The 60948-nt window shown below is 32.3% G+C and overlaps 3 protein-coding genes across 5 annotated transcripts; 2 read left to right on the top strand and 1 right to left on the bottom strand.

The window, feature by feature from the left end:
• The first annotated feature begins 16077 nt into the window (after positions 1–16077).
• LOC129615640 (pyruvate dehydrogenase [acetyl-transferring]-phosphatase 1, mitochondrial) lies at positions 16078–18379 on the top strand. Its single transcript, XM_055530954.1, has 3 exons — positions 16078–16362; positions 16411–16722; positions 16772–18379. The coding sequence occupies exons 1-3, from the start codon at positions 16270–16272 to the stop codon at positions 17732–17734; spliced, it is 1368 nt and encodes a 455-aa protein (XP_055386929.1). The 5' UTR covers positions 16078–16269; the 3' UTR covers positions 17735–18379.
• A 25134-nt stretch (positions 18380–43513) lies between these two features.
• Positions 43514–53700, top strand: LOC129615641 (mRNA-capping enzyme). 3 transcript variants are annotated; one of them, XM_055530955.1, is made up of 9 exons: positions 43517–43902; positions 43964–44189; positions 44241–44743; positions 44807–44961; positions 45016–45151; positions 45218–45356; positions 45416–45689; positions 53055–53251; positions 53309–53700. In XM_055530955.1, exons 1-9 carry the CDS (start codon positions 43708–43710, stop codon positions 53422–53424), a joined length of 1941 nt encoding a protein of 646 aa, XP_055386930.1. In that variant the 5' UTR covers positions 43517–43707; the 3' UTR covers positions 53425–53700. The 3 variants fall into 3 exon arrangements, with proteins under 3 accessions (XP_055386932.1, XP_055386931.1, XP_055386930.1); XM_055530957.1 differs by lacking the exons at positions 53055–53251; positions 53309–53700 and adding an exon at positions 46165–46576 and having other exon boundaries at positions 43514–43902; XM_055530956.1 differs by lacking the exons at positions 53055–53251; positions 53309–53700 and adding an exon at positions 45752–45928 and having other exon boundaries at positions 43514–43902.
• A 2371-nt stretch (positions 53701–56071) lies between these two features.
• Positions 56072–60449, bottom strand: LOC129615648 (protein Son-like). Its single transcript, XM_055530965.1, has 3 exons — positions 60227–60449; positions 59953–60067; positions 56072–56369 (listed from the first exon to the last, which is right to left on the bottom strand). The coding sequence occupies exons 1-3, from the start codon at positions 60447–60449 to the stop codon at positions 56072–56074; spliced, it is 636 nt and encodes a 211-aa protein (XP_055386940.1).
• Positions 60450–60948: the final 499 nt, after the last annotated feature.

Consider the following 60948-nt stretch of genomic DNA (forward strand, 5'->3'; position numbering starts at 1 on the left):
TGAGGCTATTCCTGGTTTCTAAGGGATAAGCGGCTGCAAACTTCGAAAATTTGTCGATTAAAGTTAGGTTGGATTTATTGTTTATTGTATATACGTCCGTGTGTATTATATCTAAAGGTTTAGAAGGGATTTCAGGTTTTTCAAACTTTAATTTCAAGGGTTGCCTATCGTATTTTAACATTTTACGTATGTAATAACAATTATTGATAGTTTGAGTGATTTTGGTTTTCATGAATGGGAAGAAACATGTTCGTTTCAGATGATTAAAGGTTTCGTTTATACCACGGTGGTTATTATTTGTATGGTATTCCGTAATTAATTTGTCCTGTTCGTCATTTACTTTATGTCAGTTAGAATTTCTGTACATCTAATTAATTTAAAACTATTACTGTAAGAAAAGTATTGGCTGTATACTGCCTGAATCAATTTGAAAGTTTCGTCATCGGTATAGATTGCAGACAATTTGTTGGGAGGTATAGATTGCAGGCAATTTGTTGGGCTTTCTGAAAATGTTGGTAGGCGGAAGGTTCTTCTATGTTTGTTTCTAAATATAACATCAACTCATGAGAAAGGTTTTTTGTCTGACTTTTCTAGAATGACTTGTAAGTTAAATTCATTGAGTGGACTTTCCGATATTTGTATGCCATCATTAAGATTTTCGATTTCAGAGTGTATTGTAGAGGACGTGTCGGAATTTGAAGAACAAGCCACAATTGCGTTTGTTGTTTCAGTTGCAAAGTGTTCCACCTTAGAAGGTTCTTGGTTTTCAATTTTTGTTCGACTTAAAGCGCCAGCGTTTGAATTCTGAGTACCCTTTTTGTAAATTATTTGGTAGTCAAATTCTTCAAGCTTGAGTCTAAAACGGACAAGATTTGAGTCTTTCAAGCTCATCAACCAAGTTAAGGATTTATGATCTGTGACGAACTTGAATTTTCGTCCGAAAAGATATGGCCTGAAATATTTTGTTACCCAGACTATGGCTAACAATTCCTTTTCAATTGTGGAATAATTTATTTCTGAGTCTGTTAGGGTTCTGCTGGCGTAACAGATTGGTAAATCACTTCCAATCTGTCCTTGGGACAAAACAGCGCCGATAGCGAAATTGCTAGCGTCTGTCGTTAAGACAAAAGGTTTTAAAAAATCAGGGTATTGGAGTATGGGGTCGTTCATAAGAAGGTTTTTGCAATTTTCGAAAGCTTTGACATAGTCCTTGTTAAAATCAATTTTCTTTCCTTTTTTTGAACATTCTGATAATGGTTTTGTTAGTTTCGCAAAATCTTTTATAAATTTCCGATAATATCCTAGTAAGCCTAGGAAAGCTTTTATTTCCTTTTGAGTTTTTGGTATCGGAAAATTTTTTATGGCCTTTACTTTCTCTGGGTTAGGTTTTACTCCATTGGTTGAGACGATATGTCCCAGAAAAGCTACTTCTTTATGAAGGAACTCGGACTTGTCGAGTTGAACCTTTAAGTTATATTTTTGGAGTTTTTCAAACACTTTTTTTTAATTTTCTCCGTGTTCTTGTAAGGATGTTGAGTAGACGATAATGTCGTCTAAATATACTAGGCATATTTTGCCTTGAAGGTCTTGAAACACGTTGTCCATAACACGTTGAAAAGTAGAATGGCATTCTGACATATTCATAGTGATCGCCCTCAAAGGTGAATGCTGTCTTTTGTACATCCCTTGGGTCCATTTCTATTTGATGAAACCCGCTTGCGAGATCAAGCGTAGTGAAATACATGCTTTTACCTAGTTTGTCAAGAATTTCAGAAATTTTTGGAAGGGGATAACGATCACTAATAGTTTTCTCATTCAATTTACGGTAGTCAATTACTAGACGCCATTTTTGTTTCCTCACCTCTTCCTTATGAATGTATGGGTATCTGTATGATTTTGTATAAATCGGAATCTCATCTGTTGTTTGGATTCAATGCTTGACTTGGTTTGTAAAAGTGAGGTGATCATTTTCTTTATAAAATATGTCTTCGTACTGTTTACAGATATTGGTCAAGAGATTTTTCTCTTCTTTGTTAAGATGAGAAGTTCTCAGGGAATTGATTATGTTAATATGAGAAGAATTATTATAAGGACATTTGATATTTAAATTGTTGACTTCAATAAATCTGCGTAAGGAGAATTGGGTAACTTTGAGTGGTTGTTCAAGGAAAAGAGCTTGATCCCTATTCGAGCAGTTAATAACTTCGACATGGCTATACCAATCCTTAGAGTTGTATATACCTTCTGGGATATATAGTCCTGGTTTGAATTCAGTTCTATTTATAAGGATTTCACCGTTTTCACCGTTTCACTATTAATTTGGAGTTAGCTTCTACAGAAAACCTTTCTGACATGTAGTTAGGTTTAAAATGTAATTTTAAGGAAGAATGTTTGGTGTTTAAAGTTTTGGTTGAAAGATCTACTGTTGCTCCTAAAGATGTTAGAGCATCTAAGCCAAGTAGACCATCGAAGTATCCGTGAAATTTGAAAATAAGGAAAGTAGTAATCCTGGTTGATTAAATTCTAAAAAATTAGGTAAGGTGATTTGTTGATTAATTTCATGTGAGTTTAGAGTCGTATTTATAGTAACTGGTTCTATTTTCTCAAGGTCTTCAGGGTAGATAAATTCGGGGTTGATAAAGGAAGATGATGATCCAGTGTCAATCAAAAATTTAAGTGGACGACCGAAAAGAGAGTTTATATTAACATAAGGAAGAACAGATCCGTGTTTGTTTAAATCTAAGTATCCAATGGGTTCATCGAGGCTTTCATAGGAAAATTCGAATCGTCAATTTCTGGTTCGGTTTCATCTGAGTTGATTCCTTGGTACTGATCCTCTGTTCAATACATTTGGTAGTTTTGATGATCATAGTATCGATCTAAGTTCTGGTATCCATCTTGTGTAGGTCTCGATGTGGATGAGATATTAAATAGTTCTCTGCTTGTAAATTTTGGTGGTCCTAAGGGTCGAAAGAAATTATTTTGAGGTTGTCCATTTAGTTGATTTTGCCGTAGGTGTGTATACCCGGAGCTAGTATCCATTGGTTCTTTTTTACTAAAACTTTGGTTGTTTTGCCTTACTGGTTGATTGTGCGCTATGTTATTAAAATGTGGTCGGAAATTTTGAAAATTTCCGCCGAATGTATTAGGGGATCTGTTAAAATTTTTATTAAATTATGGAGGACGTGGCAAATTACTTGAAGTTGTTTGAGTTTGCGGATTATGCCTATTGGATATGGAAGGTTTGGGATTTATTCTTGAATTATTAGGGTAGTTATTGTACCTGGGAACAGAATGGTCATATCTGGAATATGATATATTTTGTTCCTTTATGCAATAGGAGAATGCTATTGCCAGTGTTTCAGGCTTCATAGCTCTTATAGTAGAGCCCAGTAGTTCTCTTAGACCAGAGAGGAACACATTTAAGCACATTTCGGTGTGGAGATCTTTCTTCGCCTTGATAACGTTTATATCTTGTTCATGAATTTGAACGTGAGTCGTAATGGTAGCTAGGATTTCAATAATTTCGCTATAAAAACTTTCTACGCTTTTATTTCCCTGCTTTAAATTATGTAAATCACGTATTGTCGACATTTCATTTCTTTTGTCTGAATAATGAAGTCAAGATTATTTTTTATATCATTCCATTTTAATGGAGTACCGTACATATTCAGTACCTCGTTTGCTGGTCCTACAATTTTGTTTCTTATAGCCCTCAGCAGTATTTGATAGTATGGAGTGTTTTGGGTGCATACTATAAGGGCAATAATTTCTTCTACGTTGTTTATAAATTCAAATAAAAGTTTGGGATTTCCTTCAAATTTAGGGAGGTCTTTAATGACATCAAGTACACGTAATGAATTAAATATGTCGGTGGTTGAAATTGTTTGGCCTGAGTTCGTTGCCATATCTAATTCTTTATTGTTTATGTTTAATTCGGGTATTAGTTTACTATCAAATAGACTATCCAAACTCCAATCTTCTAAATTTACAAAATATTCACTTTTGTTATTAGAAATTTTACTTTTGGAACTTCTGCTTTTACAATTTAGAGGGTAGGGTGTTGGGAATTTTCTTGTCTTACTTGGCATAGATTTTTTTTTTTTTATGCAATATAGTTGGAGTTTTACTAAATATAGTTGTAATTTTAATTAATTTTCTTGTAATGTTATATTCAATAATATTTTAATATTAATAAAAATTTATATATTTGGTTTTAAAACTTTAGTGTAATTTGTAATTGTAAGGGTAATTTGTAAACGTTTGTTTTAAAGTTTTAAGTGTTTTTATAACTATTTAATGATAATAACTTAATAGCTTACATGCATACCCACGTTAAATACGTCAGGTTGACTTGATCGGTTCTTACAGATTGAAATCCAAAGCCTTGTTCACTAGTCCACAGGGATGTTGTATGACTTAACAACCAATTTCCTCTTGACGCTAAGTTTCTACCAATGATCCGTTTGCAACACACAATCACTAATTTTTTCTTGAAATTATCATTAAAATCTGACTTTCACAAGCAATTTTTAATATCACTTATAGTTAATTATGATTTTAGTTTTTAATTAAAGTTTGTTTAATGTTTTAAGTTAAAAATTTTTTTGATTAGATTTTGATTAGTATAATTTTTCAAAAAAATATTCGTATTGTAACTGCGAACCGTTAACTTTATTTTACGATAACCCGTCGTAAATTTTACTTAAGTGAACTACCGACTTAAACCGACTGGCCAAATACGTACCGACCTACCGACTGTGCCAAATACGTAACGTACTAACGCAGGTAGGAAAAAAAACTAATTTTATATTTACAAATAAAATTTTATTGTATCGTTATGATTACAATTATAATCTATAATATAATAATTCTACATAATAATTTCCAGAGTATTTAAAAATCTTTTATGCTGATTTTTACATTTTGTTTAAAAACAATTTTAACAAACATTTATTTTAATGAAATTTGATATTAATAAAAATTACTTAAATCTGTGGGAAAGTTTAAAGCATGTCGCTAATAATATGTGGTTAGAACATGTGCGTTTTACATTTATTTCCTTAGTAATGAAAATGTATGTGAATTATTTGTACAATTGAAAGTTTTAAGGTAATTAAGTATTTTATATATTCTATATTCTATATGGTGTGGTGTAATGTAACTCGGGCGGTAAAGCGAATGACCTAGAATAGGCGGCTCCCTGGCGTTCACCACCTACACTAGATGTACGGATTTTAGAAAATAATTAAGCCATGGAAACTGGGCTACCAAGCACTCAAGTTCCACAAACCAAGCCGGAAATAAACATGAGCTCAATTCAAAAAGAGTGATGATCAGAATGTTGACGCACATAAAAGAATTAGCCAACTAAAACAGCTCTCTGTGTCTTTAAAAAACGAGGTTCTTCAACTTTAAGGAGCTAAAGAAAGAAAAACATGCGCAAATTACAAACAATAAGTCTAATGATAATACGCATAAAGACAAAGACGTTACACCACAAACAAAGCAGGTGATCAACGCTGAGAAGGCGGATGTTCCTGATTCTAAAAATCGAAACAATGTCACGAAAGCTCTAGGCCGCCTCTAACCAATAAAATTAAAAAAATAAAACAAAATGGCAAAAACATTATGGTGCGTCTACCGCTGTTTTTGTTAATGGTCTCAAATGACGAGGAGATGAAAAAAATTTATGAAATCGATCACACAAACAGGATGAAAGTTAGGATAGAGGCACTTCGAAAGGATAGAACCATTCCGAAGTGTAAAAGGTGTCAAAGGTTTGGGAACACACAAAAATTTTTCCAGATAGCCAAATTGTGTTAAATGTGCAGGCAGGCACTTAACCGCAGATTATAGTAAGCCAAGAACTACTGCAGCTAAGTGCTCGAATTGTTTGGAGGCCCGCCAAGCAAAATATAGGGGATGCATTGTAGATGGGGAATGACTTGAATGTTTTGTATAAAATGCGTTTGCGGATCATTTGACTGATATATTCTGTCCGCATGAAAGTCAGGGCGTGCGTGAAATTGAGGAATCTGCTTTTGTTGAGGATAGCGAGACTATTCCAACTGTCAAAGAAAGAGATATTTAGTTTTAGGTATAGTTATAAGTTCGAATTCAAACAAAGTTTTTCCCATTTTACCTTGAAATTGTAAATGCGTGTTTAAGGTTTAATTATGTTTCTGATGTTTGCATAAATATGCTGCATAAAACTGCAAACCTATAGACGAGTCGACTTCTTATAGACCAATCTCATTGTTGCCGATTTCAGAACTGCTAGAGAAACTTTTATTGAAAAGACTTCAGCCAATAATTGAGATTAAAAGGTTAATCCCGAATCATCAACACGGCTTTCGCCGAAACCCCTCAGCCATAAATCGGATTCATAGAATGACTGACCTAATAGAAAATTCACTGGGAGAAAAATCAATATGTTTTATCATATTTTTGGACGTAGCAAAGGCCTTAGATAAGCTATATGGATTGATAAAAAACAGGCAATTACTACAAAGGCAATATGTTGACCTGCTCGAATCTTACTTGACTAATAGGGTATTTCGACTTAAACAGGAAGAGGAGTACTCTTCGCTTAGGGATACCAGGTCGAGGGTACCACAAGGGAGTATGTTGGGCCCCATATTATACTTATTATACACGTGTGATATACCTGATCAGAAGGAGTGAGGACAGCTACATTTGCTGATGATACAGCAGTTATAGAAATAGGATGAAATACAAAAGGCCAGTGATGAGATCTCAAAATGAACTAGAAAGGGGAATATAAAACTCAACGGGTACACGTGAATTTCACTAATAGGAAAATTGACAATTTATTTTCAGTTCGGATAAATGGGTCTAAATTCTGTTCGTAAACACGGCGAAGTATTTGGTAATGATATTAGACGCAAAGCCCGGATAATAAAGAAAAGTAGATCTCAACTCAAGGAGAAATACAGGAAGTTTAAATGGCTTTTGCGAAGGTGTTCTTCGTTGCCAATATACAACAAAGTTTTGATATATAATCAAATGTTTAAGCCTGTCTGAGCTTACGGTATTCAATTTGGGGCTGCGTTGCGCAAACTCATATTCAATCTACTCAAAGATTTCAAAATAAGATATTACGGGATATTGTAAATGCCGATATACACAGGGATCTCACGATTCTTAGTACTAATATGGAACAATGAGTACTTAGTACGCTATTGTGTCAGATCAAAAACTGGTAAATAATCAAAAAAGTTGGACCAAAATTAATCGTTAGTCGTTTCCGACTTATTTTATAATATATTTTGAGGAGGGTGTTTTTTAGTGAATTGAAGTTCCACAGTACTGCTTTTTTTCTGGCAGTGTCTTTCGAGATTTTTGACCCTTCCTCCTGTTAAATCTGATGTGGTCAGCATATAACCGACCGCATTGTGTATTGTCTAGTTAAATGAAAAGTGTTACAGAATATTATAAAAATGTCTGTTAAATACTTCTTTCCAATTTTTAGGACATTGGTAAGCTTATAGTTAACATACCTAGAAAACTGTAAATGTGGCTCTTAGTAGAGTTTCGCTGTGCTACCCGAATTATCTGAAATGCCCGCCAGTTAGTTTCGGTAACAACCAGAACTCAAATATCAAATTTCAAGAAATTCTATCAATTCTTTCTGTAAATATGGTGAAAAATGTGAATTATGTATTCATTGTTTTAATACGAGAAATTCATATATTAAATTTCAATGAAATCGGTTGATTATTTCTCTTTATATACACAAAAAAGTATATCTGGCCCGTAGTAAACGTCTAGTTGCCGATGCCTGCCCCGTAGTAAACGTCTAGTTGCCAAAAGTTGATCAATCCGTGCCATGGTGGAAATAAACTTACATATAAAATTTCATCAAAATCGGTTCAGCCGAACTTGAGATACACGCGTGCACACACAGACCGACAAACCGACAAGTTGCTAAAAATAGTTTATTTACACTTCCCTACTATGGAGAAGTACGTTCCCACCGAAAACTCGATATGCAAAATTTGTTGCCATCACATAACCTACCTATTGTTTACACAATACGGTCGGTAAAAATTTTTGAGTATTTGAATTTAACGGAAAAAACCTAATGTCCATACAAGAAGTAGCACATGTTAGATTTGACTAAATTTGATTCGTAGATTGGCAGAGATCAACATCAGATCAGGCCACTGCAGCCCTACCAACTCATTCCACCATTTTTAAAGTGCCAGCTAGAACTATAATCCTTACATCCAATTCTTACAGATCCGTCCGAGTGCCATTTTCCACAAGTCAGTGAGTGCCACCACGTATTCCTCCAAGTGAACTACTCACCTACTGGCCAATGCAACATCTATACAAACGGCTCCAAGGGTATCCCAATTTTTGCCTGAATTTTGCCGATTCTAACATTCCTGTTGCAAGAATATTAGAATCCAGACATGCCTGTTGCGTCCCATAAGCCACCATCACTACCGACCTTGCAAGAACATCCACCCTCTCCTTGCCATAAGTACACACATGCGCCGGGATCAACGATAGAATAACCCAATTCTAAGTTCAACTAGCGCCTGTAGACATTCCCACCACAAATTCCGTTTGCCTTGGTAAAAGTTAAGTACCTCAATCTCCCCCTACAATGTTTTCCTCTATAAATGTTTTCAGATATACAAAGGTCTAAAGTCAGAACCTCCACCTGGAAAACCGTTAGAAACGTACCGAAGTTCCTTAATAGCCTAAGGCAACATCCCAACACAAAGACGTCTACCCAACTCCTTCTCGACCTCGCCCATCCCGGTCTTTCCTTCTCAGCCTTCCCTGCTAGCAAACGTTTCGATTGCACCAGTGATATCCAGGTCATTTTTTGAGACGTTTTCCTCTTCCAGACCACAGAAACATATGTAACAAACGGACGAATAATCGACAGATATATCCAGCGTCTGATTTTAGAATACCAGACCCCAAATTTTTCCACAGAAACATCCGCAAGTCCAAACGGAAAACCGGCGCCTTCCAATTTGAGTGTCAAGATATGAGATATACGTAAGGGCTTTATCCAACGAGACTCCCAACAAACTGAATTGTTGAAGAAGCCGACTGAAAAAGCGAAACCGACAACAGCTCTTCCATATTCCTTCGTCTAGTTAAGTGAATAATTCTAGTTTCGCAAGGGATGACCGCCAACTCCACCTTCTCACGCCATCGTTGAACAAACAGAAGCAAGCACCCATACTCACTTTGACCAAAATCAATAGGCATGGTAGGCGCACTGATATGTAAGCAATGGGTTGCAATTTGCGAATTGGTCTAATCGACTTTGGATCACGAATTGGTCTAATCGATTTTGGATCACTAGTCATCCCTCTAGCAGCCTTGGGAATGAAAGTCACCAGCGGACTAACCATGTACGGAGGACATAACCAAACAGATGGCTGAGTTTTGTGAGGATACGGAAAACATTATCCTCCTCTTGCTGTAACAAGACAGGTGAGATCTCGTCCCCATCAGGCTTAATAAAGGCTTAATAAAGATCCCAACACCATGGCTAAATTCCTTCAACAGAACCCAATGAATGCTTCCAATCATGAGCAATTCTTCAATGCCCTCGCAGAAGGCCCTATAGGAGGCCCTCTTGGAGCATCCCATCTCCTGACGCCTTCGTATAACGCTTCCACTTTTCAGGCGACCCGTTCGTCACCCCATTAAGTAGTTGTCTAACTCTCCTCCTTAAGCCAGACAGATACCACAATGGAACACTCCTGTTGGTGCGCGTGATCCGTAGAGGAAAACTACAATCACAGGATCCCATCACCGCCCCACACAACTGCTGTCTGCTCGACGCCTTCCAGATTACCAGCGGTCTCATCGTCTGCCACCATCAAGCTCAGGAGTTCTTTCAGGTCTTATACGCAGACCAGTCCGTACATTTCTTGACTCGATAGCATGTCGTTGTCTGTACCCAACGAGCACCTGAAGCCCAATATATCTTTAATCCGATAAGGGTGGAGAACTTAGGTTTAAAAATTTTATAAAGCTTAAGTGAAAAAAATGAGAGGAAATTAAGATTTCATCATCGTTTTCTCAATGTTTAAAGTTTTTTCAAGTTTTGTAAAGTAAAATTTATAATTAAAATTACAAAAAAAAACTTTTAACTGTCAAAACACATGCTCTTGTTTGTGTACATGTACCCTTTGTGTTTCATAAATATTTTGAAATTTGACGTTTATTACTTTGTTTATAAAGTTTTTAAAAGTTTTTTTAATTTTTCCATCTGGTTAGTTTTTTGTTAATGTATTTTTCTTCCTTTGCGAAAAATTACATCATTGTTTTCTCTCTTTAAAGTTTTTTCAAGTGTTATACCAGACAAAAATACTGATATGTTATGGTAATCAACTCATAGCTGCGTATGCAATAATGGTATCCTTCCAAAATACAAATTTTCAAAAATGTTTTCTTACGATGATCTAGGGGCAGGGTAGTAGCAAAACATATTTACTTACATCAACTATTGATTGAAAAACTTTATCTAAATCATAAAACATTAATGCTTGCATGGACAGAAATAGCAGTGACTTTATTACCTTTAGGGATGATATGTTATCAGCATTTTTTTTTTTTTTTCCTTTGTTCACTCCTAGAAGGAGCATAGGGCTAGTGCATGATTTCTCATGCACTAGTTTCATAGCGCCATAGAGTTTAACTAAGTAGGTGACTAGCCTTCCGTAATTTTATTTATATTAATTATTTGAGGTTAATTATTTATTGTTTATTTTCCTTAGTTTTTTTAATATCGAATATTACGAATATTTGAAAATTACTTGTATAATATTTATTAGTTTTGTATATTAAGTTATAATAATATTGAATATAATTTTTATAGTGACCTGACCGTGGTTTGAACCCGAGACCCTTCGGTTAAAGGACCGGTGCCATAACCACTGCACCAATGGTCAGATGTTATCAGCATTTTATCATACCTTTAGTTTCGTCAACAGTCTAATTTTTCAGACTTTCTAGACTATATTTGCTTATCTGCAATGAGGCACTCATGACATCTGCAGCACCACTTGAAATTTGGTTTTACAAGTTTTGACTATTGATAAACTTCCTTTAGGAGAAAACGTTCTTATATCAAAAAGTTTATATTACAGTAGTACTTTCAAACTTTGAAACTAGAGCGGAATATGCGAGCTACTGATAATCCCGATTTTAATCAATGGATTTATTTTTAAACCATCATCTGTTAAAAAAAAATTGTAATGATTGTTTACTGGAACATAGCTGACCTTAACATGATTTTGTCAAAATGCTCCGTGACTTCAATAATGCGCTTATGACGTAAATTTTACAAAGTATAAAATTCCAAAAAGTTTAGTAAAAGCTCTTGGCATTGAACACTTTTCCTAAATGCGCTTTATACGTAGTGAAGACGTAAAATAAAAGTAAATCGGGCATCGAAAAAACGAGCACGCTTTTCTTATACCTTGTCATATAAATGCTGTCAGAAATAAGCGATAAAATAAACTAGCATATATTTTCAGCAATAAAGTTCTAGTTATTAAGTTTTTTCCTAAAATGCAGCATAAAAATGATAGGTTTTTAATGATGCGGTAACGTTTTATAGAATGAACACTTGGACAGAACTTTAAATTGAAATTTTCAAATAAACGTCAAAGTTGTGTGATATGGTAAAAACTGCATACCAAAACGTACGAAAAGCTTTAGTAGTTCTTTTTACAATATAAAGGTATTAAAAGCTCTGAGAGGGTACTACAACCGTATTAATACCGTTAATGTCTTTGCATCTAACAAGTCCCAATACTCAATTTTTTTTACGAAATATTACGAGTTTTTGGCTTCGTTCCTGTTTTTTTCTTTAAATGCCACTGATCGTATCATATTTCTTATTATTTTTTTCTTGTTTTTACGTAAAAAAGAGTTGAATATTTTAAATAATGTCTTTACATCTAACAAATCCCAATATTAAATTTTTTTTACGAAATATTACGAATTTTTGGCTTCGTTGCTGGATTTTTCTTTAAATGCCACTGATCGTGTCATATTTTTTATTATTTTTTTCTTTTTTTTAAGTAAAAAAGAGTTTAATATTTTAAAAAATCTCAGGATATTATACACATTTTTAAAAAGCTTCCCATTAAAATTCTGTTGCACGAAAAAGAAAGAAAGGTAGGAGGGAAGATAAAATGAAAAAAAATTTGAAATTCATATTTCAGTATGGTTTCAAATGTTAATGAGGAAGGATGTATGTTTTTCATGCACATTTTGTATTTCCCAATAAGGTAAGTTGAGTAGTGTCGGCTAACAAAAATGTTAATAAAAGTAATATAGGTTGACACATTTCAACAATTTGAATTTTCTCATTTCGATTATTTATACATACGTTACTTATAAAATTGTTTCAAATAATTTCAGTTAGTTTTTAAGTTATTAAAAATAAATATGTACGTACTCACTTCCAATCAATTTTTTTTTAAATAATTATTTGAAAACTATTTCAAACATGTTATATTCAGTGCTTCGAAAATTTTGCTGTGCTCTTTTTTCATATTTTATTAGCAGGTAAACAAGAGTAATCTATTTATAAAATGTCCCTGCATGTATATGTATGACCTATCTTAATTCAAAACGGAAAGAATATTACATAAAAAAACAAAAATTTTAAAATACCTGTTATTTTACAGTCGGAATTTTTGAGTCATTTGGTAAAATACCATTTATTTCAAAAACAAAAAAATATTCAAATCCGGTCATAAAAATATATGATTGTTTTTTCCAAACATTTTAAATACTTTTTTTTCTTAGGTAATTGATACAAATGATAGTAAGTTTTTAATATTTTTTCAAATAAAAATAGAGGTAAAATTTTGAAGTTTATATAAAATTTGTATTTCACAAATAATATTTGATTGTATTTTAGATATTATTTTATAATTCCCTCTTCAAATTTTTTCTTTACTATGTATTTATATCAATATTTAAGAATTATCTTTCATTAATTATATTTTCAACTTGACACCACAGTTACTCCCCATATCTTGAGTGAACTTACCCTATGAGAAAAAAAAAGCTGTTCACTTAAAAATAATGAAATGCTTTCAGTAACATATAAAACGTTGAAGGCGAAGGTTGTGCTTGCTGTTTTTCCGCTGTTTTAGATGATTTTCAAGAATTTTAAAATAATTATGAATGAAAATATTAATATATATCTCTTGATTTTTCAAATATATTTCCGAAATTTTACCTGTTTTATAATAAGTGTGAATTTATTTCAATATTTCTTCTCAAAAAATAAGGTCGTGCTTTCAAGTTTCTCTCTCAGCATCGGCATTCATTAGATATAAAAACATGAGTACCGTACTTAAATCTTTTTTAAAGCATTATTGAAGTCACAGGCTTTATAGTGTAAAATTTTTTCCACAAATATCATTCGGTATATCATATCGAACCTTGCCTTGCCTAATGCCATACATATCTGTTACTCCACTAACCTGAAATTATATTCCGAAATTTTGCAATCGGAAAAAACTAACGTCCATTTCTTAATGTTTTCGAAGTATTCTGATTAAAATATTCTTTGTTTTTTGTGAAATTTTTCAATATTGTTTGTAACTCTGCCTTTTTTAATATGGTTTGAAATGCAGCATAAAAGTGCTATGTTTTTAATGATGTAGAGTAACGTCTATTAAAAATTAACATTTGCACAGAATTTAAAATTGAAATTTTTAAATAAGTATGTATTAATATTGTAAAAATTGTATTCCAAAATGTGTTAAAAACCTAAGTAGCTTTCTTTACAATGTAATATAAGCTCTGAGACGGTAGTACAATCATATTAATACCGTACTTAAACATTAAGCGTTTTTGAAGTCACAGTTTTTTTTAAATGCATTTTTCAGATGGAATTAACCAAACAATTTTTTCGAAGTTTAAATTTTAAAATAAAAACAAGAATCAGTAGAGCTAAAAATATAAATTAATTTCCTTCACACAAATTATTTCCGACACCCCTTCCTTTCAAACACCATATCACCGACTGAGTTCTATTTTGCTCCATTCGCCACCAACACGAATTCGAGAAATTTTGAACCTTATTAAAAAAATACATTTGAACGATTTTAGTTTATTAATTATTTTGGTATAATGTAGTGTCTCCTTTGGTAATCTCCTATCCAAATTTAGATTTTTGATTGGAATTCAATTTTTTTTAAGTTGGTAATTTTTGCCATTGCTAGATATCCAATGAGTTTGTTAATTCTTACAGACCTCTTTGCACATGGAGATGCATATCATCAGCTTAATTCTAATAGCAAAAAACTCATTTTTGTCATAAATTTTTTCATAACTTCCTGTAACTCATTGTTCTAGGTAAATATATCAATGAAAGGTAAATAAAGGTTATATTCTAATTAAAATTCTTTTTAAACATTAAATTAGCTAAAAACATTCACAAGCAACCATATAAAATATTGTCACATAATAGCTTTTTTTTTGTCTCCTGTAAAGTAGAGCAAAATGAGTTATTTGCTATTAGATTAAGCCGACGATATATTGAAATCTTATGTTGAAATTGAGTAAAATAATATTAAAATCCTATAACGGTGGAGCAAATTATTTGAAAAATCTGAAGGAAAGCAACGTCATTTCGTCATTTGGGGAAGAATAAGCTAAAAAAAATATAATTATCCAAAGCGGCGAATTTTAGATATGCAGCTGAATTTTAAAACGGTAAACGCGATGATTAGATAAAAAATATCATAAAAATTTTTAATCATACTTTTTAATTTTAACCATACATTTTAAATGCACTTGCAGCAAATAAAAATTTAACCTTTAAATTTTAAGTTCAAAAAAACACATGTATGTATGTTATGTACAAATATCCTAAATGCAATTTTTAGCTATTTTACTATGGGTATTATTAGAAAGCAATCGAAACAGCATCGATGAGTAATCATGTAAAAATTATGTACGAAAATGAATCAATGCTGCAATACTTTAAATATTTGGTGTGCAAAAATGTCAAAAATACGCATCATATTAAATCAACTGTGCATCAATTTTTTTGTGATTTTGTATTAATGCAAAGTAAATAACTTATTAAATTAAAAGTAAATAGTTTATTATTTTAACTCAATAACTAATAAAATTAATTATTTGTTCATGCATTATATCGGTATTATATTAATAGCATTGAAATTAAGAATTGTTTTTAATAGATTTTCAGTTGTTAATAACTTTAATACTCTTACACAAAACCTTTTTAAAATAAACGCAAAAAACATAAGATTTAAAAAGTGTCGCAAAAGGTCAAATTTATATTACATCATCAAGATACACGCCTAACTTCGGTATAGCATCAGCAACATTTTTTTTCATCGACGCTGCATTGATGCACATTTTTTATTACTTTCCGATTATACCCATAATCTACGGAGCACATTAAATCTTACATAAAGAAATCATGCTTTTTTCATGCAAAATGTGCTCCATTGACAAAAAAAAATAGTTTATGGAGCAAAAAATCTGTAGGTTGTGGTTTATGGAGCAAAAACGACACCAAATATCTTACAAACTAAGGAAAATAGGAAAAAAACGGTTTGCGTCACGTGAAAGAGAACCCGTCAAAACCTAGAAAACCACTTATAACTCAAAATTCAAAAAAATGGCATATGGAGCAAATGAGAACTGATTAAAGTTCCTAAAATAATGTAAGAATGAAAGTAAGTAAGTATTTTATTTTTTAAAATCAATATGCAGCGCAAATTTAATAACCGGCAGGAGAATAGCCTAAAATTCTTTTTTACCGTTGGCCTTTGTTTTTAAGGTCATATATTTCCATGGGTGTGTGATATATGCAAAATATTCTTAGAAATTTATCGTGAAAATTCGTTAAAATTCTTGTATCTCGGAAACCTTTGAGTTTTGACAACTAGTTGCGAACTAAAATTTTACTGATTTTTGGTGCTCTATACCATGATATATAATATTGTACTCTTTACTGATGCACCATGTATATCTTAATAATCGCATAAATAATAAAAATATGTTCAAGCAGTTGTGATTGTAATCAGATATTAGTGATAACGAATGGTAGGTGAATGGAACAAATAAATATAATCATAGTTCTACATAATATTTTATGACAAATGTGGGGTTATAGAAAAATTTAATTAAAATAACATTTTTCAAAAGCAACTTTATTTTAACAGTAATTAATTAATTGAAAACAATATTCAGGCAAAATTTCAAATGAACAAAAGTTTTTTTAAATTTACGATTTTAAACCAAATAACAGAATTCGTTAACAAGTACTGCAGTTTGTCCATTTTATCGCCTTATGATGTAAGATATTAGATAAAGTAAGGCATTTCATTAATTTGTTTTTCGCAGGTTAATTTAATTCTAAGGGAGAATGAATATTGTCATATTTTTCCTAAAGGTAGTCGGCTTAAAGGGTTTGACACAAATCAGTTAGCATCAAACAATCCAATTGAAGATTCACGAACGGAAGCAAGTTTGATACATACCAATGGATTTGTTTGCGGAGTTTTTGATGGGCATGGTGGCCCAGCATGCTCTCAGGTGGTTTCGAAAAGACTTCTGAGATATTTAGCTGCAAGTTTGGTTCCTTATGATACACTTTGTAAAGAGCTGTCGGAAGGAGCTACGAGTCAGTCTTTTCTGAAATGTCATAATGATAAAGTAATTAAAATTAAACTTTCAACATTTGCTTGATATCATAAAATTACAGGTTGATTTTGTCAAAGAAATCAGAGATTTATATGAAGAGAGCTTCCTGCGATATGTCCATTTATCTTTGGCAAACAAAAAATATGATATAAAAGAGAGAATAGAAAACAGCGTTATTTCTTTAGACGAAGATCTTTCGCGAGAAGCGCTAGAATATCCTAACGTAAGAACTATGTCAGTAGCAATGAGCGGTGCTGTTGCATGTGTTGCACTAGTTACCGATGTAAATGTATATATAGCTAACATTGGTGATTGTGCAGCTGTAATCGGCTCATGTTCAGAATCTGGTCAATGGATAACTAAAGTATTAACACACGAACACAATTCTGATAACATTGCCGAAGTTAAACGAATTTTAAGTGAACATCCTGTAAAAGAAAAGGATACTGTAATAAGAAATGATCGATTGCTTGGTCAATTAGCTCCTTTACGTGCGTTAGGGGATTTTAGATACAAGTGGTCGAAAAACATTTTAAAACAAGTTGTTGTTCCAAAATTTGGAGAAATTGCTGTTCCACTTCATTATAATACACCCCCTTATCTTACTGCAAAACCAGAGGTCATTTGCCATAAAATATTGGAGAACGATAAATTTTTAGTAATTGCTAGTGATGGCTTGTGGGACTTTTTGTCACCAACTCAAGTGGTAAATTTGGTTGGAGAACACATATTGGGGAAAGCATTTCTAGAACCATTCAGTTTTATGGAAAACCATACTATTAAGAAAGCTTTCGTTACTTTGACACAGAGAAAGGACGGGAAAAAACATAAACCCTTGGATCAAAATTCGGCTACACACTTAATCCGTAATGCACTAGGTGGAACGGAGTATGGTATTGAACATTCTAAACTATCTTATTATTTATCTCTGCCAAAGGATATTTCAAGGCAATACCGTGACGACATCACTATAACTGTTCTATTCTTTAATAATGATATTAAAAATTCCAAAACGTTGAGTTAGGTTTTGTATAAAGAAGACGAATTTTGTGCATCGTTTTGAATGTATACCACGGCTGACAAAGTACTGGTGGGGATCCTAATGGAGAGGGAAAGTTCACGGCTGATGATTTTGCATGTATTCTCATGGAAACTATAGAAGATTCTTTTTAACATCATATATTTCCCAAAAGTTCAAATTTTTAGTTAGAAAAAGTTAAAATTCAATCTTTTTCTGTTTTACTAGTGCTTACATTATAAAAGTTGTGTGTTATTAAAATGTTAAAAAATTGATTAAAAAAACTTCCAGACTCTGTTTATTTTTTTTAAAATTTCAATAAATGCTACACTACAAAAAAAATTGGTTTTCGCGTATTTTTTCAAATTTGGAAAATGTATATTTAATATTAACAGATTTGCTAATTATGTATGATATCTCCCTACGGCTGACAGAAATACAGGCCTGCATCCTAAGAGAAAGTGACAGTGCACAAATAACGAATTTACGCGAATTCTTATCGGATATATAGAGGGCCCTTTTTAACATCATAAATCTCCCACAATAATCGATTTTTTTCAAATTAGAAAAAGTTAAAATTCAATCTTTTTCTACTTTACTAGTGCTTACATTCTTAAAATTTTGTGTCATTAAAACATTAAAAAATCGATTTAAAAAAGACTTTCCAGGTTTTGTTTATTTTAAGATTTCAATAAATGTTACAGTACAAGAAGAAAAAGATAGTGTAAATATTTTTTTTCGAAGTATTTAGTTGATTTTGGTGTATTTTTTCAAATTTGAGAAAATGTACATTTGAAACTAACAAGTTTACTAATTTTGTAAGACATACATATCTTATTATTACTTAAATTTACATATGTATATGCTTCATAATTTAAAAAAATTATTGCATATGTGAATTGTTTTTATATTAAAAATCCATAAAATTCTTTTTAGGAATATAAGTGATTTTAGTTTTATTAGGATATATCTTGACATTGTTAGTAAGGCTAATTCATTAATTTACTTAAACTTCCGCATCAGGAACTTTAAAACTTATACAAAATTTCTTTGTAATATTTTTATGTTTGTTTTTATACTGGGGACAACTTAAAACGAAACATTTTTTATAATGATTATAAAATTTTAAAAACACTATCATAGTTATAAAACTTAAAATCAAATAATTAAACTTAAATTTTAAATTTAAAGCTAATAAAATTTTTGTTGACTTTATTTCAAGTCGTATATTCTACACACAGACATCTTTATTCTCAAGAGTCTGTAATACACAATTTACTTATGTATACATACGGTGTATTCAAGGTTGGTCATTGTACTTTTTGTTAAGAAATATATTCTTATATTAGGTATTTTTGAATAAATTTGAAATATTCGTGGAGAGTTGGGATGTTTGAAAAATAAACAAGTAAAAACGTTTCAGTCGGTATGAACCGATTGAATTATACCCTGCACCTTTCATTGTTGTATAGCAATTACTCAAACCTATAACTGAACACACAACTACCAAGTTTCGTGAATCTGACTTTATTATTTTTCCAAATATTTAAAATTAGCTTTTGGAGTTGTATGGCAGGTACCCGAACCTGCCAAGCAATTCCACTAAAACTTTGCTAATATATCTGATCTATAATTGGACACACAACTGCCAAGTTTCATGAATCTAACTTTATTACTTTTCCAAATATTTAAAATAAGCTTTTGGATTTGTATGGGAGCCACTCGAACCTGCCAAGCAATTCCACCAAAACTTCAGAAATATCTTTGACCTATAATTGGATACACAACTGCCAAGTTTCATGAATCTGTCTTTATTACTTTTCCAAATATTTAAAATAAGCTTTTGGATTTGTATGGGAGCCACTCGAACCTGCCAAGCAATTCCACCAAAACTTCAGAAATATTTTTGACCTATAATTGCACACACAACTGCCAAGTTTCATGAATCTGTCTTTATTACTTTTCCAAATATTTAAAAGAAGCTTTTGGACTTGTATGGGAGCCACTCGAACCTGTCAAGCAATTCCACTCAAACTTCAGAAATATCTTTGACCTATAATTGGACACACAACTGCCAAGTTTCATGAATCTGACTTTATTATTCTTCCAAATATTTAAAATAAGCTTTTAGACTTGTATGGGAGCTACCCGAACCTGTCAAGCAATTCCATCAAAACTTCAGAAATATATTTGACCTATAATTGGACCCACGACTGCCAAGTTTCATGAATCTGACTTTGTTATTTTGCCGAATATTTAAAATTAGCTTCTGGAGTTGTATGGCAGGTACCCGAACCTGTCAAGCAATTCCATCAAAACTTCAGAAATATATTTGACCTATAATTGGACACACGACTGCCAAGTTTCATGAATCTGACTTTATTATTTTGCCGAATATAAAAAATTTGCTTTTGGAGTTGTATGGCAGCCACCCGAACCGGTGCAGCTATCTCATTAAAATTTTAGAGCATATGTAGAATATAATTGGACACATGTATACAAAATTTTATATTTGTACCTTTATTAGTTTTTGAAATAATTAAAATAAACTCTTTGAGTTGTATGGCAGCTACCCAAACCCGGTGTCCGAATTGGTCCAATAACAATAGGGTTCGTCCTTGGCACAAAAGAAGCAACTTGTGAAAGTTTGGTGTCGATTGCATTATTCGTTTTTGAGTTATCGTGCGATCGGACGGACGGACGGACATGTCTAAATCAACGCAGAATTTTACGCTGAGCAAGAATATATATATATGTCCATACCCCAGATGACTCCTTCAAGTAGTTACAAACTCCATACCAAAGTTAATATACCCTTCACGAAGTTCAGGGTATAAAAAAGAAAAAAATAATAAAAAATATAACACGATCAGTGGCATTTAAAGAAAAAACCAACAACGAGGCCAAAAATTCGTAACATTTCGTAAAAAAAATTGAGTATTGGGACTTGTTAGATATAAAGACATTAAATTATCTCATAATTATTATCAGGGATAAATGTATACAAGCATTAGGAAAAACGAATTCGACATCCCCGAAGTATTTTTAATTTGAAAGAACTTTAAATTTTATTTTGTTGCCTATGGCAAATATAATTTAATCAGTTGTTAAGATTTGAACAATTTAAATAAGTATGTAATTTCATCTCTAATAAAAAAATATTAAAAAATTTTGTGAATTTAGTTGAATACATTTTTGTCGTAAAATTTACTAGTTTTAAGAAAAATTGATTAAAAATTTTATTTTTTTATGTAAATATGTTATGTAGTTTATTTAAAAACAATTTTGTTATATATTTACAATTTTGGTTTTAGCTGAAAAATACTTTGTTACCTGTAATAAGTAACTAGTTTGTTAGAACAAGAAATTTAATTTTGTTAATATTTAAACGAAATAAAATAATTTCTGCATATTTTTTGTATTTAATCGTTTTTATACCCTGCACTTCGCGAAGGGTATATTAACTTTGGTATGGAGTTTGTAACTACTTGAAGGAGTCATCTGGGGTATGGACATATATATATATTCTTGCTCAGCGTAAAATTCTGCGTTGATTTAGACATGTCCGTCCGTCCGTCCGTCCGTCCGACCGTCCGATCGCACGATAACTCAAAAACGAATAATGCAATCGACACCAAACTTTCACAAGTTGCTTCTTTTGTGCCAAGGACGAACCCTATTGTTATTGGACCAATTCGGACAACGGGTTCGGGTAGCTGCCATACAACTCAAAGAGTTTATTTTAATTATTTCAAAAACTAATAAAGGTACAAATATAAAATTTTGTATACATGTGTCCAATTATATTCTACATATGCTCTAAAAATTTTAATGAGATAGCTGCACCGGTTCGGGTGGCTGCCATACAACTCCAAAAGCAAATTTTTTATATTCGGCAAAATAATAAAGTCAGATTCATGAAACTTGGCAGTCGTGTGTCCAATTATAGGTCAAATATATTTCTGAAGTTTTGATGGAATTGCTTGACAGGTTCGGGTATCTGCCATACAACTCCAGAAGCTAATTTTAAATATTCGGCAAAATAACAAAGTCAGATTCATGAAACTTGGCAGTCGTGTGTCCAATTATAGGTCAAATATATTTCTGAAGTTTTGATGGAATTGCTTGACAGGTTCGGGTACCTGCCATACAACTCCAGAAGCTAATTTTAAATATTCGGCAAAATAACAAAGTCAGATTCATGAAACTTGGCAGTCGTGTATCCAATTATAGGTCAAATATATTTCTGAAGTTTTGATGGAATTGCTTGACAGGTTCGGGTAGCTCCCATACAAGTCTAAAAGCTTATTTTAAATATTTGGAAGAATAATAAAGTCAGATTCATGAAACTTGGCAGTTGTGTGTCCAATTATAGGTCAAAGATATTTCTGAAGTTTGAGTGGAATTGCTTGGCAGGTTCGAGTGGCTCCCATACAAGTCCAAAAGCTTATTTTAAATATTTGGAAAAGTAATAAAGACAGATTCATGAAACTTGGCAGTTGTGTGTGCAATTATAGGTCAAAAATATTTCTGAAGTTTTGGTGGAATTGCTTGGCAGGTTCGAGTGGCTCCCATACAAATCCAAAAGCTTATTTTAAATATTTGGAAAAGTAATAAAGACAGATTCATGAAACTTGGCAGTTGTGTGTCCAATTATAGGTCAAAGATATTTCTGGAGTTTTGGTTGAATTGCTTGACAGGTTCGACTGGCCCCCATACAAGTCCAAAAGCTTATTTTAAATATTTGGAAAAGTAATAAAGTTAGATTCATGAAACTTGGCAGTTGTGTGTCCAATTATAGATCAGATATATTAGCAAAGTTTTAGTGGAATTGCTTGGCAGGTTCGGGTACCTGCCATACAACTCCAAAAGCTAATTTTAAATATTTGGAAAAATAATAAAGTCAGATTCACGAAACTTGGTAGTTGTGTGTTCAGTTATAGATCAGACATATCCGTGAAGTTTCTATAGAATGGTTTCATAGGTTTGAGTAATTGCTATACAACAATGAAAGGTGCAGGGTATAATTCAATCGGTTCATACCGACTGAAACGTTTTTACTTGTTTTTACGTAAAAAAGAGATTAATATTTTAAAAAATCTCAGGATATTATACACATTTTTTAAAAAGCTTCCCATTTAAATTCTATTGCACGAAAAAGAAAGAAAGGTAGGAGGAAAGAAAAAATGAAAAAAAATTTCAAATTCATATTTCAGTATGTGTTCAAATGTTAATGAGGAAGGATGTATGATTTTTTATGCATATTTTGTATTTCCCAATAAGGTAAGTTGAGTAGTGTCGGCTAACAAAAATGTTATTAAAAGTAATATAGGTTGACACATTTCAACAATTTGAATTATCTCATTTCGATTATTCATACGTTACTTATAAAATTGTTTCAAATAATTTCAGTTAGTTTTTAAATTATTAAAAATAAATATGTATGTACCTACTTCCAATAAATTTTTTTTTAAATAATTATTTTAAAACTATTTCAAACATGTTAAATTGAGTGCTTCAAAAATTTTGCTGTGCTCTTTTTTCATATTTTATTAGCAGGTAAACAAGAGCAATCTATTTATAAAATGTCCCTGCATGTGTATGTATGACCTATCTTAATTCTAAACGGAAAGAATTTTAAAATACCTGAACAAAAATTTTAAAATACCTGTTATTTTACAGTCGGAATTTTCGAGTCTTTTGGTAAAATACCATTTATTTCAAAAATAGAAAAATATTCAAATCCGGTCATAAAAATATATGATTGTTTTTTCCAAACATTTTAAATATTTTTTTTTCTTAGGTAATTGATATAAATGATAGTAAGTTTTTAATATTTTTTCAAATAAAAATAGAGGTAAAATTTTGAAGTTTATATAAAATTTGTATTTAACAAATAATATTTGATTGTATTTTAGATATTATTTTCTAATTCCCTCTTCAAATTTTTTCTTTACTATGTATTTATATCAATATTTAAGAATTATCTTTCATTAATTATATTTTCAACTTGACACCAGAGGTACTTCCCATATCTTGATTTAACTTACCCTATGAGAAAAAAAAGCTGTTCACTTAAAAATAATGAAATGCTTTCAGTAACAAATAAAACGTTGAAGGCGAAGGTTGTGTTTGTTGTTTTTCCGCTTTTTTTTAAATTTTAAAATAATTATCAATGAAAATATTAATACATTTTTTTGATTTTTCAAATATATGTTCTAAATTTTACCTGTTTTATAATAAGTGTGAATTTATTTTAATATTTCTTCTCAAAAAATAGCCACTTCGATTTAAAAAAGGCCATATAAAATAAGGTGTGCTTTCAAGTTTCTCTCTGAGCATTGGGACTTGTTAGATATAAAGACATTAGATAATTATATATGTGTACTAATGTCTTTATATCTAACAAGTCCCAATGCTCAGAGAGACACATTGAAAACTTAAAAAAAACCAGCCTAAATTAAAAAACAAAATTAATTTTTCATAATATCAATTTAAAGCTAAATTGACTTGATAAAAATTACTTACATACAAACATAATATTTTATTCCAAATAATATAAAAAATGTGCATGAAAAAAAGTCAGTTACGCAAAATATTTAGCGTTGACCTACACATATTTGCTTTCGCACCATACAACAAAAAATGGTCATAAAATTAAAATTATTCATACTTTTTGTTACTCTACACTACTCTTTCAATTTTATTTACATATTATAGGGATACACTAAATGTTTTTTTTAATGATATGAATCATCAGAACTACAATTATTAATTTTTCCTTTTATATACATACTAGAATAAATTCGTATATGGCTATATACATAGAATATTATTTCATACATTGTATTCAATCGTACATATACATAAGTGAAACCGTCTCATATAATATCGCAGACATCTTTATATAAGACTTGACAATGCACAATTTACTAATACATTCATAGGGTGTATTGAAAATTGATGATCGTACTTTTAGTTAAGAAATATATTTTATACTAGGTATTTTCGAACGAATTAGAAATGTCCATATAGTGATTTTGGATCTTTGTAAAATATAAGATTTTTCTTTTTAAATAAATTTTAGTACTATTTTTTCAAAATCCACCTTTGTTTCACACAAAATATGACAAACAAAAGAAAAAATTTAGTTAATATAAATTATAAATCTTCATTTTATTTAATAACACTTATAAATTAATATAATTATTCACTAAATTTAAATTAGCCTTCCCATACGAAATTTATGTATGGACTAAAGGATACCATAGTCTCAAAAATATTAACACGTCTTGTACATTATAGGAGTCTACGTATAATATATATAGAAGTAAGATACTCGAAAAATAAAAAATATTGAAAAATACACATGTACACATAATTTATATTGTCTAATATGTATAAGTACATAATATGTATCTCAGGTGTCAAAAAGTACGGTACTTCTAGAACGGTTAGAGACATGGGAAAGGCATTAGATAGGGTTTTGCCTCTAGGGTCCCAGAAAAATCTGGCATTGGAACCTTTTAGTTTTATTTTAAAATTTGCTGAAAAAATTTTTGTATAACAAAAGCACGTTTTACTTTTATATTTTATATAATTAGAACACAGACCAAGAAATAAATAACATTTGCAAAAATAATGATCTCACATATTTGGTTCGGAAAATCTAAATAATCTTAATACAAATACATGTCAGGTTTTATCAAAGATATCAGATGTTCTAAAATAAATTACTCACAAGATATTAGATCTCAAAGGAACTAATTATTTGTTTCATTATGTACTTTTTCGTAATTATTTTTAAGAGCATTTCTTATTTTAAGTTTTATCTTATAAAATATTAGGGAAAAAACATATCTATATGTATGTTACGGGTGTGTTTTTGAAGAAAAGAAGTAAACTGAAAATTTCTCAGACACAGAATGGAACATAATTTCAAAACTATAGACATAATACTTGCAAGCCTTGCAATGCAAGCACTCACGACTAGTTATCTCATAAAACAAGATTTTTATTTTGCTGAGATTGCCCCTTATTACCACTTGCCCTAATGTCTTTATATCTAACAAGTCCCAATGCTCAGAGAGAAACTTGAAAGCACGACCTTATTTTATATGTGTTTTTTTAAATCGAAGTGGCTACTTTTTGAGAAGAAATATTCAAATAAATTCACACTTATTATTATTATTATTATTATTATTAAATTATCTGACCATTGGTGCAGTGGTTATGGCACCTGTCCTTTAACCGAAGGGTCTCGGGTTCAAACCCCGGTCAGGTCACTATAAAAATTATATTCAATATTATTATAACTTAATATACAATACTAATAAATATTATACAAGTAATTTTCAAATATTCGTAATATTCGATATTAAAAAAAAAAAAACTAAGAAAAATAAACAGTAAATATTAATAACCTCAAATAATTTATATAAATAAAACTACGGCAGGCTACCTTGTTAAACTCTATAGCCCTATGCTCCTTCTAGGAGTGAACAAAGGAAAAAAAAAAATAAAGCAGGTAAAATTTCGAAAGTATATTTAAAAAATCAAGAAAATATTTTAATATTTTCATTCATTATTATTTTAAAATTCTTAAAACAGCGGAAAAACAACAAGCACAACCTTCGCCTTCAACGTCTTATATGTTACTGAAAGCATTTCATTATTTTTAAGTAAACAGCTTTTTTTTCTCATAGGGTAAGTTAACTCAATATACGGGAAGTAACTGTGGTGTCAAGTTGAAAATATAATTAATGAAAGATAATTATTAAATATTGATATGAATACATACGAGTAGTAAAGAAAAAATTTGAAAAGGGAATTAGAAAATAATATCTAAAATACAATCAAATATTATATTTTAAATACAAATTTTACATACACTTCTAAATTTTGCCCCTTTTTGTGAGAAAAATTTTTAAAACTTGATATATTACCTAAGTAAAAAAATATTTAAAAGGTTTTGGAAAAGACAATAATATATTTTTATGACCGGATTCGAATATCTTTTTTATTTTTGAATTAAATATTATCTTAGCAAATGACTCAAAAATCCGATAGTAAAATAAAAGGCAGTAGGTACTGATATAAATTTTTGTCCGGTTGCGTTTACTATTAAGATTCATACACAGGCAGGGCCAATTTATAAATAGATTGCTCTTGTTTACCTGCTAATAAAATATGAAAGAAGAGCACAACAAAATTTTTGAGGCACTCAATATAACATGTTTGAAATAGTTTTAAAAGATTTATTTAAAAAAAAATTGATTGGAAGTAGGTATATACATATTTATTTTTAATAACTTAAAAACTAACCAAAATAATTTGAAACAATTTTATAAGTAACGTATAAATAATCGAAATGAGATTATTCAAATTGTTGAAATGTGTCAACCTCTATTACTTTTATTAGCATTTTTGTTAGCCGACACTACTCAACTTACCTTATTGGGAAATACAAAATGTGCATGAAAAATCATACATCCTTCCTCATTAACATTTGAAACCATACTGAAAAATGAAATTGAAAATTTTTTTCATTTTTTCTTTCTTGTTTCTTTTTCGTGCAATAGAATTTAAATGAGAAGCTTGTTAAAAAATGTGTATAATATCCTGAGATTTTTTAAAATATTAAACTCTTTTTTACGTAAAAAAAAGAAAAAAATAATAAGAAATATGAAAAGATTAGTAGCATTTAAAGAAAAAACCAGGAACGAAGCCAAAAATTCGTAATATTTCGTAAAAAAAATTGAGTATTGGGACTTGTTAGATGTAAAGACATTAATTTTTATTATGCTGAGTGAGCGCCCTTTCAACACTCGTTCGTACATATTATATTTAAATTGTTTCATAGATGCAAAATTTTATTTCACTCAAGCAAACACATTATTAGATTGTATTACATTTTCTGTATACTATTGCATTAGTAAAAAACAAGAACAAAAAAAAACAAAAATGTAGAATGAGAATAAAAGAAAGTAGCAAAAGAGAATGAGAACAACATTCTTAAATAATGGAATAATATAGTCCTGGTATTGAGATGTGATGTGATACCAATATTTTTTTTTTGTTTAATAAAAAAAATTTTTGAATGAATTTCAAAATTACACGATTATTATGAGTTTCTACTACTAATATCAATTATAGAATAGAATAAAAATTGGTAATATCTACGATTTATATTGAATTGGAAAAATGTTGTCTAATAATCAAACGAATGTTAAGAATTTTATGTTGAATTTATGTGGTGTCCAAAAAATAAAGGTAAAATGAAATGCTGCATAATTTATTTAATTCTTTTATCTCCAAAATTAAAACAGTTTGAGCTACTATGTCATTTTGCTATAAATACACACGCACAACATACATTCTCTAAAAAAGGATGGTCCAGGACAGCGTTTCATACTGCCAGCTTTATCTTATTTTCTAGACTTTTCATATGGTCTGCCAGGTTACCAGATTTCTTACCCGAAATGCTTGTTTTTTTAACTTTGCCAGATTTTTCACTAAAGAAAAATCTGACAGAACAAATTTAAATTAAATATAAAGCCTGTTTTTTCTTCTCAGATTTTATGCCAGGTTCTTTTTAATACGTTGCTACATTTTCGGATTTTTTGGCGAAATTTTCCAGATTTTACAGAAAATCAATATGGTAACGCTGGTCCAGGCCCTGGTATTTTTGTTCAAATAATCAACTTGTTTAAACATGCTTCTGTCGAACATATTATAATAAGAATTCCCAATGCTAAAATATGTTCCCACAAAAGTTGCTGACATGTTTGCTTTACGTCCTGAGAATTTTTAGTTAGCAAATATATTTTTATAAATTAAGTAAAACTTAGATGTAGAATTCAGTCTTAGATTTTTATTGTAATTGATGACTCCGAATTTTATTGTAATTAGTTTGAGCATACTTTTTAAAGTTAATTTGTGTTATAAAAATTAAATTACAATATGAAATAACCCCTGTGAAACGCTTTTTTAAAATTTGAAATAAATATTAATTTTTAATAAAAACCGAATCGAAGGTTCGTAACAGGCACCCGGATAGCAGGGACTCGCCGTGAAGTAAAAACTAAAAAAACGGTTGAACGGCTTATAATCCGTGAGTGTAGTTCGTACCGCAGTAGACCGATAGTAAATTTCGAACACTACCAGCCAAAGAAGGAATAATACGGTCCCTCCAATCACGACCGCGGAACAAAGAAAAGGAAAAACCAACACATCTAAGACTCCTGATAATAAATTTCAGTAAAATAAAAGAACATTTTAAAAAAAAATCGATTAAAATAAAATCAAGAATTATTGTTGATAATTACTAATCATAATTTTAATAAAATTATGAATAAAAAATTTAATATAAGTTTAATTTAAAATTTAACAAACCAACTTATTTCAAATAAAAACCAAAAATTTTTAAATTCAAAAAGTATAATTGACTAAATTAATCAATTTAAACAAAAAAAGAAATTCATAACAATTTAATATAACAGAATAAGTTAAAATTAATGAAAAGAGTGAAAGTAGTGATTCCACCGACAAATGTAAGACACAGAAAAACCCTCACAGGAGGAAAGGAACTAATACATGCAATTAAAATTGAGCTAAGTTTTGCAAAAGAAAATTACTAGTTCAAAGGTTTGGAATTCTTTTCTTTTTAATACAGGTGTTAAAAATTATCAAAAGACAAAGATAGGGGGATCCTAAGCTGTCATCAGACCTATCAAAAGTGGGGGACTAGTTTCATTTAGTGCTACTCTACATTTATTTATCCATTTACTTATATTGTTACTTGCTTCCTGTAATTTAAATTTTTATTTACTGATATTTTTCGAAAATTGCCTCGGGGTTGCTAGATATACCTCGAGGTCTCATCAATTCTTTGTAGCACGACTTGCATCTTTTGCATTATGCTACCGTCAATTTCTTAAGGTTTTTGCATTGTATTATTGTCAATTTCATTCCCTTTTTAGGTATTTTATCCATATAATTTTCTGCCATTTTGGAAGTTCCTTGTGAGTATGTAACACCATTTTTTATCTTATTAGATTTAAAAGCATTAGTGTATTTTTATGTAATTGATTTAAAAGCATTGGGCATACTCGGGGACCTGTTTAGGCCGATTCCTTTTCGTTATCCTTTTTTTTTGTAATTCCTTAGCCACTAAACAGCCTTGGTAACTAGCAGAGTCCCTCATTTCAGTTTGCACACCTGGTCTGAAAATTGAATTTCTTATTGCATTGCCTCCGTCACATGATTACCAACATATTTTTTTTTTTTTTTTTTTATTTTTTTATTTTTATTTTTTTTTTTTTTTTTACCGAGAGGAAGAGTGAAAAATCTCGAAAGACACTGCCAGATGAAAAGCAGTAGTGTGGAACTTTAATCCACTAAAAAACACCCTCCTCAAAATAAACTATAAAACTAGTCGGAAACGACTAACCATTAATTTTGCTCTAAGCTTTTTGATTATTTACAAGCTTTTGATCTTGCATAATAGCGTACTAAGTACTCATTGTTCCAGATAAAAAACATCAAACTAACTCGAGAGGTCTCGTACGTTTAAGTCTCCTAACAAAGTTTTGATTGTCAATCAATCGAGCCGCAATCAATCGAGTCTGCGCAGCGCAGCCCCATAACTGAATACCGTAACCCCAGACAGGCTTAAATATTTGATTATATATCAAAACTTTGTTGTATATTGTCAATTTGGAACGCCTCCCAAATCTGCAGCATGATTATCTCTGCAGCATGATTATCTCTGCAACTTTCCAAATTTCAGGCTCGTAATTGAACCTTATACACGCATTTATTAGGCGCGTAAGCATCGTTATACCCCTTTTGGGTAATTCTTTCAAAATATCGACCGTTATTAGGTCAAATCCTGGGGCCTTTTTAGGTTTAAGAGTCCTGATTTCTTCTATGACCTCTCTTTCCTTGACAATTGGAACAGTCACGCTATCCCCAACAAAAGCAGATTCCTCATTTTCATATACGCTAGTATATGTGGGGGATAGTTAATGCCCCCCCTCCTAATAACGTTAATTTTGGAACTACTCCAAGCCGCATTTTGAATAATTTTAGTAAAGTTTTCTGCCTCCTCATTTGTCGTTCAATCTCTATGCGAAATCTTGGCCAATCTGTAGTTCTATTTGTCAGCGCAGGTTTCGCTCTTTTCATAACTATATTTTCCTTAAGTACAAGAATAACCACCGAATGATCGGAGTCAAGATCGTAGTTATCATGTACCTCGATAAAATTTTTCGCAATCCGTTTCGTTATGAAGAAATCTATTAGATCTGGACACTTATTAACATCGGTTGGCCAATACGTTGGCTTCGCAGTAGAATTAAAAAGGCACCCCGTGCTGCCAATTGCTGTCCTAAGTTCTCTTCCTCTAGTTGAAGTATGCCTTGAACCCCAATCAGTGTGCTTGGCGTTAAAGTCACCCCCCAATATAAATCTATCACCCAGGTCTGTCAGAACGCATTGAAACATTTCTGCCGTAATTTTAAATCTAGGGTGACAATATAATGCAGCCACTCTAAATTTCTGCTTAGTCGAAGTGATCTGAACCGCTGTCATTTGCATTCCCTCGGTTTGCATCTGGTGCAGATCGCAATGCACCACATTTTCTTTTATTATTATCGCCGTTCCGCCCTTCGCTATATTTCCAGGATTTTTCGAGTTGTAAATTCTATAACCTGGAAACCGAATTCTGCTTCTTAAGGTCATATGTGTTTCAGTTACGAGGCACACGTCTATATTCTGTGTATGCAGAAAAACTTCAAGCATGTCCTTTTTATTTGCAATACCATTGCAATTCCATGTTGCTATTTTAAAATTACCTCGTGCCATCATTTACCAGGTCTTTCGGTATTCGATTTTTTCCCTTCGCTCTCTAAAATACTCAATCTCTGAGAGGTTTTGTCCATCATTTCTAGCATGTTCTGCATCATATTTTGCATTTTATACAAAACATTCACGTCACTGGCCCTTGTTTTATTTCTCGTGCCACCGTCATCAGTTTTCGTTTTGAGAACGTCCCTCTATGTTACATCTTTTGCGACTATTCTCGAGGTGAATTTCCTCGGTGGCCGTTTAGAATTCTTCAGGTTGTTGTTGCTGAATGTTTTGTATAAAATGCAAAATATGATGCAGAACATGTTCAAATTTCTACGTTTTTGCAGTTCCTTAGCTACAAGGCATCCCCTATAGTTTGCTGGGTGGGCCTCCAAGCAATTGAAACACTTTGCTGCAGTACTCTTTGGCTTACTGCAATCTGATGTTAAGTGCCTGCCTGCACATTTAACACAATTCGGTTCTCTCTGGCAAAATGTTTGTGTATGCCCATACCTTTGACACCTTTTACACTGCGGAATGGTCCTGTCCTTTCGAAGTGCCTCTATCCTAACTTTCATCCTGTTTATGTAATCGATTTCATAAATTTTTTTCATCTCTTCTTCATTTGAGAATGTTTACATAAACAGCGGTAGAGGCACCACAATGTTTTTCCCATTTTCTTTCATTTTTTTAATTTTATTGGTTACATCTAAGATCTTGTAACCCCTAGAGCTTAGGTCTTCCTTTATATCTTCCGGTTTACAACTGGGGTGAAGACCTCTTACCATGACTTTTATTGGTCTGGCCTGCTTGTTTTCATAGGTATGTCATTCTAGTCCAGATTTATTCATGGCTCTGGTAAGATTCCTGTAGTCCATTTCGGAATTTACAATAAGCTTAAATTGATTGTTGTTCATCATTTTAACCTTATGATTGATGTCCTTATTTTTTAATGTTGGCTCTATTTTATTATAGTCAACCACATTACTTATGACTACTGTAGACGGCTTAGAGTTTTTCGTAACATTGCCTCGAATTTTAGAATCAGGAACATCCGCTTTCTCAGCGTTGGTTGTCACCTGAACCACTTCCGGAGACGATTCCACTTTCTTTTTTTACTGGACCTCTTTTGTTTTAGGATCCAATCCGTTTCTCTGGCGAGTTCCTCCTCATCTGTTGAGTAGGCGTCTAAGACTGACCTCACCTGCTTTGCTCGTGGTGCAGCCTTTTTTTCTTTATGACTGCCCACATTAGACTTATTGTTTGTAATTTGCGTATGCTTCTCTTTCTTTAGTTTCTCATTTTCAGCCCTCAGTTGAAGAACCTCGCTTTTCAAAGCCACACAGAGCTGTTCCAGTTGGCTAATCCTTTTGTGTATGTCAGCATTCTGATCATCACTTTCTTTGTCTTGAGCTTTAATCATGTTTATACCCTTATTGGTCTGTGGGGCTTGAATGTTCGGTAGTCCACCTTCTCTATTTCCATTCTTTTCTAAAATCCGCACATCAGATGTAGGTGGTGAACGCCGGCTTTTCGCGTTCCTCCTGAACGGATCAATCAAATGCAATAAATGGCTCTCCCCAGAATCCGTAGAGCCGACCTACGAAGAGGCCGGATTCTCCAACGTAATTGAATTACCACCTGGGGTGCTAAATCCTTTTGTTTTGTCTATTGCACAAATGATTAAATTCTGCATTTTATACCTACTGCCAGGATTCAAAAACTGCCGTCCCTCAGGGATCAGACGCAGACCAGGGAGCCGCCTATTCTAGGTCAGATGCTTCTGGATTTACCGCCCGCGCGCTTCCTAACCAACGAAACCCAGATTAAGCGCCGAGTACTCGCTTTCACCAGCTCTCGTCAGCCTTACTAAGTAAGTTGCCCAGGAGACACCCGGCAGATAACTATGTTACCTACCTTCTAGGAGGTGAGAGTCGGATTTGTTGGCAGAGCTGATGTTTTCAGAGGGCATTTTCTAGAATTTTCAGCCTCACATGTTAGGAAAGTGTGAGACTGACCAGGGCCCATGCCAACTTTTGTCCCCCACCAACATATTTAACAGATTTAGCCTCTCTTTTGAAAAATTTTTACATGTGTTAGAACCTCTGGTATCTCTTGCATTGTACGATGGACCCATTATTTCTAAGAGGTTCAACTTTTACTCTCATGTGCTGCAGATATTCTGTTTTATATATTTTTTTTATGTCTTCGGTGTAATCGAAGGAGAACACGAAAATGGCTTCTTTTTAATATTATTTACATCATTTTCTTTTATTTGTTTAATTTTATGACATTTCCGCATTTGAATTCTAAGTTTTCTTGAATTGTAATTTTTTTGTCAAATCTTCAATGTTGGCTGCTACTGCCATTGTTGCAGTATCGTCAGCAAAAGTGGCTACCATAGTAAATCACTCGTGTAAAGCAAGTACAACGTTGTGCAAAATATACCGTCTTGAGGCAGACTTGCTCTTATTTCTCTTAGCGTGCAGTATTCAGCATCTTGTTTAATTCTAAGTAATCTATCAGCTAAGTAAGATTCCAAAATTGCTACAAATTGCGATGGTATTATTTGTCCGAACTTAAATATAAGGCCAAGGCCAAGGTGAACAAAAGGATTCGGTTGCTGATTATATTCAAAATTTGACGGCGTGTGAGAAAACCAATTACTCACTGTGGAGGGCAACAAAGGAAATGAAGCAACCTATCAAACATCTCGCTCCAATTAAAAACAAAGATGGAACGTGGGAAAAAACTGACAAGGACAAGGCAAATGCGTTTGCGGATCATTTGGCCAATATATTCTGCCCGCATGACAGCCAGGCGTGTATGAAAATGAGGAACCTGCTTTTGTTGGGGATAGCGTGACTATTCCAATTGTCAAGAAAAGAGATGTTATAGAAGAAATCAGAACTCTTAAACCTAAAAAGGCCCCAGGATTTAACCTAATAACGGCCGATATTTTGGAAAAATTACTCAAAAGGGGTATAACGATGCTTACGCGCCTAATGCGTGTGTAAAGTTCAATTACGTGCCTGACATTTGGAAAGTTGCAGAGATAATCATGCTGCACAAACCTGGCAAGACTGTAGACAGAGCGACTGCTTATAGATCAATCTCATTGTTGCCGATCATTTCAAAACTGCTAGAGAAACTTTTATTGAGAAGACTTCACCCTATAATTGAAAGAGGTTAAATCCGAATCATCAATTTGGTTTTCGCCGGAACCACTCAACCATAGATCAGATTCATAAGATAACTAACCTAATAGAAAATTCACTGGAAGAAAAAACAATATGTTCTATCATATTTTTGGACGTAGCCCAGGCCTTCGATAAGGTTTGGCATTGTGGATTAATAAAAAAACTTAGGCGATTACTACCAAGGCAGTATGTTGACCTGCTCGAATCTTACCTAACTAATAGGGTATTTCGAGTTAAACACGAAGAGGAGTACTCTTCGCTTAGGGATATCAGGTCGGGGGTACCACAGGGGAGTATATTGGGCCCGATATTATACTTGTTATATACGTTCGATATTTCTGAATCGGAAGGAGTGACAACAGCTACATTTATACAGATTTATGCTGATGATACAGCAGTTAATGCAATAGGACGAAATGAAAATGAATCTACACAAAAATTGCAAAGGGCCAATGATGAGATCTCAAAATGGACTAGAAAGCGTAAAAAAAAAAAATAAAAAAATAAAAAAATATAAATATAAATATACTATAAAACTTAACGGGGTGAAAGCAGTACACGTAAGTTTCACTAATAGGAGAATTGACAATTCATTTTCGGTTCGAATAAATGGCGTCTTGATTCCGTCCGCAAACACGGCGAAGTATTTTGGAATGACGTTGTACGCGAAGCTAAGATGGAAGGAGCCCGTAAAGAAAAGATCTCAACTAAAGGAGGAATACAGGAAGTTTGAATGGCTTTTGGGAAGGCGTTCTAAGTTGGCAATATACATAAAAGTTTTGATATGTAATCAAATATTTAAGCCTGTCTGGGCTTAAATATTGAATACTCAAAAAGCTTAGAGCAAAATTAATGGTTAGTCTTTTCCGACTAGTTTTATAGTTTATTTTGAGGAGGGTGTTTTTTGTGGATTATAAAAAACTCAATAGCATCAGGAATCTTGTTAGTGTCAGTAGGCCAATAAGTAGGAGTACCAGTGGAGTGATAGCAACAACTTAGTTCTTGAATAGCTTTTTTTAGCACTCGTCCTTTAGTTGAGGTGATTCTAGAGCCCCAATCCGTATGTTTGACATTACAATCACCTCCTATTAGATATCTATGTCCATGTTTGTATAGCAAATCCTTCAAAGTACTTCTCTTAATGCTGCAATTTGGTGGACAGTATACAGCACCAACCCTAAAGTCCTGTTTAGTAGATTTAATTTTTATAGAAATAAGTTGAATTTCAGCTGTTTCTATCTTGGATTCTTCATTACGTTCTATACTTTGTTTTATTAGTATTGCACTTGGCTAACTGCTGGGATGGACTAACTGCTGCTAGAATTCTTCTCTTCTCATCGTGTTACCATTCCATTTCTATTTTCTCCTCTTGATTTGAAGGTCTATGAGTTCCTATCCCGTTAATTCCCGAAGGTTTGAGTTCTTGAATTTTCTCGGCCAAAATATTCTACAGATTGATCTAAGGCACTTATTTATGAAGGACTTTATTTTGTTTGTGCAGTTTTTCTTTATTAGCCAGGTTTCACTTCCATATAGGAGCACCGATTTTACGCGTGGGTTAAATATTCTGATTTTTGCGCCCCTAGCTAAGTGGCGTAATTTCCAGGCAGGCCACAGTCTCCCAAATACCATTCTTGCCAGTGTAATTCGATTCTCCATATTGCCCTTCAGCACCTCCATCTGTAATAACTATACCATAAAGGTAGCAGAACTCCGAGACATCCTCTATTTCTGTGTTTCTTGCATTTAGGAGGGTATTGCTTCTGGCGTTAATTCTCATGCTTTTTATTTTGTGTTTGTTTATCCGGAGACCGAATCTTGAGGAACCCTGTTCTAGTTCTGATATCTTTTCTTGCATATCATGGTGCGTGTGGGCAAGTGAGGGTATGCCATCTGCATATTCTAGGCTTTTTAGTCTACTTATGAGCGTCCACCTTATATCTCTGGCAGTACCTCTAGCACTTATAACCTCGTATAGTACTACGTTGATCAGGAGTAGGGATAGGGGGGATCTCTGCTTGATTCCGGCTTTTAGTTTTATCGTGTTGTTTAGCTAACCCTGGTGAAGCACTCTTAGCTCTGTATCTTCATATAGCGCTCTTAGTATGTTGATTATTTTTTGTGGTATGCCTTTACTTACTAAGGAGTGCCAAATTGCTTTTCTGTTGATTGTATTGAAGGCCCTTTCAAAGTCCACGTAAATGATGTACGGTGGCGAAACCCGTTCGACTAATTGTTCAGTTATGATTTGCGGCGTATTAGACAGGTTCATACAACCACGGCCTCTTCTGAAACGCGTATTATAAGCGCGAGTACTTTGACAGTTCTTGAATTCTGTTAGGTCCCCCTTTTTTGGTAATTTTACTATGATGCCTTTTTTCCAACTGCATTCTATTTCTTCTGTATTCCAGATCTTATTTATTATTGGCCGCATTATTTCGGCTGTTCTATTTGGGTTGGCTTTCAGTAGTTCTGCCGGGATACCACCTTCACCTTCACCTATTTTTGAGTCTATGTATTGCATCAATAATATATCTCTTACTTGGCGGGTTCACGTCCATTCTGATGTTACGACTGCTCGAAGTGCTCCTGCCATCTCCGTAGCTGCTCTCGTGTAGACGACAATGCCTTATTATAGCTTATTTATAGCTTTTGTTAGCAATCTGCATTCATTTTCATTCTCCATATTTATTGTTAATTGGTCATTATTCATCATGTTGACCCCAACGTTTATTTTTTCTTCTTTTAATATCTTAACTATGTGGAGGAGGCTTGTTCTTCTTTGGATTTTCAGTCTTCATTTTAGAGCTAGTTTCATTATTTTTGTTCCTATTTTTTTTAATGCTTCTTTGCATTATTCTGTTTTCAGTTTCATATACAATAACTTCCGCATCTTTGTTCTCCTTTTCTGTTGATGCACATTTTATTTGATTTTTTAAATCTACATCCTCTGCCTGTAATTTGCAGATCTTGTTTTGTAGCACCTTACAAAGACTCTCTAACTCGGTTATTCTCGAGTACTGAGTATCCAGTTTACTCTCCTGTATAAGATGTCTTCTCATGCAACCCCCTTGGGATTTCATTTTTTTGTCTTCTGCAAACTTATTAGACTTTTTCTCAGAGCTATCTTCCTTAACTCTGTCATTTTCCGCGGCAAGTAGTCTCGCCCAAAATCCATGAGACCAGCCTCCGAACAGTGTGGATTCTCCAGCATTACTGGACTATTACCTGGGGTATACAAACCTTGTGTTTTGTTCATTGCATTTGTTTTGTTTTATTTCGGAAATTTCTTCTCCTAGCCTTTGAGAATAATTCCCTAGTGCAAGGCAGCATTCACAATTTCTTCCGTCCCTCAGGGATCAGTCGCAGACGAGAGGGCCGCTCATTGTGAGTCCATCGCGTCTTGATGGTGAACTCGTAGCTTTTTCCTTCTATTAGTTTCTTTTAGTTCCAAGAATCCAATAGAAATAACAGACTTTACATTTCTTTCAGAGGTTTCACTTTTTTTGCTTTCTTCAGGTTTTCTTTTTTTTATAACCTTCTGTTGTTTTTCTTCAAACTTCCTTTGGAGTAACCCCTTGCATCCCTTGAGCCCATGCCTAAGTCCTGAGCTAAGTAATCTTTTTTTCCACTGGTAACTTCTCTGAACCGGGGACAGCTATATGTAACTTAACTGGTAAACAGACATATTGAACAGCGGAAACTCTTCGAAAGACAAATCGCAAAACTAGAAGAATCACCAGGAGTGAACTGGAAGGTCGCCAGAGCCACCAGAGGTCAACTGGAAGATCAAAAAAGCTTAACAGTATCTAAAACAGTAGACGGAATGAAGAAAATAAGTAGATTTCCTGACAAGATCAAGGAGCTTCAATGCTTTGAAGGTGACCCGGTACAATATATATCTTGGGTGTATTCTGAAGAAAGTATTTTGCGTGACTATGAGATGGTCTAGTCAATCCAATATACCGAATTGTTTTGAATCGAATCAGGCAGAAAATCATAGAAAAGGCTGATCTAGCGTTAATATCATATAGGATTTACGATGAGGATTGGCTAACAATTAAGGAAGGCCTTTCGATGCACCACGCAGACAAGAGGGACGTCTGTACTCTCGGATACTAAGATGCTAATGATACAGAGTCAAACATTACCGAAGGCATATGCATTTTGCTTGGAGATCCAGAATTTGAACCTCAGAAATATATAAATTCACCAAAACAGCAACATTAAGAGGATGTCTGTACACATTAATAAAATACACAAACCGAAGAGCAGTCCCTCACACTAATTTTAACCACATCATAAATATCCACACCAATAGCAACCACCACAATATCATGCACCGACTGATCACATACTGGAAGACCTTAAAACCATAGTAAGGTATTTCCTCAACAATCCTCAATAACCATAGTAAGGTATTTGGAACAATTAATGATTGCGAGATCATAGATATTCAAGTCGAAGCTGAAATAAAAACCAATACGGACGAACTAATGTGCATTAAATCATACTTATATCTAGCCAATGTGAGGAAGAAAGTAGATGTTCAAATAAAAAATCCGCTAGAGGATAGCGTTATCCGTCTCTCAAGAAGTTCGTTCAACTCACCTATTTGGAAAATCGCGAAGAAACCCGATTCATCAGATACCAAAAAATATAGAATTGCAATCGATTTCAAGAGACTTAACGGTGTAACTATACCTGATAGTTCCTCGTTCCCTGACATCTCCAACACGTTTCAAAGCTTGGCAAAAGCTAAATTCTTCACAACTATTCACTTCATCTCCGGATTTCATAAAATCAAAATGGCAGAAAAAAACATACCAAAAACAGCGTGTACTTTAACTATGAACGGGAAATACCAATTAACTAGACCTCCGCTTGTGCTGCGGAACGCACCTGGTATTTTTAAACGAATGAACGACGACGTGCTGAAAAAAGTCATAGGCATGCGCAGCTTCGTCTACATTGATGACGTAAAAATGTTCGAAAGAACTAAGGAAGATCATCTGCCAAATATCGAAGAGATGCTTTCGACCTTGTAAAAAGCAAACTTCTAAGTAAACTTGGATAAAACTCATTTCTTCAAGACAGAAGTGGAATTTCTTAGCCATCTGATTATCATTCAGAGAATAAAACCAGATGCCGAAAAGGTCGAAGCCATTCGAAATATTAAACTACCAACAAATCTAAACGAATTAAGATGTTTCCTGGAACCAACATCTTATTACAGGAGGCTTATAAAGACTTTGCCAAAATTGCAAAATCTCTTACCAATTTAACAAGAGATGTCAATGCGCAAGTAAAAGCCAATCAGCCCAAAAAGATAGAAATTCAGCTGAGTGATTTAAAACTTAAGGCATTTAGCGATTTTACTAATAGGTCTATTGGATATATCTGAAGATCACTAAACAAGACAGAGGAGGGCTATGCTGGCAATGAGAAGGAAATGCTAGCCATCCTATTGGCGCTTGGAAACTTGCGATTTCATTCGGCATTGCAAAGCCCCGATCAATGTCTTCAAAACGCAAATAATCATCAAATATAGGAAAGACATCACAATCTACGAGGAGCCTCATTCCGGATTCGTAGATTTGTTATCGGAATGCCAAATATAATATGCCAAGAACTCACAACTCCCCTAAAGCAAAGACTCAATCCTACTGTCATAAACGGGATAAAAATTCCAGAAGAATACCTGAGTATGCTCAATGAAGTTTCCAGGGAATGCTTCAGCAATTTTAAATTTAAAATCACCCAAAGGATGGTAGAAGACGTCGCGAATGGTGGACAGCTTAACACCATTAAAAAGGAACATAAAAAACCACACCGAAGTTCGACGGAGAACTGGGAGCAGATAATGGAGATGAACTATTTCCCATGCATGAATAGACTCATCAAGGAATATATCAAATTGTGTGAAATTTACAACTGTAATAAAAATTAGACATCCTCACCGTGCTCAACACATGCCTATTCCTAAATGTTCTACTCAGATACTTCATTTTGACACAATGAAAATACAAGGTGACACATACATTACGTGCATAGACGAATTTTCCAAATTCTTTAAATTCTTCTGTAAATTATCAGAATTTAATTAATGTCGGAAAAAAGGTGCATAATAATCTGACACAACAAATTCAACGGTTTAGGTAGATAAAACTAAATCGGGAAAATCAAAAATAACTAAACCTAATGACTATAAGTAAGGGTTGGTTGTCTATCTGAAGGACAAACAGATTAAATCCAAACACAAACCCATCTATGAAGACCAATCATTGTTAAATAATAACAAAACTACTATCAGCATAATATCGGAAAAGCGGATTCATAAATCCCATATAGAAAATAGAAAACTTCCCTAAACAAAATTCTTCTTCACTGAAAATATTTGAGGTGACAGACACGACAGCAACGCCTAAATTAGAAGAAGCTTGCATACTGAATGGAACTTTTAACTTGATCCACTCTATAAACCGAAGAAAATACGACGAAATCTTACAAGAGTTGATATTAGTAACGAAATCTTATAAATTAAAATCGACTGCTATCAAATGGCAGCTACAATATCAAGTTGACTAAATAATGAACTACATGACTAAATTTAGAGCAGCTGGAAGATCGTGAAGGTCTATCAGATACTAAAGCAATCGGATTCGATCAGCGATCACAGATTCGAACAGGTGGTATTTAATAACCTTGTAATAATCAAAGAGGCAATTAACGCTTTCGTTTATCATTCTCGCTATAGAGTTTGCGAAAAAGAAGATTGTGAGTACAAATTTACTTAGTAGCGGCGAAATTCTTAACATATTGAGAGAAGTTAGCACGTTACCATATTCTAATGAAATCGAAGCAATCTAATATGCAGAACCAAAAGTGATAACTAATGGTCTCACCATTCTCTATGTAAGTTCACTATCAAAGGCAAATGAACACATACACGACCACATATTGATTAAATAAACTCTAACGAATGAAAGCCAAGTATATTTGAAGTAAGATGAGCTGATGACGTTGAGGACGACCTGCAGTGCATGTCATCCGCCACTGGTTTGGGAATCGGCTATCAGCTATCCCAACGTGCATTTGGCTGTGTCCTGGAACTTCACTAGAGGCCTTGTTATTTGGGATTCTCCCAGGAGGATAAAGAGGACTTTGCCTTCTAATTAAGCGCAAAATTCGCTTCACCAAATTTGGGAGCGTTGAATCTTCTTCAATCTATATTAAAGAAAATTTGATGGTTGGTCTAATGGGACTGCTACCAGAATATAAGGAGGAGGTTTTTGTGGTAAAACACATAACTAACTATGGGTTGCCAGGGAATGGCATGTTGGTAGCATTCATGCTTTCCTCCTTTCTTCGATGAAAAAAAAACTTTACTTTTTATACACACTACACAGTATCAGGTAGTGACATAGAAATAAAGTAATTTATAAAGAATTTATAATAAAGTAATTTATAATAAATATGCATACTGATTAATACTTTATGAAATATAATTATTACCGATTCATGGGAAATATGTTCTAAATTTATTAAGATTGAAATAAACATAAAATTTTTTTCATCCCAAACACTTCAAATAATGTTAACCCATTTTTATAAAAAAAGTATAGTTTTTTTCACAACTATTTAAATTTTTTTTTAATATTGTACGTTCTTTCAAAATTTATTTTTATTATTTTTAAAAATTATATTATATAAATTACAATAATTTTTTTAAACACTTTTTTTTTCTTCGCTTTTATAATATAATACACATTTTTTTCCACCTTGTACTGGAATGAATTACAAAAATTCTTAACATCTTTCCCTATACTTTATATACGAGCAAATAATAAAGTGTCGCCTTTCTTACATTATAAAAAAAATATAAAATACATTATAAAAAAACAGGTTAACATCACAGGTTGACATTGCGTACTTTTTCCCTCTTCCAAAAATTCTTATGTATAAAAATGAAAATAAGAACTCTTTTAACTAAGGGAATTTTTTGTATACAAATGTTGGTGAGGAATTGCATTAGTGTGGTGTAAACGGAGAGTCGAACTATTTATTAGTAGATATACTTTGGTTTTAGTAATCAAAGCATAAGTTGTTCTTATGTATGTACTGTTTATGTTTGATGAATATTTGGAAATTTGACATTTATTAAGTATTTTATAAAGTTTTCCAAAGTTTTATCAACTTTTGCGTCTCAATCACTTTTTTTTTGGAATCAGATTTTTTTTTTGTGAGAAGATACGTCATTTTTTTCACTTCTTAAAGTTTTTTCAATTTTCTATCTCAACGAAGGTGATGACTCAAATTTCTACGTCAGAGCTAAGTCCATACTACGTAAAATTCTACGAGTGAAATTGATGGTAGGACTAAATGTTATATAGTTTTTTAGCACAAGACATACATATATTTTTACACAACGCATTTCATTTGTTGTATGTACATAATAAAAACATACAAAAAAAAAATACAAGCTAACTGCATCTTTTTACATTTGAAAAGTAGCGATGCTTGGAGATTTAATTTTTCGAGAGCCAAGAGAAAAAAGGTTTAGAGTCATTTTGGTACATCATGAAAGAACCGGGAATTGGTGTCATATTTTGATAAGTATATTTATCTAATTCGCAATCCGAGAACAGTACCGTGTTCGAACTTCCAATTCCTAGCTTTCCGCATTGCGGAATTTCCGCAATGCGTTAAATACAATAACGCATTCATGTTACTGCGTACCCAGTGTAAGAACATTCAACATGTAGTGATATTTGGCTAGAAAAAATTCTAAATAACCAATTCTAATTTTGACAACAGTGTAATTTAGTTGGTGTTAACTTTCTTCTTTTCTAATTAAATTGGTTTAAAAAAGTATAAGTACATTAATGTTCTTAATTGTATCAAAAAAAGGAAAAAAATAGAGTGAAAATGTCAAATTATAATGAAACGGATCCTGGACCTATTCCTAATCGTTGGTTGAAGTGTCCACGCAAGTCGGAATCAGTTATAGCTGAAAAGTTTTTAGCTTTTAAAACACCACTTTCTTCAAAATTTAAGGAAAAAGTTCCAATACAATATGTTTTTACTCCGGAAATGATTTTTGGTTACACAAAAACTATAAATGTAATAATATTTCTCTAAAAAATTATAAATTAAGAGTTATCTGTTTTCTTGTTAATCTTAGCTGAAACTTGGTCTTTGGATAGATTTAACGAATACCAAACGTTATTATGATAAAGAAGTTATAGAAAATAAGGGGGCAAAATACGTTAAATTAAAATGCCGTGGGCATAATGAAACACCATCGAAAGAGCAAACTACTTCTTTTATACAAATTGTAGATGATTTCATTAATGATCGTCCTTTTGATGTAATTGGCGTCCACTGCACGCATGGATTTAATAGAACTGGTATTTTTGAATCTTAAATTTTTAAATTATTATTGAAATGAGTACTTTTAGGATTTCTTATTGTGTCATATATGGTGGAGAGGTTAGATTGCCCAGTTGATGCAGCACTAAGTGTATTTGCCCAGGCCAGACCTCCTGGTATATACAAAGAAGACTACATTCGTGAACTATATAGAAGATATGATGACGAAGTCGATACACCACCTGCGCCAGAAACTCCTAGCTGGTGCTTCGAACATGAAGATGTTAATGTATCAAACGATAAAGTACAATGTAATTATACTACTCGCATGAATTATGAAGAGTCGAACAAAAGAAATCATGCTACTGCATTTTCTCTGCCAAATTTACCTAGTACTAGTAAATGTCTAGACGAAGATGATGAAATTATCGGAAATGGTCACCTTGTTTCTGAAAATCTCGCTGTTGAAAATAAAGGAGATTCTACAAATACTGAACAGAAACCTTTAAAAAAGAAAAGAAAGCGAGAACAAGTAAAGAGGGATGCCAAATTTATGTCTGGCGTCAGTGGTGTGACTTTAATCTTAGAGCAGGTTTTCTCTGCGATATATAATTAATTAATTTAAACAAAATTTAATAGTTCTTAAATTTTTTAGCCCAAGTTAAGTGAACTACAGCGAAAAGTGCAAGATATGTGCGGTTGGCAAGGGTCGGGGTTCCCGGGTTCACAGCCGGTGTCAATGGATATGGAAAATATTAATTTTTTACATTTGAAACCGTACAAAGTTTCTTGGAAAGCAGACGGAACGAGGTAAAAATGTGTTTTGCTGTGTATGATTTTAAACAATTTTATTTCAAAATTTAGATACATGATGTTAATAAATGCTAGAGATGAAATTTACTTTTTCGACCGAAATAACTCTTGCTTTCAAGTTGATAAGCTCACATTTCCGCGGAAAAATAATTTAAATGAGCATTTAACAAACACATTGTTAGATGGTGTATGTATAAGAACTCACAATTTTTTTTTTCTTATAATTACTTTCATATTTTCGGTTTAATATTAGGAAATGGTGATTGATAAAGTGGACAATGATTTTATACCCCGCTATTTGGTTTATGATATTATCAAATTTGAAAATGAAGATATTGGCAGTTCTGCCTTCCACCCTGATCGAGTGCGTTGTATAAAAGAAGAAATAATTGGTAAAGCTAATATAAAATAATTGATATTTACCCTAAATTATTAACATTATTAACATTAGCTCCTAGACACAAAGCTTTCTATCACGGTTTAGCGAACAGAAGTACAGAACCATTTGGTTTGCGAGATAAAGAATTTTGGGACATTACAACAGCCGGATACTTGTTAAGTGAAAAATTTGCTGCAAAATTGTGTCATGAACCTGATGGATTAATATTCCAACCTTCTGCCGATCAGTATACAGCTGGACAATCTAAAGAAGTACTTAAGTGGAAGCCTTTAAATATGAATTCTATTGATTTTTTGCTCCGAATTGTAAACGAATCAGGTGAAGGGTAAGTACATAATATTAACATGAAAGAATATTTAAACTCATTTGTTTAATATCATTATGTAGAATCGAAGTTCAGAACTCTCATAAAATTTGAAATTCAGAAAAATTTTAAAAACTGCTTCAAATTTGCACTTAGTTTTACGTGTTTTATTAATGAAAATCTAAATATTCTTTTGTAATTCGTTTTTTTTTATTATGTTCTAAATGAAATAAAATCGATTTTCCTATTATCGACTTTTTTATCGAATCTTTTTTTATTCGAACGCGATATGTACTTAAAAATATTTGCAAAATATAACGTGCGTAAAAAAATTTGACTATTTTACTTCATTTGCAACATATGTATATGATAAATGGGTAAGCGAAACAAACGAGTTCAAGAAATACATACATGTATACATATACTGAGTTTTGGAGATGTAGCATCGCCTAACACGATGTTTCAAATTATTTTGTTTTTCCTTTTTTTAATACAGGTGTTAGAAATCATCGAAAGACAAAGATAGGCGGACCCAAACTGTCATCAGAAGTATCAATAGTAACAACCTAAAGCGCACCTGGATTGTCATAAACTCCCAAAATCAGTCAAACTGACTAGCCATTAGTTTTGCTCTATCATGTTTTTGTGTCTATATTCCGGGATGAAAGGAACGGAAGTGCTGTCACACTTGGGGACGCTCAAATTCCTATGAATGTTACTATTGCGCACATACTAGAGAGCACCCACCATATTATGAAGAACCTTGTTCAGGAAATTTTGTATTTGTTTAATGTGTGTTTGCTTGGCATGACCCCATATCTACAAGCCATTCGTGCACATAGGTTTTATCATTTCGCTATGTATCAACACCTAATAGTATTTTACCAATCTAGACCTACCCATAGGTCTAGATTGGTGCAATGAGGATCTAGGAGCTAATAGTTTTCTTTATATTTATTTTCTACTTCTATTCTTTTCTTTACATATTCTTTCCAACTGAGCTTGAAATTCAAAGTCATACGTAGGTATTTCGATGTGTTTTGAATTGATACTTTAACATCATTCGAATTCAAATGTGGTGGGTTTACTAAAAATCTGAGAAATAGCTTGTATAAAGCACTTATAATATAGGACACAGAACACTGGTCTGAGACACACTAGGCCCAATTTCGCTAAACGTGGAGTACTCCTCGTCGCGTTAAAAAGCCTGTCAGGTAAATATGATTCAAGTATCTCCACTAATTGCAAGGATATCAGTTTCTTAAGTTTAAATATTAAAGCGTTGTGTCAAACCTTATCAAAAACCTGGGCTACATCTAGAAATATTGTCGAACATTTTTGGCTTTCTTCTAACGCCTTTTCCGCAATATTTGTTATTGTGTGTACTTGGTCAATTGTTGCATGCTTTGTCCTAAAACCAAACTGAGGTGTGGAATCAATTTCTCACTCTGCTATCGGCATCAACATCGCCTTGTTAACAACAATTTTTCAAAAAGTCGGCGAAATCGGTCTATATGGCTTGGCGCCATTCAAGGGTTTTTCCGGTTTCCCTATCATAATAACTTCCGCTACTTTCCAGGCTCTTAGAACATTTTTAGGTTCACTGTCGCATTTATCACTTTTTTCAAAAATGTCAATGCCTTTCTCGGCAAATCCCTTAATATCTCAACAGTAATAAGATCAAAATTTAGGGTCCTATGTGACTTAAGCGACTTTATTGCTTGGAAAATTTCTTGGCAATTTTTTTTTTTGCTTTCATCCATAACAAAATCTTCTACTAAACAAACACTGAAGTTTCTGTTCATTTGGTTGAAAAATTTCTTTGAAGTGATCAGCAAATAGTTCGGCTATTTGCTGATGATCCATCGTTTTTTTTTTTCAGTGAAGGGATTCGCTTTATCGGTTTCTTAGTACTCTTTGTTGCCTTCCACAACGAATAATTGGTTTCTTTAGTTGTTGATAAGCCGTTTATATGATCTTCGTATGATACTGAATTAAATTTTTTATTTTTCTTTTAAGTATTTGAGAAAGTCTATTCACAGTCGTTTTATAGCTTGGATGATGCGACTTTTGCCTTTTACGTCTAGTTCTTGTTTTTGTACAATTAAATCAGTTATAGACATAAGATAATTACTTGATAAAGGTTTGAATTCAAACAATATTGTATTTTTCCAGGCGGCCTCTGTATCAACTGAATAAAAATCTCCACTTCAGAATCTAATTAATTTCTTGTCTGCAGTTCAGCATTTAGATTTATATTTGTAATAACATTATGTTTGAAGTCTACCCAATCCATGATTTTGAGTAAAGTAGCCCCGTTCGGTTCGTTAACCTTTTTCTTACTAAAGATTAATATGCCAATGCACATGTATAGCATTATAGTCACCTTGCAATATGATTCCAGGATTTGCCAGGATGAGTTGCCCTATATCTATAACGCAGTTGCCATCTATAACCCAGTACATCCAAATCCTTCTCTAAATGTGTTTCAGACATCGATATTTTTAGCTAGAAAAAACTTTCAATTCGTATGTTATTTACTTACATCTTTCAGAAATCGCTTTGGGGTTGCTGGATATACGTCAGTATCTATTCTCCATAATAGTTAATCTCCACTGAGATTTCGGCAATTTTATATATCATGACAGTAGCATCATTTGCATTATAGTAATGTAAACTTTTTTTTGGTTTTTGCATTGCATCATTGTCAATATCTTTAGTTTTTTAAATTTAATTTTTTTTATTTATTACATCTACGGATTTGAATCCATTTTGGATAAGTTCACCCTTAATATCTTATGGCTCACATGATAGATGTAGGCTTCTGACCATAACTTTAATTGGCCTTGTCAATTTATTTTCATAAGTATGCCATTGAAATTTGGACCTATTAACAGTTTAGTCGATTGTCTATATTCATTTTAATTTTCAACATTTATATTTAGTTGATCGTTATTCATCATGCTTACCTTCATTTCGATACTTTCATCTTTGAGTATCGTTATTAAATGCGTGCAATTAGTTATATTACTGACTATTACCGGCGGAGGTTTAGTTTTTTAAGTTGAGCAATTTTTTTTGGTTTCATGATTTGCTTTTGGTTTTCAGAATTCAATCGGGATCTGATGTAACGGACTTTTTTCATTACCGAGGTTTTACTTTTGTTGCTTTCAATAAAAGCCTGTTGATAAAAGGGTGCCGGACTTTTCCTACATTTAAATAAACGCTTATAACTGCAGAACTATACAACATAGAGTTATCATTAAGACCTTGTTTTAGAGACGAATTTAGGTTTACTTAATTTTTTGATCTGATTTGCTTATATAGAAAAATATATTAATGATTTATGTATTTTTTAATAAATAATTATTATTAACAAATAACGATTATTTATTTAAAAGTTGTATCAATTCAACTTATATTTCAATGAGTAATTTATAACTTAAGTAACAACAAAACAAAAAATGATAAATAATCAAGAAAACAAAATAATAAAACAGAAAAATATTAATTTAATTTTTAATATTAAGTGGGTTATTGTGCAAAACTTCAAAAATATTTAAATTAAGTAACGCTAAATTTAGTTCGAGTTAGTTTTAAATCGATCCATTCTCCTTCTGTTTAATTTTTAAAAGATGTTTTTACTTGAATTCCTTGTGGTGTATATATAATTACTTTTATGTGCATTCTCATTTTTCCCCTCGGATTTTATCAGGTTATTTTTCTGCCATAGCTTAAGTTTTTCTTAATATGTGTATCATATATCACACCTGTCTTTTTGCGCATGGAAAATCCTAAATTCATATCCTTAAACATTCGTTTTTTTTTTTGTTTACCGAGACGAAGGGTGACAAATCTCCAAAGGCACTGCCAAACGAAAAGCAGTAATGTGGAACTTTAATCCACTAAAAAACACCCTCCTCAAAATAAACTATAAAACTAGTCGGAAACGACTAACCATTAATTTTGCTCTAAGCTTTTTGATTATTTACAAGCTTTTGATCTTGCATAATAGCGTACTAAGTACTCATTGTTCCAGATAAAAAACATCAAACTAACTCGAGAGGTCTCGTACGTTTTAGTCTCCTAACAAAGTTTTGATTGTCAACCAATCGAGCCGCCTCGATGTTGACATGATTGGTTAAACGCATTTTATGATTGGCTGCTCGTTTTTTAATTTCGTCTGTGACACCAAGGATCGTGAGATCCCTGTGTATATCGGCATTGCGGACATACCAAGGGGCGTTTACAATGTCCCGTAATATCCTATTTTGAAATTTTTGAATAGATTGGATATGAGTCTGCGCAGCGCAGCCCCATAACTGAATACCTTAAGACAGGCTTAAATATTTGATTACATATCAAAACTTTGTTGTATATTGTCAACTTAGAACGCCTTCCCAAAAGCCATTCAAACTTCCTGTATTCCTCCTTTAGTTGAGATCTCTTTTTCTTTATGGGCTCCTTCCATCTGAGCTTTGCGTCCAACGTCATTCGCAAATACTTCGCCTTGTTTGCGGACGGAATCAAGACGCCATTTATTCGAACCGAAAATGAATTGTCAATTTTCCTATAGTAAAACTCACGTGTACTGATTTCATCTTGTTAAGTTTTATATCTCTAGTCCATTTTGAGATCTCATCACTGGCCTTTTGTAATTTTTGTGCAGATTCATTTTCATTTCTTCCTCTTGCGATAACTGCTGTATCATCAGCATAAATCTGTATAAATATAGCTGTTGTGACTCCTTCCGATTCAGGAATATCGAACGTATATAACAAGTATAATATCGGGCCCAATATACTCCCCTGTGGTACACCCGACCTGATATCCCTAAGCGGAGAGTACTCCTCTTCCTGTTTAACTCGAAATACCCTATTAGTTAGGTAAGATTCGAGCAGGTCAACATACTGCCTTGGTAGAAATCGCCTGAGCTGCTTTGTTAATCCACAATGCCAAACATTATCGAAAGCCTGGGCTACGTATAAAAATATGATAGAACATATTGTTTTTTCTTCAAGTGAATTTTCTATTAGGTCAGTTATTCTATGAATCTGATTTATGGCTGAGTGGTTTCAGCGAAAACCAAATTGATGACTCAGGATTAACCTTTTACTTTCAATAATAGGCTAAAGTCTTCTCAATAAAAGTTTCTCTAGCAGTTTGAAATCATCGGCAACAATGAGATTGGTCTATAAGAAGTCGCCCTAGGTTTGCCAGGTTTGTACAACATGATTATCTCTGCAACTTTCCAAATATCAGGCACATAATTAAACCTTATACACGCATTTATTAGCCGCGTAAGCATCATTATACCACTTTTGGGTAATTTTTTCAAAATATCGGCCGTTATTAGGTCAAATCCCGATGCCTTTTTAAGTTTAGAGTCCTGATTTATAAAAGCAATTAAAGCAGATTCCTCATTTTCATACACGCCCTGACTGTCATACGGCCAAATGATCCGCAAACGCATTTGCCTTCTCCTTGTCAGTTTTTAAACATTCGTGTAAAAGTTTTTTTAAATAAGGGAGTTGACGCATAATTTTCATCATTTTTTTTCATACTCTTGAAATTAACTCTTGCATGCAAATATTGTTTCGAAATATCTTTTCTATATATAATTTGTTGGTACGGTTTCTTTCTGAGTTTATAAAAAATTTTTTAAATATTCGTTTTGAGCTATTATTTTTGTAGAATTGTTTCTTTTTTCTTGGTTTTTGTTTGATTTTTCGTTTTCGTTATTAGAGTAATTTAACATTTTTTGAATTTTTTACTCATGTGATAACTCTCTGAGTTTCTTTCAGGGAAAAATTCGACGGAAACATACTTTTTCGAATCGAAAATTTTTAGTTTTTATATTATATATTAACGATATATTTCTTTTTGATAATGATTCGGAACAAATTCAGCGCTTAACATTTCTTGGTCCTCTTTGTTTTTTATTGGTCTAGTTTTGCCGGCCTAAATATTTTTTGCCTTTTTCTCGATTCTTCTTATTTATAAAATCTTTTCTTTTTGATGGATTTCATCTTCTCCTTTTTTGTACTAAACTATTATTTTCGTTTGAAAGGTAGTCTAAACTATTGCTAATTCAAAATTTTTAATATCATTTGGGGTTTCTAAATTATATGCTTCCCACTTGAAGTTTGTGAATCTCCAAATAAGTCTAGAGAATTTGCTTCGTTGTGTATGCTAAGTAATGAAATTGAGTTTCATTTTCAATTCCAGCAACACTATGTTGAAAAACGTCCATTATTTTCGCTAATTTCCATGAAAGTAATGTTTTATCTTTTTCATATTCATTTACAGTTATTAGATTTTGTTCTTTCAAAACTTATTTTCATTTTTAAATAACATATTAAAGTTATTATTTTGTGCTTCATACAAATTTAAATCTATAGTTACTGTACATCTTCAATAACTTCATACATTTACGAAGATATCGCCGAATAAATTCATATGTATTTCTAAATTCACATGTATTTTTTCTCCTTTGAACTTTTAATTATTATTGCTTTTTTTAATTATTATGTGCACTACAAAATATATGTATTGTTAATTAATACAATTATTTATAAAGCACTTAACTCATCTACATTCATTTGTACGCAATATTTAAACAAAATATTATTGTGACAACTATTAAATGCAATAGGGGAATCACATTTTCAAAAATAAAAATGAGTGAAACCTCGCATATGATATTACGAGTTGTATACGAGATAAAATATATACAAAATGTATAATACAAGATTTCACTTTTATATTTATTAGCCCAAATATCAAAAATTTTTGATATATAAAAAAGCAGAAATTTCGGTTATGAGTATAAAAGTTATTTAAAAAAAATATTTTTGGAAAAATTGCAGTTACGTGTTGTCACTTGTTGCGTTTCCATTATGTATCTTATACAATTTTTTTTTGATTTTTTTTTTGTAACTGAGGGTCTCAGAAACAGTGGCGTAAGCCACAAATAAAAAAAATTTTTTTTTTCCTGCAATCGGTTATGTACATCTTCTAGAATCAGTGATATTAGTTTCCAGTTTCGAAATAGTCTTTTTCCTATTTATTTTTCACAAAAGTACTTTTGTTTTCGTAAAATTTTTATGATTTTTCAAAAGTAAAGTGGCATAACCCACATTGTGGCTTACGCCACTCTGCTTCTGAGCCCCTATGTCCCTTAAAGTATTCAGAAACTACAAAATGTCTTTAATTTCAATTTATTAATTTTTAAACTTCAGGAATATATAAAAAAAAACATTTAAATTTAATAAATTAATGTAAACATTGATACATAAAAGAAAAAAACATTTATACATAATAGAAAAAAACATTTATACATAAAAGATAAAACATTGATAAATTTAGATATTAAATTTTTTTTAGAATATTACGTGCAAAGGTGGGACTTTTATATGTTAGTGGATTGACTGGACATTTCAGTAAAATAAAATACACAAAGGAATTAAAAGATTTAGATAATAAAATAATTGAATGCTCACTAGATTTTCGAACTAAGCAATGGAAATTTATGCGACAACGTACAGATAAAACTTTCCCTAATAGTTTTGACACTGCTAAATGTAAGACAAATGTTTATTTTATTTTGTAATTTTGTGAAATTTTAACCCGATTTTTAGCGGTACTAAACAGTATAACGTGCCCAGTTACAAAGGAAATTTTGCTGGAATACATAGAAAAATATCGTTTCCGAGACGACAACGACTTAATGCCGCCACCACAGCATCGTCACTGAACTCATTTGTGATTTATTTCGACATAAGCCATAATTATATAGGACAACATTGAGCTTATCGTTTGAGTTCATTGAAACGTTAATTAGGGTTTTTTTCTATGAATAATCAGCATAATTTTACACAAAAAAAAATCAATTAAGTATAAATTTATGCATAAATATGTATGTACATATATGCATATATAAATATGTATGTATAAATATATACAAAAATGTACATACATATATGTATGTATATATACATATATATAAATAAAGTTATGCGTTGACATTTAATGGATACTTTTTAAAGGTCCTTCTTTTTAAAATACTTTTAAATACATACATATGTATGCACGTATTAACATGTTTATACACATTTCATAAACTTTTAACACTTAAAAAAAATTTTGTACTGAAAATTTGAGACTAATTTTTTGCACCCTTATTCTTTCACCCGCGTTCAGAATTGCCAAATAGAAAATGCAAAATTCCACAATAAGCCTCGAGTTACAGGATTAAGTTAAGTATGAGTGGTTATGTTGATACCAAAGTTTTTAACGTTTCGAAGGAATAAATTAAAAGTGGATAAACAGCATAACTCAACATTAATATATAATTATTAAAGCCTAACCGTCTATCTCGCTATTTTAATCGACAAGTGAGAAGAAAGTGAGTAACTTGCATTTATTTGTATAACGTAATTTTCGAGTAAGAAAAATTATTCGGTATTGCGTATCTCATTTTCTTTAAATGTATAAAAAATTCATTCACTTTGTTTTTGAAAGTTAGGCGTTAGTCGATGATAAGAGAAAAAATGCAAAAATTCAATTGGAAAAATGAGTAATCTTTGGGAAAAATGAAATATCCATTAGAAAAACGGATAATTCTGAATAGTTGAAAGTGAATAAAAGATGAGTGAAATAGTGAGTTAGACGATCAGGCCCTTAGTATTTGCGAACAAAATTTAAAAAATAGTTTTTTGCTTTCATAAGAATAGAAAGTTGTAGAATATAATTATGATAAAAAATTTGTAAAAAATATTTTTTTGAAACAAAGTTTTAAATTTTTAAAACTTTAAATTTTGACTGATTACCCTAAAATACATAATTTTTGAAAACGAATTAAAAAAAAAAAATTACCCGAGATTTTACCGATTGCATAAAAAGTTTTATTGGATAATTGCTACTGGTTTGGCAACCCTGCTTGCGTTAATGTGTTAGAAATTCTATCACATCCTGTTATCTCAAATATGTCCGCAACTTCAATAATGCGTTTAAGTTTTAGTATGATTATCAAAAGATATAAGATGATAAGCAAAATTATTCAACATCTTATAATACTTCATCTGTTGTTGTAGACTTCACAGCATAAATCCAACAAAATTTGGTAAAAGCATCTGTTACAAAAAGATATTTATAGTTCTTAGCTGTTGCTGCTAATGGGCCAGCATGATCAATATGACATGTATTTAGTGGTGTTTGTCCTTTATCTATTGGGTTTAGATAACCTTCTTGTTTTCCACTTTTTCTTGACGCTGAAATACAAGCAATACAATTATGTGTCCTCTATTATGCACATCATGTATTAACTCATGCTCTAAGCATTTAGGAACTGCTAGTAGATTTAAGCCATTTGAAAACTTCTATAAAATATTATTTTTCATAAAAAAGTCGCCATATTGTTGCTTTTCAAGAATGGTTGATATCAATTTGCAAAATTCATTATTCTTTTGAGATATTTCTAATCTTTAAACAATACCTGATTCAATTTTCATTACAGCGAGCATCTTCTTAGCGCGTCAACATGTCGCATTGAGGTTGCTGATTTATGAAGAGCAATACAATCAAATTCCTGCATCATTATAGCCCATCTGGCAATCCTGGTGCAAATATTCTTTTTATTCATAGTGGCTTGAAAAGTCTTGCAATCAGTGTATATTGTAAATTTTAAACCTAGTAAGTATGGTCTTAACTTTTCCAAGCATCTTACAATGGCTAAAACTTCGTGTTCATAGCTAGTGTAGTTCTTTTGTGCCGAAGAAGTTTTGAAACTTAAATAGAATACAGGATGAAAATCAGCGTTATGCTTTTGTAAGAAAATACCGCCGTAACCATCCGTGTGAAGCTCAGTGTCCAAATCGGGATTAAATAATTTCAAAACCGGTTTTTTACAAAGTAATTCTTTTAATGTGTAAAAAAATGTCAGTTGTACTTCCTCAAATTCGTAAACTGAGTTTTTCTTCAAAAGGTCGGATAATGGTTTAGTAATAATTGCAAAACTTTTAATGAATTTCGTTAAATAACTCGTCAATCCAAGAAAACTCTGAACATTTTTAATAGATTTTGGAACAGGAAATGATTTGACTGCGTTAATTTTTTCTTGCGATGGTTTGATAAAACCGTTTTCGATTACATGCCCAAGAAATTTTATTTGCTTACTTAAAAATACACATTTTTCTCATTTAAATATTAGGCCATTTGATTTTGCTATGTTTAGTACGTTTTGAAGTATTTCTATGTTTTCTTCTCCGTTTTGGGTTGGAATTATGAGGTCATCTATATATACCATTACTAAATTTGCTTGAATTAAAGTTTTAAAAACAGTGTTGATAAATCGCTGGAAAATTGAAGGTGAATTGCAAAGTCCGAAAGGAACTTTCACAAATTCAAATTGTCCATCTGGAGTAATGAATGAAGTGTATTTTCGGCTTTTTTCGTGATTCTCTCGAAAATTTTTCAAGGGCATCTTTAACGTCTCTGAAGGCAAATTGATTCTGTTTGGCCATACCTATTTCATGTGTACTTTTCTCGACTTCACTATTCTTATGCTTTTCGTTCCTTTCCTTTTCATTACTTGCTTTACCTTCGTTATCACTTTCCTTACTTTCTTCTTTATTGTGAAAAAATTTACTTGCTTTGTTACCTTTCTTATCCTCTTTTGTCTTTTCTGAAACGGTAACGTCGCTTACATTTTTTAATCAACCGAATTAATTCTGCTTATTTCGTGTGGATTCAAACCCTCTTTAAGAAGCGCTTGATACAGCCGGGAAATCAAATCTGTTTTTAAGTTATATTTTGTTGACAAATATCTATCTTGCTGCGCAGCCCCATAACTGATTACACCAAAGTCTGCGCTGCGCAGCCCCATAACTGAATACCGTAAGCCCAGACAGGCTTAAATATTTGATTATTGTCAACTTAGAACGCCTTCCCAAAAGCCATTCAAACTTTCTGTATTCCTCCTCAAGTTGAGATCTCTTTTTCTTTATGTGCTCCTTCCATCTGAGCTTTGCGTCCAAAGTCATTCCCAAATACTTCGCCGTGTTTTTACCCCAGGTGGTAATTCAACTACGTTGGAGAATCCACCCTCTTCGGAGGTCGGCTCTACGGATTCTGAGGAGAGCCATTTATTGCATTTGATTCGTTCAGGAGAAATGCGAAAACCCGGCGTTCACCACCTACATCTGATGTGCGGATTTTAGAAGAGAATAAGATATAGAAGATGGACTACCGAACACTCATGCTCCACAGACCAATAAGGATATAAACATGAGTAAAACTCAAGCCAAAAAAAATGATGATCAGAATGCTGACATACATAAAAGCATTAGCAAACTAGAACAGCTCTGTGTGGTTTTGAAAAACGAGGTTCTTCAACTGAGGGCTAAAAATGAGAAGCTAAAGAAAGAGAAACATGTGCAAATTACAAACAATAAGTCTAATGATAGTAGTCATAAAGAAAAAGACGCTACACCAAAAGCAAAGTAGGTGAAGTCAATCTTGGACGCCTACTCAACAGATGAGGAAGAATTCGCCAGAGAAACAGATTGGATCCTAAAACAAAAGAGGTCCAGTAAAAAAAGAAAAGCGGTGGGCCTCCAAGCAATTGGAACGCTTTGGTGCAGTACTCTTTGGCTTACTACAATCTGATGTTAAGTGCCTGCCTGCACATTTAACACAATTCGGTTCTCTCTGGAAAAATTTTTGTGTATGCCCATACCTTTGACACCTTTTACACTGCGGAATGGTCCTACTTCTGACTGGTTACTTCTAACACCATTTTGTGGGTATTTCATAAATGTTCAAATAAAATATACATAATTAAATGTATTTTTATAATATTTTATTCATAAAGTATTCTGATTATCAAGAGATATAAGATAATAAGCAAAAGTATTTTTTAAAAAGAATAATTAACTTTCAAAATGACTATTCAGTAATTAATTAAATAAAGTGCATTAAATGCATTAAGTTTCGAAATTCTAAAAAAAATTTAGTTTACTTTACTTTACTTGACCACGCCGAATTCGTTACTAACAAAATTTAAACAAAGGCAAATTTAGAAAAGCATGAAAATTATTAGATTAAATAGAAAGAGAACATAATATACGAAATAGTAACTGCACTTTCTGAATTAACTTGTACAGAGATCCCACATACACATTTATTTTTAATAACTTAAAAGCTAACTGAAATTATTTGAAACAATTTTATAAGTAACCTATAAATAACCGAAATGAGATAATTTAAATTGTTGAAATGTGTCAACCTATATTACTTTTATTAACATTTTTATAAGCCGACACTACTCAACTTACCTTATTGGAAAATACTAAATGTGCATGAAAAATCATACATCCTTCCTCATTAACATTTGAAACCATACTGAAATATGAATTTGAAATTTTTTATCATTTTTTCTTTCCTCCTACCTTTCTTTCTTCTTCATGCAATAGAGTTTAAATGGGAAGCTTTTTAAAAAATGTGTATAATATCCTGAGATTTTTTAAAATATTAAATTCTTTTACGTAAAAAAAATAAAAAAAAAATAAGAAATATGACACGTGCAGTGGCATTTAAAGAAAAAACAGGAATGAAGCCAAAACTTTGTAATATTTCGTAAAAAAAATTGAGTATTGGGACTTGTTAGATGTAAAGACATTACTTTGACGTTTGTTTTAAAAGCTCAATTTAAAGTTATGTGCAAATGTTAGTTTTTAACAAACGTTACCAAGTCATTAAAAACATTGCAGTTTTATGGTGCATTTTAGAAACAAAACTTAATAACTAGCGTTAAACTAAAAACTTAATTACTAAGCTTTTTGGAATTTGATACTTTGTAAAATTTACGTCATAAGCGCATTGTTGAAGTCACGGATATTCCACATATTTTTTAGTGGAGACCCGGTATAAAAAAAATATACGCCCACGTTACGAGTTTGACAATACTCAGAACAAAGAAAGAGGCAACCAGGAAAAATGGCTTTAAAGTTTTTCAAGATGCTTCTTCCTTCAATATTTCTATTTCAATGATCAAAACTATATACGGTGTTTCGCATAAGGGGCCAAGTAATTTCAGGGATGATTCTTTGAACAATTTCTAGCAAAAAATTATATGAATTGGGCATATGAAAATGCAGGCATACTCGTTTTCGAGCTACACCCTGTTGAAAAAAAACGACCAAATTTCTCCTGCATATAAATAAATCCTTATAACTTCGGAGCCATGTGATATAGAGTAACCATCGGCGGCTACTGTTTTACAGGCGATTGATTGTTCTTTATTTTTGGTCTTACAATTAATTTGATTTTAATTTGTTTTCGAGAACTCATCAAAGTCAGAATTTTTATTTTTTTTTTATTTTTTTTTTTTAAAACTTGAAATTTCTCGAAAATTTTTGTTATTTTTTTTTTTGCTTTTTTCAATGCGCTAAAAATTAACCCTATAAAATTTTCTTACTTCTCATAGTTTCGCCAGTAAAACGTGTTAAATGTGCTTAAAAACATACGAAAAATGCGTATTTCATACTGGTTGTACAAACATAATATTAACAAATATTTTTTTAGTTGAGTATGGGCAGTGGGTTCCACTTATATTCGTACAGTAACCAAATTTTGAAAAAACTTATATAATGAAAACTGTGTTACAAAATTTTTAATTCTATTAAACAAGTGTCCGTGACTTCAATAATGCTTTAAAAAAGATTTAATTACGGTATTAATGTCTTTATATCTAACAAGTCCCAATACTAATAGAGAAAATTCAAAGCGCGACCTTATTTTATATGGGTTTTTTTAAATCGAAGTTTAGGTGATTTTTTAGGGTAGGTCTCGATAGCTAGCAGGGTGTGCCTCATTGCAGTTCGCACATTTGGGCTGAAAGTTATCCTTAAAGCCTTTGCTAATAAGCTTTTTTTTTATATCCTCTGGCTCACACGATGGATGGAGATTTCTAGCCATAATTTTAACTGGCCTCGTCAGTTTATTCTCATACGTGTGCCACTCCAGTCCAGCCTTATTTATAGCTTTTGTTAGTAATCTGTATTCATTTTCATTTTCCACATTTATTTTTAATTGGTCATTATTCATCATATTGACCCTAACGTTTATTCTTTCTTCCTTTAATATCTTAACTATGTGGGAGTAGTTCTTAATGTTGCCCAATATAACCGGAGGAGGCTTGTGGTTTTTTGGATTCTCAGCCTTCATTTTAGGGCTGGTTTCATTATTTTTATTAACTGTCGTCTCTGAATTTATTTCAGGAGACTTTTCCATTTTTCGCTTCTTTGCAGTATTCTGTTTTAGGATCCAGTCAGTTTCTCTTGCCAGTTCTTCCTCGTCGGTTTCATATACGATAACTTCCGCATCTTCGTTTTTCTTTTCTGTTGATGCAGATTTTATTTGATTTTTTAAATCTACATTCTCTGCCTGTAATTTGCAGATCTCGTTTTGTAGCACCTTACAAAGACTCTCCAACTCGGTTATTCTCGAGTCCTGAGAATCCAATTTATTCTCCTGTATGAGATGCCTTTTCATGTTACCCTCTTGGGTTTTCATTTTTTTGTCTTCCGCAAACTTATTAGACTTTTTCTCAGAGTTATCATCCTTAACTTTGTCCTTTTTCTCTGCAATCACCAATGGGGGTGATCGCATGACCCCCGATCTCCTTCTAAATGGGTCCATCAACGCCGATCTATTATGCAATAAGTGGTCTCCCCGCGAAACCATGAGACCAGCCTCCGAAGGGTGGGGATTTTCCAGCATTACTGGATTACCACCTGGGGTATTCAATCCTTGTGTTTTGTTCATTGCATTTGTTTGTTTTATTTCGGAGTTTTCTTCTCGTAGCCTTTAAGAATAATTCCCTCGTGCAAGGCAGCACATATAATTTCTGCCGTCCCTCAGGGATCAGTCGCAGACCAGAGAGTCGCTCAATGTGAGTCCGTCGCGTCTGGATTTTCGTTTGGATTTTAGTGGACTCTTACCACAAGCGTACCTTACTGCGGATATTTCGTAGCCCAATCCGCCGGGAATTTAAATAGGAAGCTTTTAAAAAATGTGTATAATTTGCTGAGATTTTTTAAAATATTAAACTCTTTTATACGTAAAAAAAGAAAAAAGTAATAAGAAATATGATACGATCAGTGGCATTTAAAGAAAAAAAGAGGAACGAAGCCAAAAATTCGTAATATTTCGTTAAGAAAATTGAGTATTGGGACTTGTTAAACGTAAAGACATTCACGGTATTTACACGGTTGTAGTA

Source organism: Condylostylus longicornis, unplaced genomic scaffold, assembly GCF_029603195.1.
Source record: "Condylostylus longicornis isolate FDR11 unplaced genomic scaffold, ASM2960319v2 ptg000141l, whole genome shotgun sequence".
Lineage (NCBI taxonomy): Eukaryota > Metazoa > Arthropoda > Insecta > Diptera > Dolichopodidae > Condylostylus > Condylostylus longicornis.

Coding starts and splice junctions, on each gene's coding strand:
- LOC129615640 (XM_055530954.1), top strand. CDS start 16,270: ATGAACAAAAGTTTTTTTAAATTTACGATTTTAAACCAAATAACAGAA. Junction 16,363..16,410: donor CCATTTTATCGCCTTATGAT/GTAAGATATTAG, acceptor TGTTTTTCGCAG/GTTAATTTAATTCTAAGGGA. Junction 16,723..16,771: donor TGAAATGTCATAATGATAAA/GTAATTAAAATT, acceptor ATAAAATTACAG/GTTGATTTTGTCAAAGAAAT.
- LOC129615641 (XM_055530955.1), top strand. CDS start 43,708: ATGTCAAATTATAATGAAACGGATCCTGGACCTATTCCTAATCGTTGG. Junction 43,903..43,963: donor GTTACACAAAAACTATAAAT/GTAATAATATTT, acceptor TGTTAATCTTAG/CTGAAACTTGGTCTTTGGAT. Junction 44,744..44,806: donor TGACTTTAATCTTAGAGCAG/GTTTTCTCTGCG, acceptor TAAATTTTTTAG/CCCAAGTTAAGTGAACTACA.
- LOC129615648 (XM_055530965.1), bottom strand. CDS start 60,449: ATGCTGGAAAATCCCCACCCTTCGGAGGCTGGTCTCATGGTTTCGCGG. Junction 60,068..60,226: donor AAAAATGAAAACCCAAGAGG/GTAACATGAAAA, acceptor CTGCATCAACAG/AAAAGAAAAACGAAGATGCG. Junction 56,370..59,952: donor AAGAAGCGAAAAATGGAAAA/GTCTCCTGAAAT, acceptor AAAAAATGTAAG/CGACGTTACCGTTTCAGAAA.